We start from the raw sequence: 72,089 nt of genomic DNA on the forward strand, positions 1-72,089 counted from the left end.
GGAGCAGCAGCAAGTTAGCACCAACAGGGCAAATTGCATCATTTTTTTTTCCAGGCTGTGAGCACTCATCTACTTCAGCTCCACACTTGGCCATTGCTTCTTGCTCTCTACCTTGATCAAGAGGGCTATAGACTTCATGTTTGATGTCATTCAAGCTTTGGGCATTGGTCTTGATCATTCGGGGCTGTTTTCTTCAGATTTGGGACTGTCATAAACTCTCATACCAGGCTGAAAACAGGGCAGCACCATTGGCATTAGCATTTGTTGCTTATACTCCATTCCGATTGTGCTATTTGATGCCCGTATGCGGTCTACATGATGCCTAGTGCCTTGGGAATGTATGCACATGATTATGCCATGATTTTGGCCTAAAATATTGGCTGATTTGGGACTGTTATTTACTGTTATACAGTGCTGGAAACAGGGCAGCCACACTTGGCATTGGCATTTGATGCTTATACTCTACTCCGGTTACCTTATTTGATGCACGTATGCGGTCTACTTCCTACCCAGATGTATTGGGGATGTATGCATTTGGTTTGACCATGATTTTGGCTTGAATTCGGGGCTGAAATCTACTGTTTAGAACAGTAAATACATGCTGGAATAACAGTGGGCTGAAGGTACTTTACAGGCTTTGGCACTTACCTACCGATACCGGATGTATGCTTTGAGCTTTGGCATGATGTCTCTGACATTTGGGGACGGCTTGGAGCATATGTATGAGATTATGGGATGCTTTTGAGCTTCGCATTAGCTCCGTCTTCACTGGCATTTGGACCGACTTGGCATGCTCATGGACCGCCTATGCCTCATGTCTCTGCTTGACGGTTAGGCTTTTGCATTACATGCTTTGGTTCGTGACATATGCTATTTGGTTCGTGTATGCCATACCGACATTTGGAGCTTGGATTTGGATGTATTTGAGCATTCTCGGCTTACTTGATCACTGATCTTGGTTGCTATTTGGATGTCATTGAGTTGACCGAGAGCTTATTTGGGCTTATGTATTGCTTCATGGTTAATACGACCGGTGCTTCATGTATGTCATGCTCTCTTGGATGCGCTTGATGCATTGACAGGGTCACTTATCACTGGTGCTTTCTCTTGGGTTGTTTGAGCTTCTGAGCTCGCTTTGTACGCCTTTTGTGCCAATGGGAGCATTTTACATGCTTGCTTGACCTTTGACAGTTGCATGCTATTGGAGCACTTACATGTATTTGGAGCAGTTTATGTCTTGAGCAGCTACATACGCATTGAGACTTTGGGATCATACTCCGATCTTTATGGATATGCATTGATGTACTCTTGGTTCACAGGATGCTTATGAGCTGAGTCTCATATTTGGATCTTTCTCTTTGAGCAGACACCTATTTGTGTCAGGTTTTGGCAGTTACAAGAACACTTTGCCTAGAGTGTCTGGGGGTGTGCCTTTCACTGGCAGATGTTATTTTGACATGCTTTGGTGTTGAGCTCATGTTCTTTTCACTTTCATTGGCCTTGCTTATGTCCGTTTCATGCCGGCTTTGGACCTAGCATTGTTTGCTTGACATTGGATCCTATTTTGGGACAGTTTGCTCTCTAGACTGCATACCTGCAATTTATTACAGCAAGCAGTTATTGGTGGAATGAGGTATACTTTTCATGCTGAAATATCCTGATTTGGTGTACTGCACCTAGTACTAAGTGGGCAGCAACTTTTGGCACACTTTGCTCGCCCTTTGGACCCCGTTTTGGTCATTTTTGGGCAGTTTCTGCAGTAAAACAACAAGCAGTTTTTGACTGTTTGGGCATTTCCAGCCTGCATAATGGCGTCATCTTCGCACAATAGTGCCATCTTCAACATTACAAAGTTGGATGGTACCAACTACTCTTATTGGAAGAGTCAAATTTGGCAGGTCTTGGTGCAGAAATCTCAGATTAAGCCACTTCGGTTGAGTGGGGAGCAGCCTAAAACTATGGACAATGACGACTGGCTTGAACTTGATGAGCTATGCAAGTCCACGATTGTATTGTCTCTCACTGAACAGGTACATTATAATGTATTTGAGGAAGCACAGAGTGCATGGGATCTATGGAATAAGATCAAGAATCTTTATGATAAGAAAAGTCCGGCGAGTCAGATATACTGGTTGAAGCAGCTTATGGATCTGCGCATGAAGGATAATGCGACTCTGTCTGCTCACTTGAGCCAGTTCCATGCTATACTGAAGAACCTGACTTCGCAGGATATCACCTTTGGAGAGGAAGTAACTCCTCTTTTCTTGCTTGGGACTCTGAATGAGTCATGGGATGTTTTCCGTACTGCTCTTTGTGCCTCTAGTGCTACTCTAAAATTGGCAGATGTTGAGAGTGCTCTTCTTCAGGAAGAGGTGAATCGCAAAAACTTGGATGCCTCTCGTGGTAGTCATGCTTTGACAGTTAGAGGCAGGAATGACAGGTATGACCGTGGTAATGGCCGAGGACATGACTCGCAGAAGGGTCGGTCTAAATCTCGTGGCAAGTCGTGTAGTAAGTCGCGTGGGCGCAATGCAAATGTCACTTGTCATCATTGTGAGAAAAAATGCCATATTAGACCACAATGTCATGAGTTGCGCAATGAGAAGCGCAAGGATAAGGGGAAAGATAAAGTGCAGGAGAAGTCCTCTGATCGCAGCATAGTACCTACGAAGTCCAGTGTCAAGATTGAGGAAATTAATGTCACACAGACTGAGGAGTCCGATGGTGGTGATGAGTTTATACTTGCAGCTAGTTCTTCTGATGCTTCACACTTGACTGAGACACCTAGTATGTATGCACAGTGTTGGTTATTGGATTCAGGTGCGTCCTTCCATGTGACGCCTTAGCGTGAGTGGTTTCACTCTTATCGTACTGTATCTGGATCAGTCAGACTTGGAGATGACAGGTCTCTTGATATTGTGGGCTGTGGAGATATTCAATTGCAGTTTTCCATTGGCAGTTCCTTTTTGCTAAGGGATGTACGTCATATACCTGCGCTTACGCGCAGTCTTATGTCTGCAGGACAGTTGGATGATGCAGGGTTTCATGTCTGTTTTGGGGATTCTGCCTAGAAGATCACCAAAGGCAGACTTATGCTTGCTAGAGGCGCCAAGGCTGGCAGCCTCTATCCTCTTGTTGTATCTGGGTCTTCTGTAGACCATGTTTTGGCAGTGGGCTCTATCCCACATGTATCACTTTGGCATGCCCGTTTGGGGCATATGTCTTTAAAGGGAATGAAAATGTTATCTGGTTTGCAGTATCTTCCGCCTTTGGATTATGCATGTTTTGACTCGTGTGATCATTGTCTTTATGGTAAGCAGAATAGGTCTACGCATAAGAAATCGGGTAGGCCACGCATGAGTGAGCCCTTGGCATTGGTGCATTCCGATGTTTGTGGGCCTATGCCTTGCATGTCTATGGGTGGTGCGAAGTACTTCGTTACCTTCATTGATGATTTTTCTAGGAAAGTGTGGGCTTATCCCATAAAGCAGAAGTCCGATGTCTTGGCAGTTTTTCAGAGATGGCTTGCTCTTGTTGAGAACCAGACTGGGTATAGGCTGAAATGCCTTAGGACTGACAATGGGGGAGAATATGTCTCACGTGCTTTTGAGCAGTTTTGTGATGATAGGGGTATTAAGCGTCAGTTGACCGCCCCTTACACCCCACCCCAAAATGGTTTGGCTGAGCGCATGAACAGGACTATTCAGGAGCGTGTGTGCTCTATGCTTAGCCATGCAGGCATACCCCAGAGTTTTTGGGCTGAGGCAGTTAGTACGGCAGTGCATGTCATAAACCGATGGCCTTCCAGTGGATTGGATTTCCAGGTTGCAGAGGAAGTTTGGGCTGGTAAGCCACCCTCTTATGCGCATCTCTGTGTCTTTGGATGTGAGGCATTCTGCCATGTGCCCAAGGACAAGAGGAGTAAATTGGATCCAAAGAGCATTAAATGCATATTCCTTGGCTATGGTGAGTCAGGAGAGATGGGCTATCGCCTATGGGATCCGCAGGCGCAGAAAATTGTACGCAGCCATGATGTCGTCTTCCATGAAGACAAGATGCACAGGCAGCCTGAGAAGGTGGTTGAGATCCGCAGAGTGATCTTTCGGGAGGAGCCTAGAGCTCCAGCACAGCCAGTAGTACATCCTGCAGTAGTTCCTCCACAGGGCCAGGGTGTTGGACAGGCAGTTAGACAGGCAGCAGACCCTGCGATGAGACCGTCTGCTAGAGACAGACGTCCACCTGACAGATTTCAGCCCTCTATGCATTATGTTTTGGTTACAGATGCAGGAGAGCCTTTCACTTATGATGAGGCTATGCGCATGGGTGATAGTCACTTCTGGGAGAGGGCTGTGCAGTCTGAGATAGACTCCCTGCATAAGAATGAGACTTGGGATTTGGTTGCCTTGCCTAAGGGCAAGAAGGCTTTGCCATGCAAGTGGGTGTACAAGCTGAAAAGTACCCCTGGACACCCCAAGCCGACATACAAGGCTAGATTGGTAGCAAAGGGTTTTAAGCAGGAACATGGTGTGGACTTTGATGAGGTCTTCTCTCCTGTGGTTAAGATGACCACCCTGCGCTTAGTCTTGGCTTTGGTTGCACAGCTTGACTTAGATCTATATCAGATGGATGTCAAGACGGCTTTTCTACATGGGGACTTGCATGATGAGATCTATATGGATCATCCTAAGGGCTTTGCAGAACCTAGTAGGGAGCACCTAGTGTGCAAGTTGAAGAAGAGCTTGTATGGCTTGAAGCAGGCACCTAGGCAATGGTATCATAAGTTTGATGCCTTTATGCAGTCACAGGGCTACAGCAGGAGTGCTATGGATCCGTGTCTTTACACGAAGAAAGCCCGTGATGGCAGTTTGCTTATCTTGGTACTCTATGTTGATGATATGCTGATAGCAGGGAAAGCTCATGATGAGCTAGATGCTCTTAAATCTCAGTTGAAGAAGAGCTTTGAGATGAAGGATTTGGAACAGGCCTCACATATACTTGGGATGCGCATTAAGCGCGATAGGCATCAGGGGCTTTTGTATCTCTCACAACGGGAGTACATTCATAAAGTCCTTGAGCGCTTCCGCATGCAGGACGTAAAGCCTATCGGCTGTCCATTACCTTCTTATGTGAAGGTATCACAGGCCGATTGTCCGCAGACAGATGAGCAGAGGGCCGAGATGGCCAAGATCCCTTATGCTTCAATCGTGGGCAGTTTGATGTATGCTATGATAGCCACTCGTCCAGATATTGCGCATGCAGTTGGTGTTGTGGCACGCTATATGGCTACACCTGGCAGCAGACATTGGGATGCCGTGAAGGGTATCATGAGGTACCTGAAGGGCACAGCAAATATGTGTATTTGCTATGGCAGCCAGGATACAGGGGTCGTGGGGTACACTGACTCCGATTATGCAGAACATGCAAATAGTAGGAAGTCCACTTCTGGCTATGTATTCACCTATGCTGGAGGGGCTGTCTCTTGGATATCCAGGGTTCAGAAGTGTACGGCTTTGTCTACCACTGAGGCCGAGTATGTTGCAGTCACTGAGGCTTGCAAGGAGGCCATATGGTTAGGCCGTCTAATTGCTGACCTTGGGATTGATGCTACACCTACACTGCATTCGGATTCTATGAGTGCCATTCAGTTGGCTAAGAATCCGGTCTTCCATGTGAAGACGAAACACATTGAGGTGAGGTATCACTTCATACGTGGTGTCGTGGAGGACAAGTCTGTTGACCTTGTCAAGATCTCCACTGACGAGAATCCTACAGATCTACTCACGAAGAGCCTCACTACTGAGCGCTTTGCCTTCCTCAGGAGGTTGATGGGCGTTGGATGAGATGTCGCCTTTCCTCATCCCTTGTACCTATGTACATTTATACTGTCTTTTCTTTTTTCTTTTCTCTCACTAGGGCAGATTCGCCTTTAAGTGGGAGGTTGTTGGGGGTAAAGGCGCCTCCGCCGTGCCGCCCCGTGTATTACTACACTAACAGTACCCGCCACTGCACACTGCAGGTGGCGGGCGGCCATCACGTCACTTTATTCTTTATTCTTTTAGTGACATTTTGAATAAAGGAAGGCCCGGTCACACATTGTGACTGTTGGAGTTCCCATTTCTTGTCTCTCTCTTTCTTGCTCTTGCTCTCCCGCCATAGCTCGCGTGCAAGCTTCGATCCTTCTCACCTTTCACATCATAGCCTATAGCTTCCAAATCCTCCCATCTTCCATATTAATCTCTCACAAGTAGTAGTATGCTATGAAAAATTGGTATGAAATAGTGACACCACCAAACAAATAGGCCATAGAAGCTAATATAAGTTGCAATAGCATGACCATTAGCTAATTAATCCACATTGACCTAGCATTTTAGACTCATCATAAAAGCCCAGATAAGGCATCCATACTATGTCACTTTCCTATGACACATAACGGATGCAATACTAAAGGAATATGTCTCTTACCTATAAAATCACAGATGCAATGATAAAAGCATTTTTATTTTTTGTTTTGTTGTTAGGTATGCACAATTAGTTAAGTACTATAACAAGATCAAATCCTTGCACCCCTAGTTTCGTTGGACATGTCTACTTATTTCCTAAGGGCATTTTTATTGTAGGTCATTGAACCTTCTAAAGGTTATGCATATAGAGTAATGTGCACCTAATTAATACTTCCATTTATGAGAAAATCTTGAAATGTCCAAGGTTACAATTCCAATCAACCCTTAGATCTGAATATGTGGCCAATAATAGAGTTGTTTCCTTCTAGCTTGCATCGCGTCATATGTCCATATGTGGCAAAATTATTCGTTGTCAACAACACCTAAAGGCAATCAATCTCGCCATTTATGCGTTTCATGTGTCTACATATCTTTCATATCAATAATACATAATCACTAATAACCAATTAAATATTGTTCATGGCATTTACCCTATGCATGGATGTAATAGAGGTCCCTGATTTTGGCCCTACCTACTAGCTATGAATACTTTCCCATTATTATAGAGTGACCTATTTGTGAAAGGTATCAAGGGTAGTTGTTCGGTGCTAAGGAGGTAAGAGACTAAACTAAGCATGCAAATAAAAAGGGAGAGATTTTTTTAATAGAGATGAATTTAGTGTGTGCACATAAATATGATTGAGCATGTAACTTTTTGATAAATTATTATGTCCACATGCAATACACTCACGGTAGTATGGCTTTGTCTTCAAACACCATATCAATGATGCAATCTAGAACCTAATGATCGCTATCGATTGTGCACTGCTAAGAAACCAAAAGGTAGTCCTTGTGAACATGGAGTTTGATAAGGCATATGACCATATTAGTTGGGATTTCATCATCACAACTATCTCAGCCATAGGATTTGGCAAGGGTTTCCTTCACCTGATCAAGACCTTGTTCTCCAATCCGTACAAATAAGTATTAATGAAGTACTAACCCAACATTTTTCCCTTTGCAGATCAACGAGGTAGGGCTTCCCCCTTGCTCCCCTCCTCTTTGTTGTTGTCACAAACCCCCTACTACACAAGTTAAATTGGTTGGTTCAATGGCAAACTATAAATTCTCTAATGCTACCCAAGGGTTTTTCATATCACAATTTTTTGCAAATGACAACCCTAACATGATCCATGCAGATAAAGACCTAGTGAACACCCTAACACAAACAAATGAAGAGCACTTAGATTTGTCAAGCTCTCTCACAAGCAAACATAAGATTGAGCTACTCTAGGCGGACTTGGAGAACCCTCCATCCTAACTGGTTGGAACACTATGAATTTCAACTCATCAACAAAGGTAAAACTTGCCAGTACTTCGGATGCTCAATGGGGATTGGCCTCACCCAAATGCAAAAGTTTCAATGGTTTTCTCAAAAGGTATTGGCTAAAAAGCCAATGGTTGGGGGCCAAGGCTCCTATTCCTTTGCCAGAAGATTGGTGATCTTAGGTTCGATGATGGTAGCCAATATTATCTTCATCACATCTATCATTGCCTTCTTAGCCTTGTGCTAGGGGAGACTAGAAAGAATGTCTAGAAATTTCAGATCTCATCAAGGAAATCAATAGGGGCATTCAATCTCTTGGGAACTCATCATGGCTAGTAAGTAAGAGAGAGGATTCGAAATTGAAGCTTTGAAAGGAACGGCTACCCAACTACTCCTAAAGATGCTTAGCAAGATGTCCAATGATTAACCTTGGGTTGCAATATCTAGAAGCCTTATCAATTGCAACTACTCCTAAAGATGCTTAGCAAGATATTCCAATGATTAACCTTGACACCAATTGACTACACCAATCAAGCACAATGAAGCCAAAACCAAAGCATATAGCTGATCTACAAAGGGCTCATGAAATTTATTCCAAATGAAAGCTAACCAAGCACTCTTTGTGCATTGAGCATGGTAACCAACCTTTTATTACTAACGAACTAGGGCTCTTTTTATGACAACTAAAGCATCTCCTTGTTTTTGCACTTTGTTACGGGTAGGAGGTAGCATATTTGAGTTGATATCAAATGGAGAATCATCTTTGTAAATTTCATTTCGAATTGATCTTTTGAGGTTCATCGCAAGCCAAAACAGTCAAATATTGGGATGGGACTGAATCTCATTAGAAGAATTCTAAATAATATTTGAGGATCCAACTGATTTTGGGACTAAACCTCATTAGAAAAATTCTAAAAAACATCTTAGAATCGAAATGATGAACTTTAATGCATCCTGGAATCAAGTAAATATCTAGTGAAGCAATCCACCTCCACCAATGGAAAGCTATGATAGACCGCCTCTCATAGGCCATGATAGACCATGTCTCAATCAGGTCAGAGGGCATGATAGACCACGTCTCAGCCTGTCACACCAAGCATCTTTTGTTTGTTGCTAAGCAGTCATTGACAGCTTTTGTTCAATCTTTATGTTCACCTCTTCTCGTCCCTTATAAAAGACCATACCCTAATTCTTCTGCTTCACCATGGGTTTACAAACTCAAAGATGCAAATCTGATTGCCATGCTGTCTATCCCCTCAGAGGATGGAATAAGCACTCAATCCAAAAACAGATTCAACAGATTCAGGTTAGATATAGGGCTCTCTTCAAGGAACAAAGCACAAGCTTTCTATTTCTCAATAGGCTTAGTGCAACCAGGGCCAACATCATTCCCACATAGTGAAGGTCCTTTAAGAAACACATCAGAACATCATAACAATCATCCAGCTATGGCCGCATGATAGAGAACCACACAAGCTTCTAGTCTGTCATTCATAGTTGGTTTACGGATAGTCAAGCAAACAAGCAAAAATCTGAGCTAGAATTGCACAGAAACTGTTAAGAATATTTTCATCATTCCTTTTCAGGATAAATAAAGTTTGAATCAGAGACAAAACATGAACAAACAAAGAGACTTGCTGCTTCAATGGATAGATCTCACCTTTATGGAACTGGCATTTCCTGTCAAACAACATTCTTACATATTTTCAGATGGCAAAAGAATGAAACAGATGTACAAAGGAATTGCGCTGGCCCATGACTCCCTCTTAGAGGACCCAAGCCTGTTCAACCATTTTCGACATCAAGTCATACGGTAACCTGTCTTCATAAAGAGCCGAGCTCCAGGCTCCAACTCGATAAATTGATTTCGTGCATATTTCTCTTCTCATGCCCTACTTTAGCTGGAAAGAAATCGGGAAACTGGCCACTACGCAACTAGTCAGTCTAGATTCATCTTTAAAATTTGGTAACCCTTGCTGTTATTTGGATTAGTAATCTCAATACATCACTTGATTTTCATCTTAGCATCATATTCGGTATGTGTTAAACATATCTGTGACCTCAACAGACCAAGCCATCTTTTCCTCCACTTGCTTGAATAGACGATCGAGAAAGGCCATGCTTTTGCCTATGAAATCCAAGGCCCACATGAGACATTATACAAGATAATTTCACGTAACATTACTCAAGTTAAGATGGTCATTACCAGAAAGAATCCTTCTTTTCCTGTGCAAGCAGCTCTTCAAAAGACATCTCTGTGCCATCTGGCTCCAGTTTCTCTATCATTTGTCCTGTGTGAGGCTGTAATTCGAAATGGGCACGCCCATACTCTAACATCTATGCAATCAAACCACCAATCATCTCTCTCTCTCTCTCTCTCTCTCTCTCTCTCTCTCTCTCTCTCTCTCTCTCTCTCTCAAGGTAATTGTATTAATTAGGAGAAAAAGTACAAGACTACAAGATACAGGATGGCTCTAGGCCATCATGCGTAAAAGCAGAGACATCACACTGAAGGTACAAAGCAAGCAGAGTGAGTAAAGGAGGGTAGAAGAAACTGCAGTGTGCCAAGGAAGCAGATCCTGTCTAGGGAAAATATCTGTTGACTCAATCACATCTAACTACCAGTGAAGAATCCCTTCCAAGCGGGCTATATGACTCTACACGCCCATTGAAGCATCAAAGATGAATGCATTCCTCATGGTCCATATGTGCCGACAACCCTAGAAGCGCAAGAAAGGAAAGAGCACTTTCATTACCGCCTACACAAGGTCCACAGGATGTCCAAAGACCCAATCCTTTGAATACATCAATAGCCCAACCCCACCCACCCCCTCCCCCCCCAACACACACACACACACACACTCTGTGTGTGTGTGTGTGTGTGTGTGTGTGTGTGTGTGTGTGTGTGTGTGTTCCATAGTGGGTAATTGTATTGATTATGAAGAATGTAAAAGAGTCACATGACTACTAAAGTATCTTACACACTCTTTTTTTTTCGTAAAAGGTAATTGTATTAATTACGAAAAAAAGTACAAGATTACATGATTACAAGATACACGATGGCTCTACGCCATCGTGTGCAAGAACTCTCTCTCTCGCTACAAGAAGTAAACAACCCAAGAGTTACAAAAAGTCATGGCAAAGACGCAGCGGAAATTGCCATATGCCAGGGAAGTAAGTCCTCCCGAGGGAGCAAGTCAAAGAGCCGAATAAGATCTATCTACCAGAGTAAGAGACCTTTAAGCCTGGCCATGTGCCCCTGAACATTAGAGGCAGAATCAAAAATAAAAGCATTCCGAATGGTCCAGTTATGCCAACAGCCCCAATATCTAAGAAAGTGAAACAAGATCTTCATATGTGGCTGTGTCGGTGTTGGGTATTTGGGCTGCCCAAAAACCCAATCAAACGGGCGTAGCGAGAAACTGACCACCGCGTGCCAAACTGCCGACGAGAAGGACCAGATTTTCTTAGTGAGAGGGCAAGAAATAAATCAATGACGAGCCGATTCCACACTGGTGGTACAAAAGAAACAATTGCCATTGGAGATGCGACGCTTGGAAAGGGCTGAAGCCAACGGAAGACCACCAATCATTACCCTCCAAAGAAAGGCCTTATATTTGAAAGGTGTCTTGTTCAACTAGGCTTCCATCACTGTTAGCCTCCACCACGACCGAGATTTGCACAATCCCCAAAGTATCAGCTTTAGTAACCAGCCATTGATGATCTTTAATCAAAAGATGATACACTTGGTTAGCTGAAGCCTTTTCCAAATTCAGCCAGCCTGCAAGGTCCCAGTCTTGCCAGGGATGATCCGAAGCAAGGGAAGGAAAGGGTTGTCTGCTCTGGAGCATCATCAAAAGCTGTCCCCATAAATCCCTGTATCCACGAGGGATCCTGAAAAGTCTCCTGGCTGTACGAAACGCTATCAACACATTGCGACTGGCAAGGGTGGCATCTGCGACCGAAGTCAAGCCCAAACGTGCCATGCGGTTAAATTTTGGTCTAAGCTCATGTTTCCCTTCCCAAGAAAGTAACTGCGAGACTGCCAACAATTCCAATTGGAAGGAGTTAGTGGCTAAACGGTCCTCCGTTGGATGCCATTGAGCCTTCTGGAGGACCAGTCTCCATGAACATACCAAATGAGCAAGCAAAGATGATGAAGGACTAGAAAACGGAGCGTCTGCATTAAGAACATGCCACCAAGAAACCCGAACTTGGGTATTACCATGCAGAAGCCCGAAATCCTCAAGAAAATAACGGGCTATAACAACCCACGGGTGATGATCCAAGCACATGGTGCAAAGACCAACGGAGTGCCAGCATATGAGTTTTGGCATTTAATATAGCCCCACCACCCATGCGTTTTGGAGTACATGCATGCGACCAAGAAATCCATGAAATGCCTACATGCAAGGAATCCTTCTTCCATAACATGAAATGAATATACTACATAAGAGCATTCAATGTAGTAGTAGTCCAAGGCAGCAATGGCAAGAAATATGTGAGCATTGGCAACATAATTGTCTGAGCCACTTTGAGGCAAACATGGAAGGGCCAAGCCTATGACTTCCAATACAGAAATTTCACTGCTAGTTTTTGTGAAATCCACAGTAGGAGCTGCTTTGGCAGCACATCAACACCCAAAGGGTACCCAAGATGCCTGACAATGAAACCACAAGGAACAACCATTCCTTGCCAGTCCAATGACTGAAATCCGACTTCGTGCAGCTGAGAATAGCTGATTTCAAAGCATTGATGCGAAGACCAGAGGCCTGACCAAAGAGAGCCCAAACATCTAATGCTTTACGAAGATTATCCTTATCCGCACGCAGAATCATAAAGCTGTCATCAGCCAAGGACTGACCAATGAAGTGCTGTCCAGAAGGAAGAGACAATCCAGCCAACTACGAAGAAGCTGCCAGATGAGCTAACATCGAAAGAACTGGATGAGTCGCAAGGGCAAAAAAGAGAGGACTCAAAGGGCAACCCTGTCTCACAGAGCGGGCAAGGACAAAAGGCTCGATAGCACCTCCATTCAGCATGACTCGCGAAGAAGCCGCAACACTAATGGTGTAGATCAGACGAGACATCCGAGCACCAAAGCCCATAGTAGACATAAGTTCTGCAATGAAAGACCAGTCCAAATAATCAAAAGCCTTTTTCCAGGTCCAATTGAATCAGCACCACCTCCTAATTAGAATGCCTTGCATAGTCACTAGCCAGTTGGGCATTTAATACATTATGCAGAATGTTGCGGCCCTTAATGAAACCATATTGGAGAGGATGCACCAGGGCAGGAAGATGCTTATGGAGCCGATTCGCTATTAGTTTGAAAAAGATTTTATACATAGAACCCATCAAAGAAATTGGTCGCCAATGTTTCAACATAGACGGCAAAGGAACTTTTGGAAGCAGTTTAATAAGTCCTTTCCATGAGAAAGGCATGGACCCCGTTTCCCACACCTACTGAAACATAGCCGTCAATGGTTTCGCCAATTGGGTAGCAAAGACCTCAAAGAACTCATTGGTTGGACCATCCCAGCCAAGACTTTTATCCTTGGGCAAGTGTAACATAACATCCATAACCTCCGCCTCACAAATGTCTGCCTCCAACGTAGCTTGCATGTCTTGTGGAACCTGATTGCGGACCAGATCATAGAAAACTGAGCGGACATGGGTAATATGGTCTGAAGTGGAGAAGTGGAACCAATAAGGTCGAGGAAATAATTCCTACACATATTCACAATAGTTTGCGAATCAAAGACCATTTGACCTTCTACATCCTGGAGTCTAGTCATATTCTCTCGAGCAGGAGAGGCATGGAGAGCTCGAAAGAACTTATGCGTCTGACAAACACTGTCTTGCAAATTCTCCATCAGATTTTGCAATTTGGCTTGCTGATAAGATTTCAACTGAAACTCTCTAATAAGAGCAGCCAAACGCATCTCTAGTGACAGCAAAAAAACATCATCTGGAGTGTCCATCTGTAGAGAACAAACCAAAGCCAGTAAGTCCTCCACTGTCTGTCGACGCTGCCGACAAAGAGAGGCATGATGGATCCCATACTGCCAAGCAACCCGCTACACATTAGAGAGCAATCGTTGAAACGAAGCATTCCCCTCAGAAGAGAAGTCCAATAAGAATCTATGAATCAATTGCTGCATATAGCCCTGAAAGAGTGAATGCTTCAAATAAGACGAGTTGAAACGCAAAGGGAGTCTATCCAGAAATTGCTTAAAAGGTGCAATGGGTTGTGCAAGCATCTCAAGCTATAGACGGAAATGGTCCGACAAGGCATATTACTGCAACACTTTCATTTTGAGCATCTCAGGAAGAAAATCATACGTCTGCATTATGTACATGCGGTCCAACCGCGACCATATAGTCGCATACTGCGCAGAGTGGAAAGTAAACCCTGTAGAAGAAGGGTATAGCCAAGACCAAAGGTCTTGCTTAAGAACGTCACGAGCCAATACATTCCACACACGACTTTCCAAAGCGTCCATTACCGACTGCTCTGATGTGGACTGCGAAGAGTCAACACAGATATTAAAATCCCCCATCAAAAAACCCCTTCTACCGAGTGACAAGGAGGTCCGCAAAGTATTCCAAAGATCCCGGCGGGATAAAGGATCATTCGGAGCATAGAGGCCAAGTAACCGTAAGATCTCTCCTTCAAATACAATTTCAATCACCACAAAACGGCCATGCACATCATTTTTAACAAGAACCGACTGATATTTATCATGCACAATCATAAGCACCCCAGAATAATGCATGGCATGTGTCCCTGCATAAAACAAACGAAACCCATGGCAATCCACAACTTTTCATGCTTCGTCGTGACTCTTGTGCTCAATAGCACACAAGACATCCCATTGATTCTCATGCAATACAGTCCACATGGCATGTTGCTTATGGCGAGAACAAATGCCCCGCACATTCCACGTAGCTATCTTCATGTGTATTCAAAAGGAAAATCAAGTACGAGGCACAGCTTGCCGCAATTTATCCTTTTCTGCTAGAATGTTAAGGACTCCCTCATCCAAAAAGTCAGCTAACACAGCAAAAGAGTTCTGACGGCCAGATTTGGAGGTGGACGGTAGATCTGCTGTCTTGGGAATGGAACGTGGATCACGACAATCCCATGGGGTAATCACATTGCCTCTAAAATCAAAAGCCGATTTAGCAGGTGGACCCTCTAGACCGTCCATATATACTTTCCTGGTAGGCTGATGACGAGGAGCAAAGGAAGCCATAGCAAGAGCAATGTGCTTTGAAGACAACATTTCTTTCCTGCGCATATAAGTGCGCATGGAATCTTGTGGGGCAGTAGGCATAGTATCCGCCATACCAACATCAAACCTTTTACCTTTTTTTGTACGTACATCAACCCATTCATTGCCACAGGAATCCAAATCCGAAACATGTTGTTTACCTTTATCCAAAACTCTAGGTGGCTGGGTTGCTTCTTGCAACGGAGCATCGACCGTCATATCATGCATGGGCAGCACAACATGCTCAGTATCTGAAGTCAGTGGCTTCTCTGGGCATTGAACCATAAAATGCCCCAATTTTCCACACGAAAAGCAGTGCCCTGCAAAGTTACCCCATTTCAACCGAAAGTGCAAAGGATGCATACCTGAGCAATTAAGACATAACCAAGCAAGCCTTTTCCTAGCAGAGTCCTATAACATACATAAACGGTTGCGATTCATGGCCCTGAGGCTCGAGGGGACCAGAACAGTGCCTACCATGGCCATGGCGTCCTTTAACAGGGGCCAATAGACCGCCGGGCAATTTTACACTTCAACCCACACCGGGCATTCACGTTGAAGCAGGCACTGAAAATCTACCATTGGGCGCCATGGCACAACATGGACCAAACGACGATCAAAGAACAATGGCAATTTGAACAGGAGATCAGCACGATGCTTCTCAGATTTCAACAGCACCTCATAAAAACCTATGGGCCCAACAAAAATCTCTTCAACACACTCCCCTTATAGCAGACTGTGAAGCCACTAACGAATACAGGAAAGCACTGGGATCCTGCCAATGAAGAAGAGTATAACAGCACGTTCATAAAATACTGAAAATGAGCGCAAGACAATTTTCGGGTCCACAGTGGCTTCGAGAAATCCTGATTATGTTGCACATAATCGCCAAGCAGAGTGTTGGCAAACTCCAAGAGATGCTCCCAGTCAACATCTTGAGAGTCCACAGAATCCGAGGCAACCTGCGCATAAGAACGATCCTGATGATCCATTGTCTCATCCAACGTATGCTTGGTGCGTTTGCCCGCAGGCTGGAAGTCAGGCCCGGGGGCATCTCCTCTGTGCAAGGAACCATATCTTCGGGTTCCTCTGTATCAGAATCCGGACCAAGAGCTGCCACCGTTTGGTCTATAAAAGCCATATCCAGACCAGCCATGTTGTAGCACTACGTGTGCTGGTCAACGGTCGAATCAGGAGCTCACAGGAAGCAAAACGGCCCAGGCCTTGCTCTCTCTCTCTCTCTCTCTCTCTCTCTCTCTCTCTCTCTCTCTCTCTCTCTCTCTCTCTCTCTCTCTCTCTCTCTCTCTCTGTGTGTACAGATCAGTGGGCACTCTGGCTGAGACGCTACCTCTCTGACAACTGTCGGGCTTAAGGTTTACAGCAACTAGGCGCCTCGACACAAAAGGACAAGCATAGGCAGGCAGAGCCATGAACAGCACCACAGTCGAAGGAAACGGGGCGACTGCAGACGTGGTAGCGCGACTGGGCAGAAGACAGGGCAGGACAGAAGGCGGGGCGAAGCAAGGCGGCGCTCAGGATCGGGACGCAAGAAACGAGGGCCCACGAGACTGAAGGGCGACGGCAAGGACCCCTGCCCCCCGAACAGCCAATGAATGGCGAAACGGCGCTTACTGATGGCTAACAGCCGACGGATGGCGAAATGGCGAACTGCAGGGACGACTGACGAGCGGCGCTTACGTCGTCTGCACGCCTGTGGGAGAAGCCAATGGATGGTGAAACAGGGCAGGCGGCAGGTCGCGACCACAATCCTCTCTCTCTCTCTCTCTCTCTCTCTCTTTCTCTCTCTCTCTCTCTCTCTCTCTCTCTCTCTCTGTGTTTTCCATAATGGGTAATTGTATTAATTACGAAGAATGTAAAAGAGTTGCATGACTACTAAGTATCACACAAAGAGATTGAAGAGATGGCAGCACACCATAGGTCCAGATCATCCTTGGTAAGAAGAACATACTCGACGGTGCTCAACTGCCACTAAAGGAGACCTCACAAACGACTCATATTGCTATGCAAGCCAAAATTTGAATCAAAAGATGAAAGCATTATGGATTGTCCAATTATGCCAACATCCCCTGAAAGTGTGGAATGTGGAAAACCACCATACATGTGGCTGCACAGATCCTGTAAATTTGGGGTTTCCAGATACCCTGTCCTTCAGATGCATAGAGCTTCCAACAACTGAATGCCAGTTCAAGACAAGAGAGACCATACGCATCGAGCGACCAAGCAAGCCAAAAACCTACGATGAGAGGCCTCAGCTGTAGTACAAAGGTGGGATTCATTTGAGATGGTGTGTCTCAACAGGGCCACAGCAAGCAAGAGACCATCCATCAACATTCTCCAAATAAAGACTTTGCATTTAGAAGGGGTTGCACCATCACTATGGATTTCCACCAAGCTCTGTCCTTGCAAAGACCCCGTACAAAATTGCTCTTATTCATAAACCACGTGTGATCCTTGAAAAGCAAATGATGTATCTATTTGTTGATGCTCACTCTAAGATCAGTTGACTATTAATTTTCCAATTCCAAGGAAGCTCTCCCTCCCTCCCCACACAGCCAGACTTCTCGAGGTGAATTCACTTCTTCAGACTATGATTATCATAGCTCCATATGGTATAAACATCTTGAACAACAAGCCAATGTAACAAGGCATTTAGCCAAGATACAACCATCAGGGAGGACGCCCAACATGCACCTTTACAAACACTTGCTACTTGGGAGAGAGTTTAGCAGTAATAACCAACAGCTGGTATTCCATGACATCAATTAGCTCCAAACCATCATCACGTGTGAAATTCATGGGGTAGCTAGGTGTGTGACTACTGCCACTTTGATGGTTTCACATGTCACACACCTAGCTATCCCATGAAATCTAGAATCTTGCATCTCCATAGACAAGCAAGGCTGTAACCACTTACCATATATGATTTTCACAACACAAAACAGAGTATGTGCATGCATAAATGTAAGGCATACATCTCTCTTAAACCATATCACTTTGGAACTAATAGAAGAAATCTTTCAACTTGTCTCTGCTTGTACTCCTCTAAAAACTTCCAAATAACAAAATGCTCAAAACAAATTTATATATACTCTTCATATTGCAGAATCCTTGGTTATAAACCAATTTATATATTATCTTTCTCCATGTTGCAAAATACTTTATTGTATACCTCAGAATATCTATACTCACGAAGTTTCACATGTATACAAATGAGCTGTATTTACCCCAAACTTGGCATTGATCCTAAAATGTAATGCAGTGAGAAAGTGCTCCAATTTCTTTTCTTACCTTCTTATAGGCAGGAGACAGTTTCAACTGCTCTTGTAGCCGATTATATACAACAGTATCTTCCTCCAACTTTTTCTGCTCCATTTCTAGACCATATATCTGTTACCAGAAAGTCCACCAAGTTTTATAATGTTCAAACAAAATTTATACAGACAAAATGTTTTAAACGCACTTTACCTGCCCACACAAACGATCAAAAGAAGACTTGTCAGCCTTCGTAAGCAAAGACTTGGCAATGGTAAATCTGCGTTGGATGACTTCAGACCTACATAAGAAAATCAGGACAAATCATATCAACAACAGTCGCAAATACTTACGAACTTGACAAGCGATGCAAAAGTCTTTTCAAGATCCTTTGAAATGTACTACAAAGCTAGTCAAACTGCTTACTTCTGCTGAAGAGAGGCCTTTGCTTCCACAAGACACGTTGTAAAACGTCCAACCTGTTAAGCAACTATCAACCCTCATTACCATTATAGAAAGACATTTATAAAAGGTTACCACATATCCAACTATCTATCACAAACTAGTTAATCTTTAGTTACCCTTATCAGCTACAACCAAGGCTTCCTTTATAAGGCCTGATAGGCCATTGTCACCTGTATGGCCCTTATGCATGTATAACCTAACACTACGCGCAATTGTACGTCTTTGCATACTCTGTGAGACAAGGTAGCACTTTTCTCTCTAAAATAGAAGCTGATTGTGGCTAACCTTAGCACAAAGGAGTTGGACTGACTTGAAGCATGCTTTCTTTACCAGTTGACATTACATCTATGTGCAAGTGCACACCTTTGCGCACAAGAAGAACAAATAGAAAGAAAGGAGTTGGACTGATTAGAAGCACACTTCCTTTTCCCACTTGTCATTACATCTATGTGCAATTGCATATCTTTGCATAATCTTTGCCCACAAGAAGAAGAACAAGTAGAAAGAAGAGAGAATGGGTGTGAGGTGTCCACTAGTCTCAATCCAAGGCACACCTTTTAGTAGTCCATCAATAGGTTTTCCAAAATGACACCACCTAGCGCTCCCTTGGAGTATCACGAGGTTTGTCACTTAGGCCTTACTGAGTCTACATCGCAACGGAAGAGTTCCAATTGAACCCACTAGGATCATCTTGAATTTTCGGGTTCCTAAAATCAGATGGGTCTCCTAACAGCCAGCTAGCGTCAGTAATTTTGAGTTCCCACTTCCTACAAGATTACTCGAACTGAAGCAGACTTTCCATTGCACTTGGTTCAAAGAGAATAGGAGACAGAGGGGAGTGCGATACGTCAACCCTCCTGCCCATAAGGCAAAATCCCATTCCAACCCCCTAAAACAATGTAAGTCGGTTCTACCTAACGAGTAATTTATCGTCTTTCTATTTCTATGCCGATTTAGAAAAGCTCCCAGCTAACCGAGACCACCCTACCGTTGCACGGACCCGTCGAGGTCACGCCTACCCGCTTTCCTTTGATGATGGTATTATCTTTAGTTTTATAATTACCTACAATACATTTATTGAAACATATACAACCAGCTTCCTTAATTAGTCCGTTAAATCACAGGTTCCTTCACGTAATTTATTTCACGGACACACATACAACTCAAACAACCCTTGAATAAAAGCAAATTCCTTTATTATATTGAAAGTTTATTACAATTTCTATCTTTCCGATCTTGCAAAAGATATACAAAATTCCACGAGGGTATTCTGTCCATCAAGATTCCTCCCTTGTAACTAGTATTAGGGTTCTAAGATTCCATCCTGGGTCACGAAGAAACTTGTCAAATTCTAGGAGCAATGCGGAACTTACGGCTAGAGCCCCCCCGGCATCCGCATTTCCCTACTGCTTAAGACTATCCCTACGAACAAACCTTTCCGCTATGGAGCCAGTCTAAGCCTCTCGAAATGATAATCATGACCTCCTTGGAATAAAGTCTCGCAACTAGCTTGGGGGTAGCCTAGCACGATCTTTTCTTTTATTCTGTTTGTCAATGATTCTAGCAAACACAGATAATCCTTTCAAACAATGACAATCACAATGACAATCACACCATCATGCAGTTCACAGCTTTACATAGCCAAGGTAGATCCTTAACCCTAGGTAGCCTTACATTCTAATGAGGATTCTTCTTCCCATGAGGAAGTGTTGAGTACAAATCTTTCAACGTTGTTAAGCAAGACACAAATTTCCCGTTTAGGACTAACTTACCCAACACAAGTGAATTTCCTTTAGTTGGTACTTAGAAAAATATTGTTACAATAATTTAACGAGATGATTTACAAGATTCTTTAAATAGACTTTTACTAATCTCGAGCGCGCATAACGTCCTTTACTTATTTCATGCAATAACCTCCTACAACTATTTTCATCATGATGCTACGAATTTTAATCTCGATTAATCTATCTACAAATCATAAGTAGTAGTTAACCATTTGTGTGTATATTAATACACTCTCTAGATGAAACTGACATCTCATGTAAGTGTAAATATGAAAGTTAATATTTTATGTACTTAATTTTTATATGGATGCTCTCTATGCAATCTAACAAGTAGTTCTTGTATCAATTAATGCAAAAGCTAACATTTTATAAAAAATTTAGTAAAAATCTTATTATTTTATGTGCAGATATGAAAATAATAGCCTATTTCAGAGATATGAGTAACCTGGTTTGCCACAACGATATTGAGAATTAAATCTTTGCTTGCGCTTGGATTGGCCACATCCAATGTTCCATTATAGTCGCAATTTCAACAACCTCAAGCATTCTTGTATCTCTGACAATACCCGTTGCAGTGGATTTCATGGTCTTTCCGCCTCGTTGCTTTGGAGCCATTGTTCACAAGCCGATTCGAGAGATAGAGAATGTGAAATGAATTCAGGATGGAAGAGCGTGAGAGCAACTTGCCGAGTTGAAAAACGAGACAAGGGGAGGTTGAGTTAATTCGTTTTCTCTCTAAACCCCTCTCTAATTCCCTCTCCCAACCTCTCGGGATCTTATCCCCTCTCTTTCTCTTTCTAATTCTCCCCCTCTCTAGCTCCCTCTTGCAATCTCTCAAGGGGATATTCTTCTACCTTCGTCTTTCTTCCTTCCTCTTGCTCTACACTTCCAAGAATAGCCTCTCCCCTCTTGCTCGATCCTCTTCTAACTGCTCTCCGTGCCTCTTATTTATAGCTAAATTAGAGAAAAAGGGTTGTGGCTAAGAAGAAGAGCTCTTTATGGAGGGGATCTTGGCGAAATCAGCAATCTAAAGTTTCCAAGATGCAATCTGATGGTTCCGTTGGCTCCAAAAGGGGGGTAAAATCCCAGAATACCTTCTCAAAAATCTTCCAGATCACTTTTTCTTCTCCCCGTTCGGAGTGTTGTTTGCTACTTATAAACTGCAATCACGACTACGTGATTTCGCCAATCCTTCTTTTTGCATTAAATCTCCAAAATTGACTGAAAAAGTCACTTTTTTTTTTTACATGACACCCAGTTTTAGAAGTTACCATAGCTTTTTAGGATATTTACAATAAATAATATCAAAAATATACTAGTTTTGTCCAAGCCTTTATATCCCAACAACCTCCCACTTAAAGGTCCGATATGAACCTCTAGCTAACCAACTCCCACTAGTCGAATGCAATGCTCATGTTAAGCTCTGCTTAGACTTTTAGTGAGAACATCTACAAGGTTATCTTGTATTTTAATCTTCATCAATGTGATTTGACCATCTTCTAGAATCTGTCTGATAAAGTGATATCGCACATCTATATGCTTTGTGCGTGAATGATACATGGCATTCTTAGCCAGATACATTGCACTCTGGCTATCACATCCCAAAACTACAGTACCCATAGACATATCGAGATCATCTACAAGTCTGCTCAACCATATAGCTTCCTTAGAAGCTTCAGTCGCTAATATGTATTCATCTTCAATGATACTCAGTGCAACAATGTTTTGCAACCTAGAACACCAAAAAACAGCCCCATCAGCAACTGTAAAGACATGCCCGCTGGTGGACCTACGAGTGTCCAAGTCACTTGCCATGTCTGAATCACAATAACCCTGCAAACTAAGTGCACCCTGCCCATAGCAAATACTTTTTCTTTGTGTACCCTTAAGGTACCAAAGAATACACTTGACAACCTTCCAATGTGCTTTGCCAGGATTTGACATAAACCTGCTAACAACTCCCACTGCATGAATGTCTGGACAAGTAGCAACGCATAGCATACATAAGAGAGCCACAAGCCGATGCATAAGGAACTCCCTTCATAGCATTTGCTTCCACATCATCTTTCGGGCTGTTGGCTTTGCTAAGCTTGAGATAAGGAGGTAAGGGTACCCTACAAGGCTTAGCTTCAGCCATGTTAAATCTGTCCAGTACCTTTCCAATGTACTTTTCTTGAGATAAAAACAGCAATTTCTGCATTCTATCTCTACGAATCCTCATGCCCAAAATATGCTCTAATCTTTCATGGAGAAAGCTGATTTTAGCTGATTTTTTAGAGCATCCAAGCTAGTCTTTCTTTTCCCAGCTAGTAACATATCATCCACATTCAAAACAAGTATTATGGGGCTGCCATCTGTATCCTTTTTCATGTACAAGCAATGATCTGCATGGCTGCGTGTAAACTCATGAGATAGCATAAAAGTATCAAACTTTTTGTACCACTGCCGTGGTGCTTGCTTCAGCCCATACAGGCTGCGTTTTAGCTTACACAACATCTGTTCTTTTCCAAGAACTACGAAGCCCTCGGGCTGTTTCATGTAGATTTTCTCATCAATGTCACCATGCAAGAAAGCTGTTTTTACATGCATTTGATACAGCTCTAAATCCAAAACAGCAGTAAGAGCAAAAAGCACACGTAAAGTAGTCATCTTCACAACAAGTGAGAAGACCTCTTGAAAGTCAATCCCTTCCTTTTGTGCATAATCTTTGGCAACTAGCCTTGCCTTGTACTTGGGTTTCCCATCAACTGTCTTGACTTTGTACACCCATTTGTTTGGAAGTGGCTTTCTTCCCTTTGGTAATGACACAAGATCCCAAGTATCATTTGCATATAGAGATTTAATCTCTTCCTGCATAGCTAGCTCCCACTTACTACTGAACTCACATGACTTGGCCTCTTTGTATGTAAGAGGCTCACCCTCATCTGTAAGCATCACATAATGCAAGGAGGGGTCAAACCTATGTGGTTGCCTTCTTATGCGTATAGACCTGCATACCCAATGATCAACAATGTCGAGAATTGTGTCTACAAGTATAGCACCTTCAATTTCATTTCCAGCATCTGCATTTTCATAATCAGTAAGCCTATCTTGCTGTCCATGACCTTCTTGTACTTCTATTTGCTGTCCATCATCACCTGGCTCAAAAATAACCAACTGATCATCAGTTTCAGCCTGTGGTACAGCACCTTGAGGCTCATTTTCTGAAGTAATGGGTGGCTGCAAACTCTAAAATTTTATCTTTTTTAGATCTTCATTAGAGGCTAGAGTGCCTTTCAATAATTTTGCCTCGTTAAACACAACATTACGGTTGCGAATAATTTTCTTGGACTGAGCTAACCACACTCTGTAGCCAAATTCACCCTCATTACCATAGCCCATGAAGATGCCTTTGGTAGATTTTGGGTCAAGTTTATTCCTCAGTTCATTCCTAGCATGCACAAAGGCATCACAACCAAAAATGCGTAAATAGTCATACGAGGCCGATTTGCCAGACCAAACCTCCTTAGGGATGCCATTATTTAAGGACCTGTTTGGAGAGCGGTTGCAAATGTAACCACGGTTTTGAGTGCCTCTCCCCAAAATGCATGAGGGAGATTAGCAGTGGACAACATGCACCGCACTCTTTCACATAAAGTCCTATTATACCTTTCAGCCACCCCATTTGAAAAAGGGCTGTAAGGGGCTATAAGCTCTCTCTTAATACCATACAAGTCACAAAAAAGGACTTAAATTCAGTCGATGTGAACTCACCCCCATTATCAGTTCGCAAGCATTTCAGCTTTCTACCTGTCTGAGTAGTCACAAATGCATGAAAATTTTTAAAAACAGCAAACACGTGACTTTTCTTTTTCAGCAAGTACACCCAAATCTTCTTGGAACAGTCATCAATAAAGGAGATAAAATATGCAACACCACCCAATGATTTTACGGGCATACTACATACATCACAATACACTAAGTCCAAGACATTCGACTTACGAGAGACACCAGAGTAAAAAGAATTTTTTATTTGCTTTCCAAACTGACACTCATTACAAAAATCAAGTTTAGAGCCTTTTCCATCAACCCTCTTCAAAAAGGTAAGGACATCAAGTCCTTTTTGGCTCATATGGCCTAATCTCTTATGTCATAACTCCAAGTGGCTGCAAATTTCAGCAATTGCAAGAAACTTGCCATTCAAGGCTTTACAGTGCAAACAATACAATGTGCCCTTCTTGGTTCCTTTTGCAATCAACATGGAACCCTTTTTCACTTTCCACAAACCACCACCAAACAATGTGGTGTAGCCATGCAAGTCAAGCTGACCAACAGACAGTAAACTCTTTTTAATGCCAGGCACATATCTGACATCTTTCAACACAAACTCTTGACCATTGTCTAAAGACAAGTGTACGGTACCAATCCCATCAATGCTGCAAGCATGGTTATTTCCAAGGTACACCTTTCCATAACTGCCTGCATTGAACATAGCAAAACACTCCAAGCAAGGAGTTATATGGAAAGAGGCACCAGAGTCTACAATCCAAGTCTGAGTGACACCATCATCAACAAACAAGAGTGCATTAATCACATTAGCCTTGGTAATCTGCATATCCTGCATGTGACATACAAGGACATCATAATCAACTGCACATAATACATCAGCCTCTGTATGTAACCGGCCTGTTCACTGGGAAGGGCGGTAGTGTATAACCAAAATAAATAAATAAATGCTTTCACCCAATTTAATAGTCGCCCACTTTACCTGAACTTAAAGACAGAATCAAGAAGACATACAGGAAGCTAGGATGCTCCTATTGCAACACATACACCCTGTTGGCCCCTAAGTTAGGCGCCCCTTGCGATATTTCTTTATTTTTAAAAAGGAGAAAGTACAATGGGCTGTCTTTCACCTATTCTGGGTGAAATTTGACAACATAACAGTACAATTACTGACCCAAAACAAGTTGACCAGGAGGGGAAACTCCGCCCAAGTCTGAAACTTCTAGTTGGAGTGCAGAATTGACCATTTCAGTCTGCTGTAATTACTGGTTCAGGTCTGTTTTGACACCTGTTTTCAGCTCATATTGTTCCCTGCACTGTTCAGCCCACTGTAATTACTGGTTCAGACCTGTTCTGAAACCTGTTTTCAGCTCATATTGTTCCCTGCACTGTCTTGCATCATCTGTGCCAAGTGTGTCAGAGATCATAGCCTGTCCAGCTGCAGCAGCCGGACCAGCAGCACTGCTGCACAGTCGGACTGTGCAGTCGGACTGCCACGTGGCAGTCCGACTGCCTGCAGCCACTTTTACCAGGCTGCGCCCCAGTTTTGAGCCCCATTCCAGGCAGTTTTTCGCCTATTTATTGCTGACGTTTTTCAGCAGTCTGCCTATCATTCTCTGTCGCAGATTACAGACCGGTGCCGTGCAGATCTCTGTCTCTGTTCGCAGATTTCAGACAGCAGACAGTGCAGACTGCAGCAGACTTCGAGGTGGACAGCAGGTCGCATCGTCGAGGTGGAGACACGCAGTCCAGCGCACTGCGCCCGTGTATATCTTTGTATTCAGCATTCTTTATACAGCAGATCTTCAGTATACACTGTCTCTTTCTCTCCCTTCTCTCTCTGCGTTCTCTCTCCCTCAGTCCTACGCTTCCGCACCGCTGTACTCTGACATGGTATCAGAGCAGTGTTTGAGGGTTGACTGAGCGCAGAATCAACCTGAAGAGGAGTTTCCATCGCGACACAAATTTGCGTTTTTAGCGTTTAAGGGCAGACAGGAGGGCTGCGCCTTGGAACAAGGCTGAAACGAGTGTGGGCGCACAGGAAAGGAGTACAGGTGGTGGATTTGCTGCTGTTTACTGCTGTTTTACGCGGAGAAAGTTTGAGTTTTCAACCTAAAAGTGCAGGTTTTGCTTTTTCATCGCCTCCGGCGGGTGAAGGAGCGTCGGGACGCTGAAGAGCCTTAGCAGGCTGAGTTTACTCAGTCAGAGGGGGCTGCTTTTGCGTTTGAGAAGGCATTGCAGGTGAAGATGTCTACAGAGATGGACTTGGAGTTCCAGGCGATTATGGACCGGAAGGTGCCTGTCCTACCGGCTCTTCCTACAGATCAGAAGCTCGACGGCGACAACTACCGCATATGGCGCGTTATGATGTTGGCCATTCTGGAGTCCTATGATTTGGCGGAGTTGGTACAGGAAGATATTGACCGGCCTTCGGTAAGAGATGAGTCCAAACTCTCTTCCGATGCTCGTGCGGAGTTAGCCAGGGCCCAGTCTCATTGGGACAAACTGAATGCCAGGATTCGATCCTTTCTCTTTCTATCATGCACTACAGCCGTGATCGCTCACATCGAGCACTTGACGGTGGCTCGTGAGATATGGCTGGAGCTTGATCAAATGTACAATCGGATGACCCTGATGAAGAGGGTTTCTTTGGAGGTACAGATGCGGACCTTGTCCGTCAATAAGTCTTCTTCGCTAAGGGAACACATTAACAAGCTAAGGCAGCTACAGATGCAGGTTCAGAATGCGGGGAAGCCGATCTCCTCCGAAGACATGGCGATTACACTTTTGTCCCAGTTGCCGCCACGATTCGGTACATTTTACTCTGCCCTTATTGCTTCGGGGCGAGAGTCTACTCTTCGGTGGGAGGAGATGGTTCCTATGGTCTTGGACCAAGAGGAACAGTTAAAGGGACAGAATGCTTCCAAGACGGAGGCGTTGACAGGTCAAGCCTCTCAGAAGAAGGGGAAGGACCAAAAGAAGAAGAAGGGGGATAACAAGTCCAAGAAGGACAAGGAGAAGGACAAGGACAAAGACTCCACATGCCATATTTGTGGAAAGACTGGCCATTGGAAGAAGGATTGCCCTGACAAAGACTCGAAGAACACCAAGAAGAAGGAAACCAAGGATTCTGGAGCGGTGGCTGCACCCTCATCAGCTGCATTTCTACACTTAGTTGTCATTGAGGACGCTTCACCGAATGCTTCTGATGCTGCGATGGCGGCTTCCCAATCTCGAGAGTGGATTATTGATAGTGGTGCCTCACGGCACATGACTCCTTCATCAGATGGTGTTGCCCAGCTGCGACCTTCGCGTAGGCAGGTTCTCATTGGAGACAACTCTTCTGTTTCTATTGCAGGTCGGGGTAAGATGCAGCTTATTCCGGATGGACGAGGTGGCACCCATACCTCAGAGGTTTTGCATGTACCAGGATTGGGGTACCATCTCCTTTCAGTCCATAAGATTTGCTCCCTTGGTCTTCTGGTGGAGTTTGACAGTTCTACAGTGCGAGTCCTTGATCGTGAATCGAGGAAGGTTCTATCATCTGGATATGAGGAGAACGGCATTTACAAACTGAAGTCTTCCACTGCCCTCTCCACTCTTCTTCTTACCTCACAGTCACAGTCTGAATTATGGCATGCTAGGTTTGGTCACCTGAACTATGACTATCTTCGGAAGGCGTCACGGGGACAGCTTGTTCGAGGGTTGCCGGATATAGTGGTGAGCCAGCAGCCATGTGTCTCCTGCATAAGGGGGAAGCAGTATAGGGATGCCATTCCCCACACCGCTTCGCGGCGGTCTACTTCACCGATGGAGTTAGTATCTACGGATCTATGTGGCCCTATGAGGAATGAGTCCCTGCGTGGGAGCTCGTACTTCATGCTGATCGTGGATGACTATAGCAGGATGACATGGGCCTACTTTTTGGCACTAAAATCAGAAGCTTTCTCACACTTCAAGGATTGGCTTCTCTTTGAGGAGAACCGATCAGGCCGGAAGTTGAAGACCTTGCGATCCGACAAGGGAGGTGAATTTGTGTCTAATGAATTTGCTCGGTTTTGTGCAGATAGAGGAATTCACCAGGAGTTTGCCAATACCAATACTCCTCAAGAAAATGGTATTCTAGAACGGAAGAACCGCAGTGTGATCGAGACGGCGCGCACCATGATGGAGCACCGACAGACCCCCCAGGTTCTGTGGACCAAGGCTGTGGCTACTTCAGTCCACATTCTTAATCGATCTCCTACTTCGGCCGTGGAAGGGATGACTCCATTTGAGGCATATTTTGGGTCGAAGCCAGATGTTTCTTACTTTCGGGTCTTTGGGTGTGATGCCTATGTTCACATTCCCAAAGCTCACCGTGACAAATTCGAAGCGGCTTCCCGCAAACAGGTATTTGTTGGCTACAGCTCCCAGTCCCAAGGCTACCGACTGTATGATCCCGTCAAGCGGGATGTATATACTAGCCGTGATGTGCGGTTTGTGGAGGTTCCGGCTTCTTCAACGGGTGAGGAGCATCCCGTTCTTAGAGATCCAGGGGAGAGTTTGGCTCCTTCTACAGTTCCACTGGAGCCTGTGCCGTTTGATTATGATTCTGTTTCTGGCACAGAGTCTACTGTTCCACCGGATCCTTCTGAGGAGTTACCACCGGTGGACATTCCAGAGTCGTCTACTGATGGAGAACGACGAGGAGAGGTTCGGCCTCCTCCTCGCTGGGCCCGTGACACACTCCGTGATTCAGGGATCGAGGGGGTTCCTGAGGAGTGGGGACCGCAGGATGGTCCGCAGCGGTCACGGAGGCACTAGGCGCATTCTTCGGAGCTTGTGTGCTCCAATTATTGTTTGATGTCCCAAGTTATGCAGGATCGAGAGCCCACCTCCGTGAAGGAGGCTTTACAGTCCGCCCCATGGAAGAAAGCTATGGAAGCTGAGTTGGAGGCTATTGAGAGGAATGGCACTTGGTCACTTGTGCCACGCCCCCCGAAGAAGAAGGTGATTGGAGTCAAGTGGGTCTTCAAGACCAAATATCTCAATGATGGTACTTTGGATAAGCACAAGGCTCGCCTTGTTGCTAAGGGTTTTGCCCAGCGCCCAGGGATTGACTGTCATGACACCTTTGCCCCTACAGCTCGTATGGCAACCATTAGAGCTGTTCTTGCTTTGGCTAGCCATAGGAGATGGCCTGTTTATCAGCTGGATGTGAAGTCGGCCTTCCTGAATGGTGATTTGAAGGAGGAGATCTACGTTGAGCAGCCTCCTGGCTTTGGTTCTTCAGATGGGAAAGTCTACAGGTTGAAGAAGGCCCTGTATGGTCTCAAGCAGGCCCCGTGAGCTTGGAACGAGAAGATTGATTCGTTCCTCCAGTCTCAGTTGGGATATCGGCGCTCCAAGGCCGATCCGCAGCTGTATGTTCACACTTCCGAGGATGGTTGTGTGCTGTTTGTATTATATATTGATGATTTGATTGTCACAGGTGATGATGCACAGCAGGTCCAGGAGACAAAGTCAGCTTTACATCGAACGTTCGAGATGACGGATTTGGGGCTACTCCATTTCTTTTTAGGACATGAGATTTTTCAGTCTCAGAGGGGGATCTTTCTCTCCCAACAGAGATATGTACAGGAGCTCTTGGTGTCTTTTGAGATGGAAGATTGTCGGGCCCTCTCTACTCCTATGGATCCGAATTGGAAGGCCACTTCCCACTCAGCTTTTCCTTTGGCGGATGCTTCCCGCTATCGACAGTTGATAGGGTCTTTGATTTGGCTTCTCAGCACCAGGGTTGATCTATGTTTTGCTGTTGGGCTCTTGGCAGGGTTCATGAGTGAACCTAAGACGGTGCATTGGCAGGCTGCTCAGAGGATACTTCGGTATCTGAGGGGGACATCTGATTTGGGGATTCATTACCCCGCAGGGACAGATGGGTCAGATCTTGTACTTGCAGGTTGGAGCGACTCGGATTGGGCCGGTGACGTGGACCACAGGCGGTCTACAACAGGTTACTGCTTTACTTTGGGTGCAGGTGTTATTTCATGGAGTAGCAAGAAGCAGCCCACGGTAGCCCTTTCGTCTACTGAGGTGGAGTATCAGGCCGCGTCTTCCACCACATGCGAGGTTGTGTGGCTTCGGAGACTGTTGGAGGAGCTTGGGTGCCCCCAGACTCGTCCTACATTGCTGCGATGTGACAATGAGAGTTGCATTGCCTTGGCAAGGAATCCTGTTTTTCATGCCCGGACGAAGCACATTGAGATCCAGTACCACTTCATCCGAGAAAAGCTTTTGGATGAGACCATCACTGTGGAGTATTGCAAGACGGAGGACAATCTTGCGGATTTGTTTACGAAGGCGCTTCCTCAGGCTCTACTTCGGCAACATTCCAGATCCCTCAGGCTTTTACCCTGTCCAGGCTCTGAGAGGGGGTGTCAGAGATCATAGCCTGTCCAGCTGCAGCAGTCGGACCAGCAGCACTGCTGCACAGTCGGACTGTGCAGTCGGACTGCCACATGGCAGTCCGACTGCCTGCAGCCACTTTTACCAGGCTGCGCCCCAGTTTTGAGCCCCATTCCAGGCAGTTTTTCGCCTATTTATTGCTGACGTTTTTCAGCAGTCTGCCTATCATTCTCTGTCGCAGATTACAGACCGGTGCCGTGCAGATCTCTGTCTCTGTTCGCAGATTTCAGACAGCAGACAGTGCAGACTGCAGCAGACTTCGAGGTGGACAGCAGGTCGCATCGTCGAGGTGGAGACACGCAGTCCAGCGCACTGCGCCCGTGTATATCTTTGTATTCAGCATTCTTTATACAGCAGATCTTCAGTATACACTGTCTCTTTCTCTGCGTTCTCTCTCCCTCAGTCCTACGCTTCCGCACCGCTGCACTCTGACAAAGTGCCCCTTGATTCTGACATCAATTGGGCTCTGAAATATCCTCTGAACAGTCCAGAATCAGTTCTGGTTTAGTGCTGTTTCAGGCACTTGCTTGGTGAGGTTACCACCCTCACCTGTCCCTGCTGGGAACTGCAAACAACTACTCCTGTTCCTAGAGAAAGGAGGCTCTTGCCTCATGCAAAAACAGCATATTCCACACAGCTGTACCTAAATCAGAAGAAAGGCCCTTAATTCTGCAGCATAACCATACTGTCAGGGAGAGAGAGAGAGTAGGAAGCAAGCTCAAGCCTCTGTGCATCATAGACAAGGTAGACCAGCTCTCAAGAGCTCTCCATCTGCAGCAATCCATCTCCCTTTCACAAAAAATGAGCCCCCCATGCATTGAAACTCGTTTTTGTGTTGCCCTCTCTCTCTTTTGGGAATTTATGCCCAAATTGTGACACATGGCATACATGTAACAATTTTCTTGTTTAAACCTTTCGGTCTAAAATTCTCCATCCTCGGTTCAAAATTTGACCTCGGCACAAACCAAAGGATTAATCCTCGTACAAAAACAAAGATAATGACGGGAACAGATTCTAGGGTCCAAAAATAGTAACTCCCTAAATTTTAGGAGTTGCTTCCATTGCATCCCTACTAGTCTTCTGACCATATTTGCAGACTATGGCTACATCCAAATCTGTAATGTAGCTCAACTGAAAGTAAATTTCCACTGATGACCCCACAGGGACTAATCTCTTGAAGATTTGTCCATCTTCACTTTGAACTAGTCTCTTCCAGGCTAGTTCTTCAACACACTTGTCCATATACACTTTCACAAGTCTCTTCTAGGCTTGTCAATCTACAGTGCCTTCAGTCTCTTCCAAACTTGTACTAGACCTTAACTGTCCAGTCTTGACTCACTAGACATTCTTGTTTGTTTCACATACTGGCCATGCAACTCAGGCATTTAGATTTCAAGAGGAATCCTTTCAAAAAGAAAAACCAAATAAAATATGTAATAAAGAAATCAACAAAAAGGTACTAGTTGTCACAGTCTTGTGACACTATATCTGATATATCTTTTCTTCTTTCTTCTTTTTATCTCCTGCATTCTTCTTTCTCTCTTGTTTCTTCTTGTAGTACCTGCAGTCAGGTTTCTTGTGGCCCTTCCAACCACAATGATAGCAAGTAATGTCACTCTTATCCTTTTCTTTACTCTTGCTCCTGTTTCTCTGCCTTGCATATGCATTTTTCTTTTCAGCCCCGCCTCTTACATTATAAGCTGAGTTGCTGCCTTCTCCACTAGACATACGTCTGATTTCTTCATTCAAGATAGAACCCCTCACCCCATCATATGAGAGATAGGGGTCATTGCTAAGTAAAACCACCAAGGTTTCCCACGAGTCCGGCAGTGTCATGATCAAAAAGATCGCCCTCAACTTATCATCAAAGTCCAAGTTTGCATCTTTGAGCTGATTTAGAATCCCTGTAAATGCACTCAAGTGCTCAGTTACAGGATTTGACTCATCCAGTCGCATATTCACCAACTTACGCATTAAATGGACCTGATTAACAGGTGTGGTGATCTCATAAGTAGTCTTCAGATTCTCCCATATTGCATAACCTGTGTCTAAACCCTTAATGTCTGTCAAAATGTCATCAGTGACACCTATCTTTATGTAAGCCACAGCCTTTTTATTCACTCTGGCCCAATCTGCATCAGACATTAATGCGGGCTTATCTTCCTGCAAAGCATCCTCACAATCCTTCAGGAACAAAATGCCCTGTATACGGTCTTTCCAAAGGTCAAAGCCATGACCATCAAACCGTTTGATCTCTAACAAACTCTTGATGTCTGAACTTGAAGAAGTTGCAGCCATTTTATCACGAACACAAGAGTAAATGCACTAATCTGCGGAAGCACAAGCTGAACCACCAAAGTACTTGCTGTTTTGCCTCAACCAGAAATAAATCTCTGCTGTTTGTACATTAACCAGCCACTGCACGGGCAAAAGATGCAGAAATTTACCAAATTCTGCGCAAATCCCCAAAATTTCAAGTCCAAAATTGCATGAATGTCAGTCAATCTGACCCAGCTGAGTAAAGCTTTGCCAATACATGAAAGGCCCCAATTTTCTGGGATCCAATGTCAAGAAACTTTACCCAAAAAGGTAAAATTTCGACAAAATTTGCAAAATCCCCAATTTAATTGAGGTCACCGCTCTCGATGTCTGCAATTTCTGACTCAAAAGTCACTCACAGGTATGAATGATGCCAAATCTAGGAAAAGCCCCAAATTCTGTGGCCTGATTTGCACAAATTTTGAAACTGTGCCTCTGGTGTGTACACCTGCCAAGGCAAGTGGTAATTAGGGGATTAGAGAAAAATTTGATTTGTTTTTGAAAAAAAACAAAGGAACTAACGGGGGGGATCCATTGACCCCCGTCGCGTCGCGTCGCGCGCCTGTCCACGTCACGAACCGTCATGCGACCCTGTCACGTTTGACTGACGCTTGCCCGCCAAAGCCGCCTGCCAATCGCCCGTTGACGCGAACCGCCTGCAAAGGTCGCCTACACGTCGCGTCGTTCCACGCACAGTAGCAGGCACCCGATCCACGCTTGCTGCCTAGTGCCGCCTCGTCTTGTTTGCACGTCAACTCTGCCCGTCGCTTGCCTACAAAAGGTCGCATTCGAGTTGAGAAGCATACACAGAACCTTAAGCTCTCATACCAATTGTTGGAGCTTGAGGGGGGGCACAGCAAAGAGTGATGGAGGTTGAGCAGGAGTGAACCAATCAGTGTGACGGCTTGAGAGAGTTTTTGGCAGAGTGAAAAGTTCAAGACGATAAAAGTGTACCAACAATGTGTTGGTACACAAAGAATAAAATGTATTTATACTTAGGGCATGTAAAGGGTACGTTCACATGTACAATGTGAGTGTTCTATATACACGGAGGCTACCGGGTCTTTATATCCCAACAGAGTTTGTGCACACCGCCCTCCACAAGCCTACGAGCAGATCCTCACTTGGGGAAAGCCAAGTATCTAGACTTTAATCGTTATGTGTAGCCTTATTTTCCGGATTACAAGAGTGAGACGTACTCCCAATTCTATGGGTGGGAGGTATTTGCGGAGACACAAACTACTTCCACATTCCGTGGCATACGAGCATGTCATGGTGATGAGTTTACTTCTCACATGCTTTGTCTATTTTGTAAGGATCAAGACATTTAACTAGAGTATTCTCATCTAAACACACCTTCGAAGAATAGTGTGGTGGAATGCGTGAATCGGACCATGCTGGAGATGGCCTAATCGATGTTGGAGTATAAGGGTCTTCCTCATTTCCTATCGAGGAAGCTCATTTATTGTTCATTCACATTTCTCTGTGGAACTTTTTTCAAAGACTGTTTCAAATATTACATGATTTTTTAAATTGTTTGATAGTGTCATACACGCATCTTTTTTTCATACATTAAAAGGTAAATCCTTTATACATAGTTACTTATGAAAAAAAAATTCATATTTGTTATTGACTAATGTTCTCTTTACAAGAGCCATTGGAGTCTAATCTACTTCGATATTCTTGCTCGAGAGGGTATCCTTATAAATTCATGGCATGAGCGAAACAATCATCCCCTCGATGAGCGACAACAATCATTCCCAATACAATTGGCAAAATACACGAAGTGTAGGAATTTACATAAGGCGATCGCAATCACAACATTGACCACTATTGTCTAACCATGCCATATCCCCAAAGCTTGCTGAAATTTTCCAACTAGCATAGACATGACATAAAATTGAAAAACATTCCAAAACTATTGCTAGAAACCAATTGGATGCATCCATAATTCATGTTTCACAATTGTTCTAACTTAACAACCATAACAAAGCATAATCTCAGTATAAACCATGGCTGAAACTATCAATGGCATTCACTAAAATGAAACGAAGGAAAGAGAAACATTGCAAAAGAAAAAAACATTGCACGAAGAACTCAAAAGCAAAGAGATGTTTGGGAAATGAATCCATATACCAAGATATAAGACAATGCAAAATCAATGTGAGTCATGACTATGAAGGCGCTAGCACTCGCTCCAATTTCTCCACCAAAACTTGTTAAATAATGAATGTAATGACTGTGGAGGAGTATCTAAAATAAATAGGCAAAAATAATGCCATAAATGCCAACAAGTTGGCCAACATTTAATGTTGGTCGGCCAACATAAAATGCTAAATAATCTAGAAATAGATTGGTGCCCTAGCCCACTAAATCACATGCATTGACTCAACCATTAACTCACATATCTCCTAACACCCTCTCTCAGACCATAGGTAATCTGATACAATACAATATACAATGAGAATGTCCCATCATAGTACGCACAACAAGGACCATCAAAGTAGAACCATGGATACCCAAGCAATGGGTGCGCAAGCCATCACCAAGGTGTCTCGAAGAGAACCTGATATCGATGTCGATCGTACCAACTCTTAAAAATAGAGAAGAATCATAGCAACTCCCAATATCTATCAAGAATGTCTCGCAATAGCATATAAGAACACCCTATCAAAAATGTCTATAAACATATGTGACCCCAAATTTCCCGCCTTTGGTGAGATTGCCAAAGTTTCCCCTCATGTGAGCTCAGACTAGGAGCCGAACCCGCTCTATGTCAAAGAACCAATTCATCATAAACCTAGATGTCAATCCCGGCTCCAAGATTTGAACCTACAACTTTGGTCGATGTGTCAAGAAAAACCCTTCAATAACCTATGCACCTATATATACCCTAATAGATGAGACTCTCTGACCCCATCTCATAACCCTCTCGCATTCCCTCTCTAGCACTGGAGAGTTGTGACAGATCACATCATCATCTATACTAGCAACTTGGAAGGGAGTCCCCTACAACCATCATAGAGGCCACATTGTTGGAGCCTAAAGCTACACCTAGAGATGAGAAAGACTCATCGAGAGAGTCATCACCATCTGCTCTGCTCTCACTGTAAAGTTGCTAATGTCATATAGCCCTTTCAGAGGTGTCCCTTCTTGCCACAATTATAGCATTGAGACTTCTTCTTTTGTTGTATGACACCCTCTCTAAAACTAGAATATCTGAAGCACCGAGAGATAGCATCCTCACAGAAACCCAAAGCTAAACACAGCAAGGCTCTAACATAACACTAGGAGATGAGAAAATAATATCTACATGTGTACATCAAGAGGCCATGCCGTAGGAGCAATGAGGAGGGAGATACAACGAACATAAACAAAAACAAGGGATCTTCAAGGAGAAAAGTATGCCAAAAATACAAACTCACTGGGATTGGACAAGTTCTTGCAATAAAAAAAACACATAGAGCAAAGACTATCAATAATCAGAGTGTAGTGATGAGAACATGATAACCAAGGCACATGAACCCTATAAAGTTAAGCAAAGTATCACAAAAGAAAAACGTAATAAACATTTTGTATATCAATTGTTATGAAAACATATTCACTCAATGTTTCCAAATTAATTTAGTACTCATATACTTTAAAATGCGATTTCATTATTTAAGTGTTTGAAAATATAATTAAATGTTCATCTTTCTATTTGAAGGTGGTCAATGGCCAAAATACCCTATAATTATACTTGGGTTATCATTGACGAGATGCCCAAGAGAAGTTAAAAGTTTAGTTGAGCTGTCTAATTGACCAAAAAGCTCGAATTACTAAGATTTTCACACTCGGATAGTCACATTGACTACAGGAATATATAATGAGAGGTTTTAGAAAGTGAAATCGAATGCTCATGATCGAAGAAATAAACCATAAACAGGTGAATCTATGTAATGAAGCTCTCCAAAAGCTAAATTTGGAGACTCCTAAAATTTTAAGGTTATTATTTTTAAAAGCTACTCAAATGGAAACATCAAAGGCTTTGAAATTTCGCAAGGAACAATTTTTGTGCTCAACAACTATCTCAAATTCTTAATCATTTGAGATGTTTTTAGAGTAGAAGGTTTGGAAGCTCCTTTCTCTGAATAAGTGATATGTGGCATCTAAAATAGTACATGCGTCATTTTAAAGAGACAAGTGTCCCTACACTTATCATTTTTAGCAAACACTTATCATTTGTAACCTCTACTTTTCCATTTTGAGCACCCAAGCCCCACACCGATATATTAGAGATCTCTCTCTTTATTAGGAATAAGCTCTCATACTAAAATTTCAGCCTAAAAACTCAAACCCTAAACGCAAAGCTCAAAACTCAAACACAAACAGAAAAAGAGAGAGAAGAACACAACTCTGAAGTGAATGAATACTACAAATGAATGTAAGAGTATACAGATACTCAAGGGCAAAGCAGTGTGTCAAAGAGTGGCATCTACCGAAAACAAAATCCTAAGTGCTACGACCACCAATCAAAGTGACAAAGTAAAAGAAACACCAAACGCTAATCACCAGAGTGTGAGGAGATTGAGGCAACTACAAAGGAAGATGCCTGACGATGTGGACAAAGCAACAAAACGTAGCAATAGAATGCCACAGTAAAATACCGCAGTACAACGTCGAAGTAAAACGTGGCAATAGAATGCCGCACTAAAACGTGGCAGTAGAATACCGCAGTAAAACACCACAGTAGAACCACGTGATGGCAGCAATCACGAAGGCTGGACCGTCACGTGGTAGAAGATTGATGGCTGAGATCTGCACACAAGGGTGAGAAACCTACATGGGAGGGATAAGGCTGAATGGGGATAGCCTATCTATTTATAGATGTTGAAGGGTGTCCCAAAGAATTAGGGTTTTTGGAAACCACTGTAACTCTCTCGGACCGCTTCTCATTTTTGGGTTTTCATTAATTAAGTGTGTTTTGGGACTATTTAAAACTTGCTATTCAGCACTGTCTTGTGTAAATGTTGGAGTAGAGGTAGAAGGCTTGGACGATTTAGCTTCATCCTTTGATCTCGGACAAAGATGAGGGTATTTCTTCCAACATTTCTCCTTTGGATGTGTCCCCTTCCCACAATATAGGCATTTAGGCTCCTCCGAGTTGGAGTCAGAGCTTAAAGAATCCTCTTCTCTGGAAATGTATTTCATATCTTCGCATGATGCCTCGCAGACAGGAAAGTCAGCAGATGTACTTGCAATAGAGTGGATTACAGGTGTTGAGCTTATTGGCCCAGAGCATGTTGTGGGATTTGTTGCAGATGGAGAGCCCGCAAATAGGGCAGGAGATGCTATTATCCAAGGATATTATCCGCATATCACAGTTTCATATTGTTTGGCTCATTGCTTCAACAACCTACTAAAGGATATTGGTAACCTCTCATGGATTGCACTTGTCATAGAGCAAGGAGCTCAAATGGTTAACTTTGTTTTGAATCACCAGTTTCTTCGCCATCACTTCTCTTTGCAGTCGAAGAAGACACTTTTAAAATACTCTAATACCAAATTTGCCTTTAACTTCTTGATGCTAGGTGGGTTAAGAGAATGCAGTGGTGCCTTGAGGCAGTTATTTCTTAGTGATGAGTTTACCTCATCAACATTGGCAAATACTCCTACAAGTATCTTATGCTTGGAGAAAGCAAATAACTCCACTTTTTAGGATGATGTAAAGCGAATAGATGCTATGGTATCACCTATTGTGCATTTATTGAGGGTTACGGATGCTATGCAACCTTGCATTGGCAAGGTATATCAGGCTATGGATAGGCTAAATGAAAAGTTGCAGGAGTTGGCACCAAATGATGAGGCGTATGTGGAGTACATACGCTCACATTGCTTCAAATAAGAGGAACCGTCTTGGTGTGGAGAGGGCAAACAATCTAGTATTCGTTAGTGCTAATTTGAGAATGTTATGTAACAATATGACAACAAAGCCCGATCCATTCACAGAGTGGGAGATGCAACAAGAAGAGGAGACACATGTTGATGTTGAGGGAGATGTAGCAATTCATGGTACACATGATGATGAGGCTAGCCCTTTAGGAGTAGCTAGAGCAACCTCAAATCATGATCATTATCTTTGATTTAGTTTACTTATTATCATGAGTCTCATGATACATGACACATTTACATTGTATATGATATTATGATCATTGATGACAGTGTGACACTTGTGCTGATGACAGTTGTGCCATGCCGATATTATATTTGTACTTGAGTTTTGTAGTCTTGCAGTTGCCCTTTGGGCTATTTTGGTATGCCGCATTTTGCTTCAGTTTAGAGATTAGACTTTATATTTGTAGTCTTTATTGGGACAATGAGCATGTTCTTTTAAAGATTAAACTTCAATTTCATATTTGTAGACTTTTAAGTTTTCCGGCAATGGGCTCATAGGCATATTCTTTTAGCTTAGACTTTAAAGTTTAGTTCATTGTTCATTGTTTTATCATTTTTGGCGTCTGTATTATGGATTTTATTATTTATAATTGAATAGCTTACCTCTTGAGCCTTGTAAGTTGTAATTCAATTTCTAATGAGTAGTTTTAGAATGATACATGATATCTTAAAGTTAAAACTTAAAATGATTTGTCCTTGTGGATTATATACCTTGGTTTTAAGTTTTAACACTCCAAAGTCCACATGGATTTTAAGTGAAATATAAATTTTTTTCATGAATTTTATTTTTTTAAATTCCGTTCTCGTTCCCTAGGTTTGGCGTTCCCGTCCCCGTCCCCGTTTCATGTTTCTATGGTATCTGTACCCTCTTACATTCATTTGCAGTATTCATTCACTTCAAATTTGTGTCCTTCTCTCCCTTCTTCTGTTTGTGTTTGAGTTTTGAGTTTTGCATTTAGGGTTTGAGTTTTGCTTTCTGTGTTTGTCAGTCTCTTTGTGTTTTTGTCGTGGTCGTACACTCTATGTTTCCTCAATGCAAACTCTAGCAGTTTTCTTCACATGGTATGAGAGTTGGTGCTTTTGTAAAGAGTATGGATATTGTGGAGAGCTAGTCTTTGTGTAAGGCACACAATACGACTCATAACCAAATCGCAGTGTCCCAGACACCTTCTCCAGTTCATATGGTGTATTATTAGGCTTCTCCATCACTGGAGGCCCTAAGACAGCATTATGGACTTGGTGAGGAGGATGACACTCCACTTTCACCTTCACCTTCTTTTTCTACTATCCCAGATTTCACTAACATGACTGAGAACTTAGAGGAGTACTATCACAACAAGTACAGTGATGTTTACACCCCTCCTACCAATTTTACTACCACATTCGGACAAATTGGTGAGGCTGGCCACCTCTCCGATCATGGAGGACATGCGGCATTTAGAGCGTCTAGCGATCCATCGTCATCATCTCAACCACGTCCACTGTCAAGTTTGTACAATCCTCTTGAGTTGCATGAATCAAAACCCTCACATGTTTCTTCTATTAAGCTACAGGATCCGGATGGCTTTCCGTACGTGAACTTCAATAGAGGGGGCTCTCAAAGCATACGAAATTCAGGTACATCTACAGCTTTAGTTTCATTTTGAGCATATAACACACCCTTCTCTATCTCACACCTTGATCACCTAGCATCATCTTTTCAAAATCTCGAATTACACTCCACATCCGCTTCACATACACTAGGGGTTGGATCTTCCATCTCCGCCTCTAGCACCTTCTCCTTCTCTGCCCCATTCTCTACCTCTTTGCACCATGGTACTTCATTTAGGGGAATGCCACCCTTAAACACAGTGTCTCTCATCTTTCCACAAATAAGCACACCCATTGCACCTGGGACGACTGTGTTGGGCATCCCCCTCACTACCCCCAAATTCACCTCTCACATGACCACTCACCACTCAGACACAAGGGATTCCATCCTTAGTTTATGGTGAGTCATTCCACTTACCTTGGCTTACACCTACACAAGGATTTCCATATTTTGCTCCACGTGTTCCCATCCCACCTCCACCATGGGCTACTCATATGGCTCCCATGCCCATGCCTAGCCAACCCATCCCTAGCTATGGATCCACCTTGCACACTCACTGTATGTCTGATGGGCACTCTGGGACCCATTTCCAAGTGTACTCCACTCTCCCATCCTATCTACATTACCCTTTCTCCCACTACCCATCTCTAAGCACTCTCACTCCTGTCACAATGGCCAAGAATACCTTCACGGATAAGACTTGTTTTAACGGGTCAAATTTCACCACTTGGTCCAATTTCATGCAACAAGTGCTTGAGTCTCAGGATCTTTGGGACCTCGTCATTGGTCTAGAGCATATGCCAGACCCTCGACACCCTGACTACATCCATCAATGGAGAGCCCGCAATGCCACAACTAATGTTGAGCTGATGCAAGGATTGCTTCCTGAGTTTCACTATCAATTACAACACTTCTCGCTCGCGTCAAAGCGTTGGAGTCAACTTCTTGACCGCTACGCAGCCTGAGATTGTACTTGACCCATAAATCTGGACTTTGAGCTTCAAGAGTTCTCTATTAAAGAAGGGGATGATCTGAAAGTCAAGTTGGCTGAATATCAGCAGTTACTCACCAATTCGCCACTACTGGCTCTCCAAAGTCAAACAACGATCAAGATATGTTTTTCTTGAATAAGTTGCCCAAAAAATACTTTAATTTCATTCAGCACATCATTTCATAGCCTTGATTGCCAACCTTCTATGAGTTTGAGTGCCAATCTTTGCGTTATGCAAGGCTGCATGACCAAGTCCACAAAAAATCCTCATCACAGCCTTGTTCAAAGCAAAGGTAGTTCGTTGCCTCTTCTTCAGGAGGAAAAACTAACAGTGGCAAGAACCCGCAAGATGCAAAGGTAAGCCAATCAAAGGGTGACTCCTCTTCCTCAAATGGAACCAAAGAAACTAGACCTATTTAGCAACCCCCTAAGAAAAACCAGTTTTGCAAACATTCCCAGAAAGCAAGCCGTGTAGAGAGGAGTGTCACTTCAAAGCCCAAGGTCTTCCGCCTAAAAAGCCCCAACAGACCACTGCAACTACACAGTCCAATGGGGCTACGCCTTCCGCTCCTGCTGAGCTTCTAGTCATATGGCTCCACGAGGGTTTAGTTAGTATTGGTGACATTGTATCGGTGCCTATTTGTGGTATTGGCACTTTGCCTTTATTTCCCCACCATGCATGGAGCTCCCTTTCACACAACCTTTATGTTCTGAACTTGGGCTTTCCACTTCTCTCAATTTATGGCCTTGCAAGGCTTGGTATTCGAGTTATCATCACCAAGCAAGCCGTGTATATTGAGGATTTTTCCGCAAGGGCCGTTATTACGAGAGGTTGGCAGAAGAGTGGGCTTTACAAGCTCCATTCCCCTTCTCTTATTCAAGGTCCACCAAGGAAATTGTCTATTGCCACACCCGTTCTCCCTTGTGCACCGTCTTTTCCATAGGTTCCTTCTCATTCCCCATCCTCTTCTCCAATGGTTCCCTCATATCCCACATCCCTTTCACAGGGGAATCATCTCAATGATGTGGCTCTGGAATTCTTGTCCCCTGGTATTTCAGAGGAGATTTTCTAAGATCGTGAGAAGCTTCTTCATCCACATTGGCATTCCTCTTGCCACCCCAAGATCCATTTCTTACTCAGTCTTCTGCCGCATCCAAGATCTAAGAGGAGGTATTAGCAGTCATGTTTATCATGCCTCGTTATCTCCTGCCTATGAGCCTCAGTCTAAGTCAAACAAGGACTTTTGGAGCTCTAACAGGTCTATCATGTGTTTCGATGGGGGAGGCTACTCATTCTATAGTGGCTATCTGGGTGCATTTCTATTGTTTGTTGGGTTCCAATGTGTTTTCCATGGGCAATTTCTGCATTTCCAAGGCTGTCTACATCTGTTGGACATTATCCTTACTAGTCGGATTATTTGGTGGCCATCTATCATTTTTTAGACATTTATTATGCCATGATCAGCGTTAAATGCTAGTCGGCCAGCATTTATAGCATTTCCATATTTGAGTAGGCCAATTTATAGGTTTTGTGGCTATCTATAGTCATTTCACACTTGGCAATCATTCAAATCATCATCTTTTTTCCTTCTAGCAAGTACACACTCCAACTCCATCATCTTCCTCCGTCATCGATGGTGCCATCATCATCAACCTGATATGATACCCTCACTAACGCTATGATTTGCATGTAGGAACTAATCGGTCCATCATCATGGTATTAGCATTCTTCTTCAATCATTGCAATATTCTTCCCTCATCTTCTGCTTCTTCTCAATCTCTCTGTTTCTACTTCTCTCTATGCTCATGTTTCTCTCCCATTGTGTACACTCACAAGGTGATCACATCTGAAGACATGGCAATAACTCTTCTGTCATAATTACTGCTTAGGTTTGGTGCTTTTTACTTTGCCTTGATTGCTTTGGTGGGAGTCGATTCTTCAATGGAAGGAGTTGGTTCCTATGGTCTTGGACGAAGAGGAACAATTTAAAGAGCAAAATGCCTCCAAGTGGGAGGCATTGACAAGTCAATCCTCTTAGAAGAAGGGGAAGGACAACAAGAAGAAGAAGGACGATAAACCAAAGAAGGACAAAGAGAAGGACTCTACTTGTCACATCTGTGGCAAGGCAAGTCACTAGAAGAAGGATTTCTCCAACAAGGATAAGAAGGATACCAAGGAGGAGAAAGCTTCAAAGGATTCTGGAGTGATGGTTGCCCCCTCATTAACTACTTTCCTCCATTTGGAGGTTGATCAAACATCGAACATGAAGGCTTCCAATGGTGCATTTATGGCCCCATATCCCCGTGAATGGATTGTTAACATGGCCCCTTCTTCTACAAGTGTACCCATTTGCAACCTTCACATAGGCAGATTCTCATAAGAGATAGCTCTTCTATTTCCGTACAAGGTAGGGGTAATATGCAACTAATTCCAGATGGACAAGGTGGTACTCATACTTCCAAGGTGCTTTATGTGCCAGGTTTGGGTTACCATTTGCTTTCCGTGCACAAGACTTGTGCTCTTGGCTTGTTAGTTGAGTTTGATACAGACTCTTTCAAGATTCTTGAGCGTGGCTCGAGAAAGGTGCTCACTACTTTCTACACGCTATGAGGAGAATGTAGTCTAGGAGTTGAAGTCTCGTTTTGCCTCGACTTCTTTTCTTCTTACTTCACAGACTCGATCCGAGCTTTGGCATGCTCGGTTTGGCCACCTGAACTATGACTTCCTTCGGAAGGCTTCTAGGGAACAGCTTGTCCGAGGTTTGCCATGGTGAGCCAGTAGCCTTATGTATCTTGCACTTGTGAAAAACAACATCATGATGCCATTCCCAACAAGGCTTCAAAGCAGCCTTTAGCGCCCTTGGAACTTCTTTTTACAAATCTTTGTGGACCTATGCGAAAGGAGCCCCTTAAGGGGAGTTTGTATTTCATGCTTATTGTTGACGATTTTAGCAAGATGACATGGGCATACTTCTTGACACTGAAGTCAAAGGCCTCCTCCAACTTCAAGGATTGGTTGCTCTTTGAAGAGAACCAATTAAGTCAGAAGCTAAAGACCTTGTGGTCAAACAAGGGAGGAGAGTTTATCTCTAACAAGCTTGCTAGATTTTGCGCAAATCATGGTACTCACCAAGAGTTTGCCAACACAAACACACCTCAAGAGAACATCATATTGAAGTGGAAGAACAAGAGTGTGATCAAAATGGCTCGTACCAAGATGGAGCATCGTCACACACCTCAATGTCTATGGACCAAGGCTATGGCTACTGCTGTCCACATCCTCAATCAGTCACCTATTTCGGCCATGGTTGGTATGAGGCTTATTTTGGAGCCAAGCCAAATGTTTATTATTTTAGGATCTTTGGATGTGATGCTTATGTTCATATCCCAAAGACCTAGAAGGACAAGTTTGAAGTGGCTTCAAAGAAACAGGTGTTTGGGGGCTATAGCTCACAATCCCAAGGCTATTGCTTGTATAATCCCATCAAGCAAGATGTCTACACTAGACATGATGTGCGATTTGTGGAGGTTCCAACTTCAGAGGGGGGTAAGGAGCACAGTGTACTTGGAGATCCTGGAGATAGTTGGGCACCAAAGACTCTTCAAATAGAGCCAGTGCCTCTTGAGAATGCTTCCTCTTCAGCTGAGGATTCTATTTCACCACTGGCCTCCCCACGTGAACCATTGCCGATGGATGTTCCAAAGACTTCTTCAAATGGAGCAAAACGAGGAGAGCTCGGGCCGCCTCCTCATTAGGCACGTGATACACCCCCTCATGTAGGGATTGAAGGGTCCCTGAGGAGTGGCAGCCACAAGATGTTCCATGGTAGTCTCAAAGAAACCCAGCATGTTTCACAGAGCCTGTTTGTTCCAACTATTGTTTGATGACTCATCTTATGCACGATAGGGAGCCCACCTCCATGAAGGAGGCTTTGCAATTACCGCATTGGAAGATGGCTATGGAGCAAGAATTGGATGCTATTGAGCAAAATGGCACTTGGAATCTTGTGCCTCGACATGGCTATGGAGCAAGAGTTGAATGCTATTGAGCCAAATGGCACTTGGAATCTTGTGCCTTGACCCACTCATAGGAAGGTAATTGGTGTCAAACGAGTCTTCAAGACCAAATATCAAAGTGATGGTACTTTGGATAAGCACAAGGCACAGCTTGTAACCAAGGGTTTCGCCCAATAACCAAGGGTGGATTTCCATGATACCTTCGTACCTACAGCTTGGATGGCTATCATTGGAGCCATTCTTGCCTTAGCAAGCCATAAGAGATGGCCGGTTTATCAGCTTGATGTGAAGTTTGCCTTCATCAATGGTGATTAGAAGAAGGAAATCCATGTTGAGCAACCTCTTGGCTTTTCCTCATCGAATGGACAAGTGTACATGTTAAAGAAGGCCCTCTATGGCGTCAACCAGGCTCCATGTACTTGGAACGAGAAGATAGACTCATTCCTCTAGCAGAGATTAGGCTATCAACGCTCCACAACTGATCCACAGATTTACGTCCATGTTTCAAAGGAGGCACATGCTTTGTTTGTGCTCTATGTGCTTTGATTTTGGCAAGTCATCATGTTCAAATGGTCAAGGAAACCAAGGTAGCACTTCACAAGAAGTTCGGGATGACGAACATGGGAATTCTCCATTTCTTCTTAAGGCATGAGATCTATCAAACTCTGCTAGGGATCTTCATCTCCCAGAAACCGTATGTGCAAGAGCTCTTGACTACGTTTGAGATGGACGGATGCAAGCTTATTGGGTCCCTACTTTGGCTTCTCAACACTCGTCTTGATTTGTGATATGTTGTACATTTCATGACTAACCTAAAGAGGTACATTGGCAAATTGCTTTGAGGATTTTGCGGTTCCAAAGGGGGACCCCCGATCTAGGGATCTTATATCCAATAGGTACAAATGGTTCAAATATTGTGCTTACAAGTTGGAGCGATTCAAATTGGGCTCGCGATGTGGACGACAGGAGGTCCACAACAGGTTATTGCTTTACCTTGGGTACAAGTGTTGTTTCATGGAGCAGTAAGAAGCAACCCACCGTTGCTTTATCTTCAACTGAGGCGGAGTATCGAACGGCATCTTATATCCAACACGTACAAATGGTTCAAATATTGTGCTTACAAGTTGGAGCGATTCAAATTGGGCTCGCGATGTGAACGACAAGAGGTCCACGACAAGGTTATTGCTTTACCTTGGTACAAGTGTTGTTTCATGGAGCAGTAAGAAGCAACCCACCATTGCCTTATCTTCAACTGAGACAGAGTATCGAATGGTATCTTCTACCACATGCAAGACAATGTGGCTTCGCAAGTTATAGGAGGAGCTTGGCTGCCAACCCATATTTGTACCATTTCATTTGGGAGAAGCTTTTGGTGAGACTATCAATGCGGTTTACTACCAGATAGAGAACAACCTAGCATATTTGTTTACGAAGGCGCTTCTTCAAGCTTTACTCCATCAACATTCCAAATCCCTCAACATCATGCCATGTCTAGGATCTGAGAGGGAGTGTTAGAGATATGGTCATTTGGTTAACCCTTGGACAAGCATGTGTCCATGCAACAATTTGATCAGCCTATACAGTCATCACATTTACTACAAAATGCAACATCAGCAATCGAGCGGTCAGACACATCCACCGAGTCACCACATCAACAATTGTGCCACATCAGCAACAATCGAACAGTTTTTTACTACAATTGGCCAAAAATTAAAGGTTGGCCAAATTTAGCAAGTCAACTTCTATTTTTGTTGGTCCTTATTTTCTGCTGTATATAGCAGATTTCCAGGACACTTACGACACATTCTAATCGCAGATTTCAGGCTCAGTTTGGGGCAGAGACTGTGCTGACTGCTGCAGACTTTGAGGTATACAACAAGGTGACATCATTGAGGTGGAGATATGCAGATATACAAACTGCACCCATGTACATATCTATATTCCTTATTCAGCATTATTTATATTGCAGATCAGCATTGCTCTCTCTCTCTCTCTCACTCTCTCTCTCTCTCTCTCTCTCTCTCTCTCTCTCTCTCTCTCTGTGTGTTCACTCTCTCTCTCTTAGTCTTGGTCATACACATCTGCACCGTTGCACTCTGACAACTTCTTCTTGCCCTTATTATCCTTGTTGAGAGCAATCAAAAATCGAGTCAACTAAGGATCCTATGCCAATTCCAAAGAGATTTGCTACTGTCCTCATTCAATCCTTGAACTGGTCATCAAATTCCTCTTCTTCTTGCTGGTCATCAGCCTCATTTTGTCTAGAAGGCCCTACATCTTGCCCAACAGCAACATTTTCAGCTTGATTTCCATCATGTGAGCCTTGTCCAAGATTGAGCATTGCATTTTCTTCTTCCCCATGTGAATGCCCATACTAAGAGGCATCATCACTGCTTGACTCCATCTGACAGTATATGAAGACATCTTGATGTAATTACTCAGCTGTGCATAAAAATCAGCACTAGCACAAGGCTTTGGCTTGCAATCAGGTGCCTCCCACAAAATCAAAGAATTGCGTGGTATCCTAGCAATGGAGCCATGAAACCAGCCTTCCTTCTTGAAGAGGGGGGTAATACTTGATTAAGCACTTAATTACAACAATCGATAAATGAGCATAAATTGAAATACACACTTTACTTTAACAATCTTGTACGGTAGACACCCTGTTAGCCCCAAAACTAGCGCCCTTGCGGTATTCTTTGATTTATATTACCAATGGATTGCGTACAAGCTAAGATTCACAATCTCCTTTGCTGATCCAAAAGCCCCTTGTTGTACAAACAATCAACAAGCAATTTGGGCCAATTGCCCTGCCCCTTGATTTTCACCCAGGACTTGCACAAATGGGACCCCAACTAGCCAAATGCTACCCCAAATTCACAATGGATGAGCTAACATATGAAATCCTTGACAATTCCTTGAATTTCAAATGCTAATTCCAATGTATAATGTCCTTGACTGATGGCATGGGTCCCAAGGTGGCTGCTAAAACCTAATTTCTACTATAAATTAGGGTTTACAACATAAATTCCTTTGTTGTCTACCAAATTTGACTAAGATCTTCTGAGAATGGTTGAAAAAAAATAAAGATTTGCTTAGGTAAAGGTATGAGAGAGCTGTAGAGAAAGAAAATCCAAAAATTCTTCACAAAGAAGCCCCAGAATTGGCTATTGTCCTACCTCCATCAGCCCTAACATTGTTGCTTGCTACCTCGAGAGGCCCAACTACTATTGCTTGCCTCTAATTACTGTCGCCAGCAACTGGAAGACTCACTAATGATGTCACATGCTCTCCCTAGCCTCCGGGCTACTGTCTCTTACCTCCAATGGCTCTTCCTCTCTCTTTCCCAAGCTAAATGAATGAAAAGCAACAATCTCCGCCATCCCAAAAACGTTTTCTTCAATCGCATGGATATTTGTGCCAAGTGGCAACCTTCTAAACCCATTTTTCAACATTATCCAACCATTAAATTAATTTTTAATACTAATTAATATTGAAAATTAATTTCAACCCTTCTGACTTTGCCCAAAATTAAATGTGACGATCTATAAATAAATTGGCTTGGCCATTTGCAACCTAGAGTGATTCCCAATCTCTGTTGACCCTTAGACTGGCATTACTTAATTAATTAATGCATAGTCCCTAGTGTCACTACGAACACTCCAAGACCAATCAACTATACTATGGTCAAAATTGACACCAACTGACAACAAAAGTCCTACTAGCATAACTTATCACAACTTTTACCTTTGACACTCATTGCATCCTCAAGGTCCTTAGCATATTACCATCAAATAACTATCGTATGCAACATATGCTTAACAACCTTGAACATTTTATTATTAACTTAATTAAATGTTACTAACAAGATTAAAGCATCTCCAAAATTTCATGTCTCCGTGACATAAGTTTCGAATACTATCAAATACGAATAGCTTCAAAGAATTCTCTTTTCGGAATCAATCTAAATGCCATCGATCAAGATGACACGACCAAGATATAACAGCTTTGTGCGAAAGATTTTGCACTTGGATAGTTTGGCAAACAACTACTCTAGTCTTAAGAGACGTAAGACGATACGTAAGTATTTGGCATGCTCCTCCAACGACTTACTATAAATAAGAATATCATCAAGAAAAACGACTATCCACTTTGCAAGATACAAACGAAATAAATCATTCATTATTTGTTGGAAGATTGTGAGAGCATTGGTCAATCCAAAAGATAGGACCAAAAATTCATAATGTCCATTACAAGTAGTGCTCAATTGGCTTATTCTGGGAACCATAAGGTAAGTGAAATCTTCTATAGGTTTTATGAGGGTTTTTTAGTAATTGATACATCATATTGTTGAACCCTTAGCATATTTTCTTAAGTACATCATAAGCAAAAAGCAACACGTTAGTCCATCCATTGGTTGGACTACTGAGCTTCATCAATGTTTTCAAACATTGAAATGGCTTGGCATTATTGAACCAATGTTGAAGATTATTGATGTGAATAAACCTTTTGAGGTTGTTCATATGAATGTGAGCAATTATGCTTTAGGTGTTGTCCTTTATTGAAATGACTAAGCTATTGCATTCAAGAGTCATAAGTTCACTAATACTCGAATACGTTATACTACCCAAGAGGAGTCATTTGCAATAATCTATACACTTAAACTATAGCATCATTATTTGTATGGCATCTAATTTATTATTTGGATGGACCACCATTCATTGAGATACCTATGTAATCAACCCGATCTTTGTGATCGTAAGACAAGAGAAATAGAGTTTATGCAAGAGTTTAACTTTGAATTTCACTATAGAAAAAACACAACTAATTTGGTTGTCGATACTCTTGGTCAAATCCCTAAAGTCAATGCGTCCTCCAAAATTTCAACTAATTTCTATCTTTCTCTGAAACCTAGTCCCCCACAAAGCTCAAGCAAATCGAGCGCCCGAAGAGAGAGATGGCAGAAAAGTATTCCATTCGAAATGGATTACTTTTTAAACAAGGCAAAGTGTGTGTGCTCAATGATCAAGATATCCACAAGAAAACTTTATACAAGTTCACGATACATCCAGCGCTACACACTCTCGCATACATCAAACTTTCGCCTTGGTCACCCGTTATTTTTATTAGCTGCATATTAGAATTGCGGTTGAGTCTTACGTGCATGAGTGCCCAAAGCTGAACAACACAAACAAGCAAGCATGTTGCATCCATTACAAATCCCTAATAGAAAATAGACTAGCATTTCTATGGATTTTGTAGTAGGATTGCCCCATACAGATTAAGATCATGGCTAGCACAGTTATTTTTCTAAACATAGATTTTAAAGATTAATTAATATTTTAAAATTTAATTAATCAAAGCTAAAAATGGTTGAAAAATCAAGAAAAGAAGTCTACCACTTGTCAAAATTACCCATGAAATTGACTTGGGATAGGAGAAGAGGCAGAGAGAAACTAAATCCAACTATGGACGCTTGAGATGAGAGAATTTAATTGCTGTCGATTGCTTTTGAGGCTATTTCCCACACATTGAAGACCATATTGGTGAAGGCGATTGATTGCATATACTTGACCTGCGGAAGCTAGCAACTACTCATTCTATCCTATAAATTACAGCCTCTAATGCACCAATTGTTGCTGGTGAATCCATTTGAGGATGGAAACCAAAAACAACAGCTCAATTTCAGCAATCTCTCACAACAAATCTTTGAGTTTTCTCTCTCATTCTTAATGCCAAGTAAGAGAAATTGAAGAATTTGCATTAGAAATTAGGGTTTCAACCTCTTTATGGAGTGTGCTCAACATTTTAGATCTAGGGAAATTGGGGAAGCTCAAAGAATTTCGAGAGGCCATCTAGGCATTATTGAATTTGGAGCCGAATTTCTCACCGAATGAGAAAAATGGGCCAATTCCCTTCAAAACCCTCACTCCCTTAATTCATATATTGATGCTCCGAGCTGCATGTTGGAGCTAAAATTAGCAACCTTGCATCATTCAATCTTTTGTCAATTTATTCCTTACATTTCTTCCAATCTCCTTTGTTCGCTCAATGTTCACTTCCCTTTCCACTTACACACCCTCACCATTAAACGGAGACTAAGTTAGGGGTTAATGCACGATAAGCATGGCCAAGTGTAAACCCTAATATCAGTGGCTCAACAATGTATTATCAAACTATACATGGTGTATCTATTGCCGTGGTCATATGTAAGATAACCTTGAGGGTTTTCTTGAATCTATTGTGGTATGGAACGTTGTTGAACATTCAATGGATCTGGTTTGCTGACCCATTCCAAGCACTACGATATGTATATTTCATTGTATAGATCACCCACGTTGAGAGAGTATTAACATAGTGTCTATCATATATGTATTAGGTCTTTAATTGGCTTGTATTTGGATATATAAGTAGCCAGATTACATGTAGCCTAACACCACTTAAGTGAGCCAATGTTTGAAACATCCCCCTAGGATCCAACCTACATACAAGACACGACACAAACCATATCCACAATAAAAGGAGCTAGGCATCAAACTCACCTCCTAGCCACAGCCAAACGGGCTCACCCCAGCCTAGGAGCTAGCAGCACTCCGAGTCATGAGCACATGCCAAGAGTTGGAATCCCATACCACCAACCCACATCATCCCTGCATACGAATGCGTCAACCAATGGACCAAGAGTCCAAGAGTGGTGATGGCACAATAAATGTGCACAATAGGGTCTTGAGTCATATAAAAAGAACTCGGCTCCCCTAACCCCAAAATGTCCTTAGTGTGTTCGCACCAAGTCACTTCATGACCATTGTGACCCATGCTACTAGCACTCATCCAAATGTCCAAGGACAACACAATGTTGATCTTCTCAAGACATCCCAATCTCTCACACTAAGTGTGTAGAGAGAGAGAGTGTGTGTGTGTATGTGTGAAAGAGAGAGTGCGTGTGTCTCTCCACACATTTATGATCACCGTGTGAGAGGGGGGAAAGAGAGACGAAGAGAGAGCTCAAATTGTCAGAGGTTCGTTTCTGGAGCCATGTACCTTCCACTAATTTGTATGCTTACTATCTCTAGTTTATGATATGGATTTTGATTTTTGTTGCCCTTCTATGAGGTCTCGTGTCTATTGTTATTGCTTTTTCGTCATGTGTTTTTTTGTGTTCTCGTCTTGCATGCATATTGCTTCTACTTCCTTTCATTGCATGAGTGGCAATCAGCTTGGTAACATCAGTTTTGATGTACCATATCACCTTCTAACAGACTACAGACTACAGACTATCTTAGTTGTCAACAACAGTTTTGTTATGTACCGCATTCAATCCCACAAACTAAAAAACCATCACCCATCAGTTCTGTCTGGACAGCTCTATTGTGGTTGAATGGCATTACTCTGCAAGTGTGTTAAGGGTTCACAGCATCAAACTTACTCAGGTTGGAAATAGAGTGGCATAAGCACACAAGTTTCTGCAACAAGGGGACTGATGAATTATTGCAAGATAGGTCATGCACATTATCATCCTCAAAAATTTACAGCCAAAGGAATGCATGATTTGTATCCCCTTGCACTGCAATCTGACATTGAGATCAATGACATTGAACAAATAGATGTAAAAATCATGAAGGAAAGCAGAAAAATAATACACATCCCAGAACATGATGCTAACTGCTACCGCATATACTCACCTGTCAGGCCCTATAAAAGTGTTAAAAAGAGGACTCTGTACCTGGGCAAGAGTCAATGTCTTGGCTGCATTTGACTTTACAAGTTCATCATACTGCTCTTTGATTTTCCTCTGCAACATACTTCCGGAGGAAGTGAAAGGATAAGGACAACTATGGCTATGTGAGCCACCTTTCAAAGCGCCACATAGACATCCAATCTCCCTCTCAGGCACAGCAGAGACATGCCTTGCTGCTTCTAAAGCTACTTTACCAATCTCCTGCCGCTCCTGAGCATCTAACAGCAGGGATCCACCATTCCCTTTTGGTTTTTTCCCCCTATTTTTCTTTTTCTTCTTGTCTCTCTTCCTAGAAGAATCAGTTTCGCCATCATTGGATTCGCAAGTTACTGTTTGTAAGGGAAACTTTTGTGCCATTGCATCTGCACTGCTCCTGCCTCCATACCCTCCAAATGCATCACAAGCAGTTGCTGCAGAAGAACTGCCCTGTACAATGGACTGTGCAGTACAAGAGTTTTTCGATGTTCCTTTGTGGAGATCAAATGGTACAAAACCAGTTCCTCCTCCTCCTACTTTGCTTGAAATGGATTTGACATTCAAAGCAGCCAATGCAGATGCAGGCTGTGCCAAGCCTTTGCTTGAGTCCCCACCTGAGCCACTGCTTCCATTTTCAGCCTTCATAAATGTTATGCACATGGAACCTAAACTATCCATTGACAGAAGTGAAGACTTTTCCAAAGACTGCAAATAAACCTGTTTGCCATCAGTTTTCAAGTCAGTTATCGTACTGTTGTCTGGTGATACACTGCTAGCTTTTAGCTTTAACCTGCTACTTTGTGTAGCTTGCTTCATTTTTGTCACACTTGAAGTACATGATGCAGCAGGTCCAGTACCACAAGCATTGCATATGATATGATCGGATTGACCAGAATAGTTTCTTCTATCAACTCCTTGAGACAAGGCCTTGGTCCCACCAACATCATCTAAACTCTGACTCATAACTGCTCTACACTCAACAACTGTCAATTCTGGGCTACCATTTCTAACATCTAAAGAGCCCTTGTTGGCACTTGTTATAGGCATAAGTACCTCCCCATCACTGGATACACTAGCGACTTTAGGCACTCCCTCAACAGGAAAGCACAATAATCTTGTTGCATTTGGGTCTTGCTCTTTCTGTGTATCTGACAAAAGACTGCAAGCATCTGTAATATTGGCCAAATGCTCCAAAGAGGCACTGGTCTCCAACTTAAGCCTTAATCCTGGGGCATTACACGAACTGCTCTTATTTTCTTGATCAACTGTGGTGACAGAAGGGGACATCAAAATTTCCAACACAAGCCTGCGAAAAGGTGCAGAGTTTAAACCAGACTCTGTATTCTTCTGTTCTTGTGATGTAGTTGTATGTGGTATGGAATCTGTAAGCCAGCTTGATGGTGCCTGCAAAGCAACTGAACCCACTGGAGAAGGGGATGAACTTATGCACGCTGTTTCATTTACAGCTTCAGTTCTACCAACCTGCGGAACAATTATGGAGGCTGAACAGCCACAACTTTCACCCTTTCCTTTATCCATGTTTCTTGCACAAACAAACCTGAACATGGTGGATATGTACTTTGCAATGTCAAATTTGGCACTGTTGATCAGCATCTCAAAAGTGTATTTTGAATATGCGATAAGATGCTCCTTCAAAGACAGTAAAGAGTCTTGTGGATACAACATTTCCTGGCTTTTCTTATTGGAAGCTGTAGAGCAATTTCTGAAATGAGATCCCCTAAATCGGAAGCTACCACAAATGTGACATGTTTGAGATGAGAAACCATTCTTTTCACCTGCAATAGCATCACTCCAAGGCTTCGCCTGCGATGTTCCACTCAGCTTACAGTTCATAAGTTCTTGAAGGCATTTACTTGGCTTATCAACATGGCTATCAAGAAAGTATGCAATCAAAGCTGCAACCAGTAATAAACTCGATAACAACAAAAGTATCGTCCACATGTTTCCAGCGCTATCGTCACAATGGCGTGTAAAATGCTAGAAACTGTCCCTGTTCTTGGGCACCTTCAAAGCTGAAAACCAGTGTTGAGGCATAGAAGGAAACTAGAACAACCTGCAATCCAACACAGAGTCAGATTGTCTGTTACAATGCATTCAAAAAGGAAGGTTGACAGCGAAGACTCTAGAGGTGGATCAGAATGCCACACATGAAGAAAGGTGTCATGCTGTCAGAAGACAAGGAGTTACAATGCACATTGAAAGGAAGCTTGCCAGAAGACTGGTACAATGTGAGGCGGCGAGCTGCGTCTAGTGCCTCCAGATTGGAAGCTCTCTCTCTCTCTCTCTCTCTCTCTCTCTCTCTCTCTCTCAGAGATGAAACGAAACCCTAAGACGTAAGCATGCGTCAGGAGGAGAAGCAACGTCGTACCTTCAGTGACAGCGTCCGAGACAGAGCACTGGGGAAGAAGTAGCCAACGATGATAAGGTTTTGAATTTTCCGGGGCTTCCTAAAGCAGAAGCGAAAGGAAACACAGGAAGGAAAGAGTGAAATGCGGTGCTTGCTAAGTGCCATAATTTGAAATGAGATGAGATGAGATGGATCGAAATGAAATGACACATTCTTACACATTACTCTTCGAACTTCTCTTTTTGGCCACCTCATGTCAATTGTATAGATAGTTTCATAAATAGTGTGAAGGATTTGATGTAGTCACAATAAATAGTATAGATCTATATTGTATTGCAATTGAAGCATTTCACAAACCAAAAACCAACCCTATGTGGTGTAGACATAGTGCACTCAAGCTTGAAAAAGAAATGAGTTGAATTTTAACATGAAAAATAACAAGACTTCGAGCGAACTTCTTTTGCTTCTTTTCTCTCTCTCTCTCTCTCTCTCTCTCTCTCTCTCTCTCTCTCTCTCTCTCTCTCTCTCTCTCTCTCTCTCTCTCTCTCTGCACACATGCACACTATGGGTCTCTTAACAAAGGTTGACAAAGTTAAATTCTTCACTTGCAAAGTGCTATGCTTTAAATGCAAGCATGCATTCAACATTTTCTCTTTTTCTCTACATTCGGTTTGATATGCAACAAACCATCATTATTAGTGCATAGGTGCTTGAAAAGGAGAAACTTACAGTCTACACCCAAAACTAACATTTCAACTTAAAGACCAATGTGGTAGGAGCTCTTCAATGAGGTCTTCGAAGTGTCTACCATGAGGAATGAGGCACTCTAACTTGGAACCCTACATAAGCTCTTTATAGGTGAGGTAGACTTGGACAACGACCAAATGAACAAGTATGGTTGCCTTTTCAACCCCACAATTGCAGGCTTTGGCCAAGCATTGTGGGCTTGGATGGCATAGAGGCAAACCACTACATGGCCAATGGGCTGGTGATAGTGTTGTCAATGATACTCCAACTATGCAATCAAATCTATTGCTTGATCTTAGTGCACATACATAGTTAAGATTAATTAAAACAATCTCCTTTTAGATAATGAGATGTGAAGATCAACATTGTCACTCATGTGACCGTGAAGATGAGCTCCATCAATAGTCTCCAAGAATGAGCCAACCAATGTATTCTCAAATGGGACTAAGGTTGCATGTCTTACTACATTGTGACGAGATGAGAAGATCAACATTATCACTCATGGACCCGTGAAGATGAGCTCCATCGATAGCCTCCAAGATTGATCCAGCCAATGTATTCTCAAATGGGATTGAGATTGCATGTCTTGCTACACTAGTTGAGCTTTTATAAGTTCTTACGGCACTCTCCTATAGCCACATTGTACTTGCAATGGTTGTCCACACATGTTGCAAGTAGCAAATCCTCTCCAATATTCTTGCCTCAATAACCTATTATCCTACAAGCATATTTTTTGTTTTAGTTAACCAAACTAGGATAATATTCTCATGAGCATGCTAAGTCACCTACCATTGTATGTACCATCAATGTTTTTAATGCCCTTTCAGTCAATAACTAGATGCAACTTGCACCTCATTTCTTCATGCCTTTTGATTAGATCTAGATTCGTGAAACTTACTACCGAAATATGGCATATCACACTCCAAAAAATCCCTTCTATTTAATTACTATTAGCTGGATATGTTGTTATGGACTTGATTTTCCATGTTGAGATCACTTATATGAGGCTCTTTTTAGACTACTAATGCCCCCTAGTTCATGTAGACACTCAACCCTTGACTTGTTGGTCTTCTTGAAGGATGTCCTTTCTCCAAGGAGGCTCACCACACAACATGATGACAATGCATTCCCTTAGCTATGCACCCTCGTGGCCACCACCTGTACTCAATCCACCTCATAAAGAAGCTGCATGATGTCAACAATGTTACTAATGATAATGTAGCTATGCAACTACGGCGACTACAATTGCATTAACGCAACTACGTAGGGCATATTGGTGCTACTACCAAAGTTTCTACCACATGTGTGTGAGATAAACACCATGCTTATGAATGTGCATGACGAGGTGCATTGGAGGTGGCCTTTAATGAGAATAGCAAAGGGCAATCTACAACCATGGTGCTTTACTTTGAGTCGATATCCAACTCAATGACCACATCTAGGTCGACGTGGAATCACCCATAAGGGAATGGGCCTCTAGCTAAAATTTATTTGGCTCATCATTGCAAAATGGTTTATACATGGCATGACATTAACAATGAAGTAGTTCTTGGAAATATAAAATGATGTATGGCAAGTAACGTAGATTCGCAACTTGGCCTAAATTTTCCACAAAGCTTCCTCATTGAGAATCGATCTAGCTAAGGGTCCACATGGTTAGTTATCTTTGTGGACTTTGATATTTCCCTATGTTTATCCATTGATAAAGGTTTTCTCCTTCGCATGATATTACAGTACATAGAAGCATTAAGTTAAGAATATGAACGTGCATCTACATTTGTTTTGATAAAGTACTTGCAAGATTTGTCACATAAATGCAAGTGGTGGATGGATCTAGAAGTTGTTATACAACTACATAGGCTTTGATTAGAGAGTAGCTACCATTGTTTTGTGAGAGCAACATGGAAAATATTGAGGTAGCTTGCATGTTTCATTTAGGTTTTTGTAATATCCCAAGCTAATGGGCATGTGAACAAGAGGGTTTATAGTGGATTATTAATTAAAGCTCTGAAGCTTTGTAAAGTAATAGTTTTATTTTCATTTTCTCAATTGTTCTCTCCATCTTAACCTTAGCACCACCAAAAAGAGAGGGATGAATAGAAAAACATTCCTATCCACTTGTCAAAATGAACATCTTCTCTCTCTCAACATCTTCACCAAACTTATGTGCCACCATGCTAAACTCAAGACTAGGAGAAGAGATAAAATATTAGCTACTTGGAACGAGAGGGAAACAACGAAGTCTAATTTGAATGAGGAGGTAATGGCAAAGAGGGAATGACTAGCACAAAATAAAAAGAGAGAGAGAGAGTCATACTTTCATTGCTCATGAACTAGAGGAGTTCCCTCACAAATTGCATCAATAGGTCATTATCAAATGCGAAAACAAGAGAGAGACTAGTTAAGTGGGATAAGAGGACAATAGCCAAAATGAAACCATTGGATAGTAGGCTATAAAATAGCCATAGGATAGAGCCTCGAATGCTTTTTTTCATCATTCTCACTTTTCTTCCATACATTGTGATAGAGAGGGGGAGAGAATATAGAGAGATAGAAAGTCAAGAAGAGAGAGAGAGAGAGAGAGAAGATGAGAGATGGAAAGGATAAGGATTGAAGACAAGGAGGCATCATCGACATGAGGCTCTACTCCATCCTCCTATATTATGAGTGATCCCCCCCCCCCCCCCCCAAAAAAAAAACCCAACCTCAAGAAATTGACCAATTTGATTCATTATTGCTATCCTTCCTATCTTCTAATCAAACTCCATCATCTACTGTCCTTGAACTCTATTTCATATTTCACCTCCACCTCAATACACCCTTGTTCATCCTATTCTCTAGCCTCAAAATCCATCCAAGAAACCTCAAGTCTAAAACCTACACCGCATAAAGATTATCTATTGCCAAACCCTTCCAAGGGTGCTAGCAGTAATTTTGAGAAGGCTAAAGTCAAGGAAGGTTGAAGAAGGTCAAAAGCATAGGTGCCAAACATTATTATTGGAAGGATATTGTGTTCTGAAGCTTTAGTATATTATTTCAGGGCACTTGTGTTATTTGTATACTTCATGGACATCACATTATCATGGATGCATTATTTTACGACAGCCAGCATGCACTTTGTATTTGTTACCAATAGTTGGACCAACAATTGTTGTGTGGATTATGCACATGAAATTGTACTTGAAATAGTTTAGTCTAGGTCTATTTAGGTTAAGGTGCACACATGCTACAAGGATTGATGAGCTTAGATTCCAGAAAGTGGATAGGATACCTAGAAGAGGGTGCAAACCTTGATTCATAATTGTGGAAACCTTTAAAAGCAAACGGGGCACCATCCTAGAGAAGTCATCTAAGCCAAACCCTAATCTTGGTCTATATAATGGTGGGAGATCTCAGTTATATTTACCCTTTTAGTGCATACATGCAATGGAAGCTCTATTTGTGTAATTATTAAAGCTTTCTATTCTCTTTTTCACATCTATCATCTTGCTTATCTTGTTGGGAATTACTGAGAGAGAGAGAGTAAGAGGTGTGCTAAGCGAGGCATCGAGGGAAGGTGAAGCTCTATATCATCTTGTTGCTTTTCTTCTTCTTCTCCTTCTCTATTAGCTTCCCAACTTGTTGGTGTGCTTTTGATGGATGAGAAGGAGTGACGTCATTAGGTTGTGTTGTTTGGATCATGGAACTAGCTTCAAGCCTTCAAGCTTTTAGACTACAATGCGGGAAGATAAGTTGGTAAGTTCACAATACCTCAAAAGCTAGTTTCATGTTCCTGCTTTCTTGGGTTTGAAAAAAGTATGCATGGTTAGTTAGACTGAAGTGTTGAGAAGACAAGGTGAGAGATTGTTGCCAAAGCAAGTTATAACTTTTGAAAGAACAAAAGTTAGTCCAATGTTGACAAAGAATGGTGCAACCACTGAGGTTCTCACACTCCTACCGCATGCGGCGGAATAGGAGACTTGCTTGCTCAATATGGATGGGATTGATGGGGTATCAAAATTTCACACTTGTGATTTGCACACTTCGAATCACATGCGACTAGTTTAGGAAGGCCGAATTGGGAGGAACCAATTCATTGGATTGAGACTAGAAAGTTTAGGTTTGTTAAAGTAGAAGAAAAAACTAAACTCAATCTCTTATTGCTTAAACAAAACATGTGACATTATTGTGGATTGAAGATACATTGTGCTTATCTTACTTGTTTCATTGTGTGTGTTGAGGCAAAAACAACAAAAACTCAAAAACACAAAACACAAATATGCAAAATGCAAAACTCAAAACTCAAAACTCAACCCTTCATACACATTGAAGGAAGGAAATTGAGAAAAACTCAAAAAATACAAAATTTGAAAATGTAAGAATGCAAAACGCAAAACTCAATCTTGTCTTACTTGAACTTTTTGTGTGACACTATTCGTGAATTGAAAATGCATCGTGCTTGTCATAGTTGTTTGGTTGTATATGCATTGAATAAAGGGAAGTGATCAAAACTCAAGAAACATAAAACTCAACATGCAAAAATGAAATGTAAGGCTATTCTTTTGTTGGTCGTCACTTATTGTCATATGTTGACCCGGTTGATTGCTTATGGATCTCATTATTTACTTTGATCTTGAATGATAGCCCTCTTACCTCATACATGCACATAGCTCATTTGCACCCATTTATTTGCACTAATTCATTCGCACTCACAAGTTTATATGCACTAGCTCACTTGCATCCTTTCATTTGCATCACACTAGTTCCTTGTTTGCACTTTCTTTGCACATGGTTCATTCACACTTAGTTCACTTAAACTTGGTTTCTTCACATGTAGTTCATTCGCACTCATATCATTTCCACAAAGTTCATTGTCACAAGTTCATTCTCACATAATTCACTCACATTTAGATCACTCATGCCTAGGTCCTTCGCAATAAAGATCCCTCGTAACTAAGATCATTCACACCAAGGTCACAAAGCTCATTCACACCTAGGTCATTAAGCTCCTTCACAATTGGTTCATTCACATCTTAGTTCATTCACACATTAGATCATTTGCATCTTAGTTCCTTCACATCTAGTTCCTTTGTACTTAATAATAAATATCTTATTGACTAGATCATTCACACCTAGGTCTCCCTCACACTTTGCTCTCAAGCACATTTACCATTAAAGGGCTAAGGTCCTTTGTGAGTCTACTTTCATACATGCACCTTAGTTTTGGAAAGAAAGAAAGTCAGCTTTTTTCACAATTCACTCTTGTGTATTTTGGAATCAAATTGCCTTAAGGACTTGCATGTTTTTGAAATCATGGATTGGAAGAAAACACCATAGGGCTTGTAAGCATTTAGATCAGACAAACCAAGAAACAATTTGTTACAACCCAAGGACGCAAACATAGCACTCCAAGGCCTAGACTAGAAGCTTTGATTGATTTTGATGTATGCACTTGCGAAATGGCAAGGCGATTCCCTCTCCTTCCAGAAAGTGGAGCCCTAGCCCCAAAGCAAATGCTATAGCAACAACCTCTATATTCACTCTAGTTATAGAACGTAGCTTTGTCATATGATAATTAAATAGTTAGATGGGACCCTTCTCTTTTTGTTGTTAACTCATTAGGTTTTGGGACTTGTAGACTTCTTAGTCTAGGTTGCTCTCATGCATTCAATAGAGGAGAATTAAGAAGAGCCACGAGCTAGCAAATCGGATGGAGATAGTTACATCCACAAAGGCTAGCCTAACATGCATTGAGTGCGGCATCACTCACACGTATCATGATTGTCCAACACATAAGACTTCTAGTGGCACCCTAACCTGGTCCACCCAACCTAACATTTGAAAGGTCAAAGCCACAAAATCTGACCCAAAAGATGAATAGCTAATACCTCTAATGTATCTTAGGGTCAAATTCACTACCGAGTGAGAGCCTATTATTGATACTCTCATTGATGAATGTTTAGCCCATATGGAGGTTCACCCTATTCACTCCTAGGTAGATGCAAAATTCTCCTAACCATAGAGACTAAAAGCATATGTATCATTTTCTATGTGCTTCCAAATCAAGAATATATGGGCAAGGAATCCTTGCTTGGATGACCTTTCAAGCACGTGGCTCAATGCAAATAAGACCAAGTAGGCACCACATACACTTGAGCTTGCCAAGCATCAATATAATAACCAAGTTTAGCAAAGGCAACCTTGTACCTTCTCCAAGGAAGGGAAATAAGCTTGCTTTAGAATCAAATTGTTGGGGGTAAAGGCACCTCTGCCTAGCTGCCCGTGTATTACTACACTAACAATACCTGCCACTGCACACTGCAGGTGATGGGTGCCCGTCATTGTCACTTTATTCTTTATTCTTTTAGTGACAGTTTGAATAAAGGAAGGCCCGATCACACATTGTGACTGTTGGAGTTCCCATTTGGTCTCTCTCTCTCTCTTTCTTGCTCTTGCTCTCTTGCCATAGCTCTTGTAAGCAAGCTTCGATCCTTCGCACCTTTCAATTGGTATCAGAGCATGGATTCATGACTACTCGAGCTTGGTTCGTGGTGTCTTCAACTTCCTATTGATTACATACGCTTATTGGGTCTCCTTCCCGGCAGCCATAACCAACTTCCTCGAGCTCCCGTCACTCCTCGACTTCCCGAGTACCTTCCTGATCCCTTTGGGCATCCTCAGGGAATTGTATCAAAGGTATTGCTTCTTTTGTTTCAAAATTTTCTTTAGTTTACAGGTCACACAAGGTATTTACAGGAAGGGGCAGCCACCATTGGTCCTCCATCTCCTCATATCTCATTTGGCTTGATACAAGACTTGCTACGGCTTTTTGTGTGCCTTCTTTGGCACCCCCTCAAGCTTCCTTTGACCCTACATCAGCTATTTACGAGCAACAACACCATCAGATTAGCCACACTAGTTTCCACATGTTTTGCGCAGGCTTGGGCTGCATCTACCTACTCCACAACTTGGTTCTCTTGTCATTACCCTCTTCATTTGGCAGTTATTCATGCTTGGCAATGTTGGTTGCAATGTATTGATGCTTCTCTTGAGCTTTAGGACATTGATTTGAGCACATATTGGATGTAATATACAGCAACAAGTCTGTCCAGGTCTGCAGCAGAAGTGTACAAGTCTTGGAGCTCATCTACATACATTATCTCATACCCATATGCTATGCCATTAATGCCTATGCTTGGTGGATGTTGTGCTAATGCTCTACCATCATTTTGGTGATGATTTGAATCTACAAATACTCAGTTTCAAGCAATGAATGTCTACTGTACACAATGGGCTAAAGTGTCTCCGATTGCCTTTGGTTATGCCTATTGGTTTCGAGCTATGACTTGGATGTATGCAAGGATGTATTGACATTCGGGGATGACTTTGAGCTTGGCTTTCATACTGGATCATTGATTGAGATTGAGCTCAACTTTGGAAAGCATTTGGATGCTCCCTCTTTGATGTACTTATGGCATGTACTTTGCTTATGTTTGACCAGTCTTGACATGCTTGGCCTATGCCACTACTACATTCTAGTTACATTGTTTGGATCCGATTGCTACTAGAGCTTTGTCATGGCTTGAATTTGGATTCCCATAACTCACTTGGGATATTTCTTGGCTTGCCAGAGTTGTATTTGGGATACAGTTGATGTCTATGGATGCTATGATTGGAGGCTATAGAGCTTACATGCTCATGATGTCTTATTAATGCTTGGTCTTAGATCTTCCATCACTGGTGCTATAATATGCCTTTCTCGAGCCTCTTGGCTTGATCCATATGGCTTTTGTGCTAGTGGGAGCATCTTTGGATGCTTGACATACATTGAATAGGCGATTTATGCTATTGAGCTTTGAGTCTTCTGAGATTGGGATCTTCTTCACTTGGATGTTGCATGGTTGATATGTCGTGGTCCGCATACATGTACTTGGGTTGATTTGGGCTTTGTACTCTCTTAGCATACACCTATTTGTGTTAGGTCTTGCCAGTGTTGTGTACACTTTGGCCTATTACACAGGGGGTGTGCTGGCTTACTGATTGATTCATTTGACATGCTTGGTTGTTTGCTCAATGTATGTATGTGAAGGGGAGCTACGGAGCTCTACCCCGAGACCTACGGACCGCTTATTGATCAAGCGATTCAAGCCAAGCGACCATGGCTACCTCTCACATAGCCGACGCGCAATGTCTACCTTATGGGTGTAGTGAGCTTACCTTGATGCTCGATCGAGTTCCCTCCTCTCTCTTGCACTTCGGTAGCTCCATGATCCTCGTGGCAAGCTCAAGCAAGCTCAAGCCCCCTCCGTCAAGCTCCATCCTCCATAGCCGTGCAAGAGAAGAGAAGAGAAGAGAAGAAGAGAAGATGGAGAGAGGAGATGGAGAGCTTCTTCTTCACGATCCCTCACTCTCACACACCCTCACTCCCTCACTCCCTCACACTCCCTCAATCCCTCACTCAAGCACAAGCAAGAAGGCAAGAAATAAGAGAAGAAGAAGAAGAAGCTTTGGCCACACACAAGAATGAACTTCGCATTCCCTTTTGAACTTTATATACATGCCCTACTTTTTGGGCGGTCATCCCCACTTTTTACATGGCCGGCCATTAGCCTAGGCCCTCTTTTCCTATTTCCCACTGTTCTACTTATCCTGTTCCCACTAATGCATACAATTTGCACAGGAGTGAGCCCGGCGCTCTTTTTACAAGGATTCGGGAGCGCCTTCATATTTAATGGCGCGCATTTACTCTTTTCTTTTCTCGAGGTGACACCGTCATTCAAAATTTCAGGGTCTGATCTCCATCCAGGGCGCCTTTTCCTTCCTTTGTTCTGTGCCTTTTTGGTTATCTCCTTCTTCCATTTTTCCCACATTTCTGCTCCATTTTTCGTTTCCTCTGTGCTGCAGTAAACATTACCCTTGGCGGGTAGACGACCACAATAAAAAAGGTGGTGCTGTGAATGAGAGATGATGGGGTGTTGATTCCTGATGATTTGGAGAGATTCCGGCATGCATTGGTCTTCATGAAGATGCTCGGTCTTTGTCACACAGTTGAAATTTTTCTTCTGCAATGACTGTCAAAACCGGGGCTCCGTAATCAGATGAAGAACACGTGGTTCCAAGATCTATGTCAATGGTGGGTTCCATTTGAGTTACGAACAGCCTGCAAGAGAAAGTTGTGCACTCCCTAAGGGGTGTGTCTGTCTCATGGTGTGGTGTAAGTGCATGTGTAGTGGGACTAGGAGATGGGTCTAACCTTGGGCAGGCCCTCAGTAATGTCCCACACTTGAGGACCCAGTTCGTGTGTTGTTGGAGATGCAGTGCAGAGCTTAGGGTGACAGGTTTGGAAGTCCTGCCCTTGATGTGCCCTAAGCGTGAAAAGGGGCTAGGGGTGAACCCTAGGTGTGGTGAGCAAAGTGAGCCTTTGTGCCTCTTTTTCTCTCTCTCTCTCTCTCTCTCTCTCTTTTGAAGATTGTATACATAGAAGGCATTTTGGCTAGTGCCTATCACCTTTAGCCAAAGCGCAGGGTGATCGCAGGCATTGGGATAGAAAGGCGTGGCTTTGTAGGTATTCTTTAATAGCGGCCCGGGCCTTCAGAGGTGTGGATGACAAGAAGGGATGGTTACACCTCGTGAAGCGGATATCATTCATATTCTCTAGCATCTTTAGGCAAAAGGAGGGAAGCAAGGTTACATTAATAGGAATTTGATAAGCCTAAGATAATTGCAGGTGGTTAGGAAGGTGGGATCCGGGCAAGAAGAAAAGTCCGTGAGGAAGCGGTTGATGGATGGAAGGAGATCCTCTACTCTAAAAACTAGGCATTCCTCGGGAGTTCGGGCATTTACATTATATATTCTAGGAAAATCAAAATCCCCATGAATAGTGTGGTCATAATCGACTCCATGCCTACGGGGGTAGGGCATGTAGGTGGGGTCGTTACGTTCTTCGGGAGGTGAGTTGCAAAAGGCAGTCCAGACATCAAAATTGGCATCCCAAATCCTCCTCCGCCACTTCGGCTGTGCCTCGTAGCCTAGGATGGATTTGAAAACCCCGTTCACCTTGTCCTGCTAGTAATCTGCAGGCTCTTGCCTCCACCTGGTTATAATAAGGCTTCTCTCTTCTATCCATCTGTTCGCCAAGTCATTGGCCAGGTCCTTGATCTTGGATAGGATGCCTAGAGGCAACGCACGGTCCAGCAAGCGTGGATAGGCAAATGACAGCTCAAATGGTCTCGTCTGGAACTCCCGGTCATGCCATATGATCAATTCCTACGGGCAATCGATAGGGTTGGGATCCCCTCGTAATGGCACCAACTCGTCATGGAATTGTCTGGGTAGTGACCATGCTCTGCGTTGTGCATCCTCTGCCAGTTCCTGATTTCTTTTTCTGGCTGCCACAATGTGCTTAGGCATGTGGGCATCTTCGGGGTCTTCTGGCGGGAGGTCTGGTAGAGGCGGACTGGGCGTTCTTCGTTGTTCTTCTTCGACATCCTGCTCCAAGTCCGGGCCCTCTTCGGCATTTTGCTCGGCCACTGCTAGGGTCACTTGTGGTGGTGGTGCGGGCTGCTCCTGTTCTTTGAACCCTAGTTCCTTGAGCTCAACGGTGGAGAGGCCAGCACGGCGTAGGTAGTGGAATTGCTGCTCCTCCTTGGTGATTCCCGTGCCGGTGGGAAGCTCCCATTTCCTGAAGGCCATATCTTAGCACTCGAGTAGTCAACTCCAGCTTCATTCTCACCCTCTCCACTAAATCATCGCCCTCTGCTTGGGTGACATGTAGCACGGTACTGAGAAAGGCTTGCCTCTGTGCGTTGGCGCATACATCGGCTGCTTCAACCCTAGATTCAGCAAGCACTCTCTTGCACTCGGCCACTTGCCAAGCACTCCGTTAACTGCCTAATTCATTCAAAGTTGTTCTCTTCCCACGTGTTGGCTCTTTCATCCATCTTTCTCCTTCCCTCTTCCAGCTCACTTGCTAATGTGGTTACTACTTTCTGCTATTCGTTTGTTAAGACACAGAGTTAGTGCCACTCCCTGGATTTCCGAGCCAGCTATTCTTTGGCGATTTCTTTTGCTTGATTTGCAATACTGAACCTCTATTCTGCCTCAACGATTAGTTCTGACTTTTCTTGCGCTAGCTGCTCGTGGCTTTGGATCTCCGCAAGGTGTGTAGTCTTCATTGCGTGAAGGCCATGGCCATGAGGGCCTTTGTGTCTTCCTTGGCAACTTCCAACGCACCTTGCAGTCGTTGTGCCTCATGTTGCTGCCCTTGTGCTTCTACTACGAGGGTTGCCAGCCTTTCCTATGCTAGGAACTCTATCTCTCTCTCCAGCGTGTCTTGTTCCTCGAGTTCATATTGTAGCTTTGCTAAGGTATTCTCCTGCCGCTCGCTTGGCTCGCCCTCTTGAGCTACCAACTGTCCATACCCTTCTAGTCTAGTTGTTCTCTATTCCAGGTTAGCATATTGATGCACTAGCAACTTTAAGCTCCGTTGCTCGGCCACTAGGTTTTGCTCTTTGTCCTCTAGCCTCTGTCTCAGGCGGCTTTCGTTATCCTAGGCTTCTTTCGTTTTTGCCTCCAGCTGATCTTGCAGCACTTTCACCTCCCTTTGCCGGTTGGCTCCTTGCCGTGAAACTTCGAGCCTCAGGGCTGCCAAAGTTTTCCTTTCCTTTTCAAGCTCCAACAGGGCCACCTTCTTTTCTTCCTTTGCTTTATCCAACTATGCTAGGAGCTCAGCCATGTAAGTGTCGTAGTCCGCACCAGGTAGCATGGGAATAGGAGCTGTGGTGGTTGACGCTTCTAGCTTTTGCCGTTTCGGGTCTTTCCTGGACTCAGCATCTGCAGTGGCGGATCTTTTCGCTCCAGTCTCTGGAACAATCTCATTCACTTTGCTGACGAGCATCTGCATCATGCTCATCAGCTGGGCCGTGTCCAGAGAGGGCGTGGGTTGTAGGGCAGTTATGATGTCGGTTGGCACCGGCATGAAGGAGGAAGGCAGGGGGTGTAACAGTGACTTCCCCTTGCCTACGATCACTGGGGCTACTCTCGCGCTACCACTTGCTTCGGCCTCATGGTGGGGACTCAAGGGGTTGATCTCTCCTCTTCCACGAGTTTCCTCAATAGATCTGTGAGAGTGGCCTCTGCCAACTCAGCCAGTTCTTTCATCCTCAGCTCATTGGCTTTCTCCTCCCTCGACTCTCTTCGAGCCCTCTTCATCTCGGCCCGCTCCTCTTTGCTCAGTCTCTCCTCCTTCTTTTTCTAGCTCTTGCCAGTCTTCATTTGCTTCTGTGGCTTAGCCATTTGAGTGGGTGGTATTTCAAGCACTCCTTCCTCGCTTGCCGTCTTTTCGCTCGAGCCTTCTTCCTCATGGTGCGGTGAGCTCTGGTGCTTAGCTTGCTCTTCCTCCACGCCGGCATCCTTGATAGCCTCGTCAATTATTGCAGTGAGGACACCTCCGTATCTGATTGTAGAGGCCTTTGTGGCAGGTTTCTTTCTTGTGGATCATGCGGTAGAGACCAAAGATTCCCCGCCAACTGATGCTAGCGCTGGAGCTAGAAGGGCGGCTGAACTCCTGATAGTCTTCTGGACAAAGCCATTCCAGTCCACCTCCTCCGGAACTCTTGCCGCAATGCTTTCCAGTAGTGGCACGTTGATTCTATTCATGAGTGCGTTGTATCTGTGGCCCGAGAAAAGAGCGTGGATCATCTTAGCTTGCATCCTTGTCGCCAGACTCATTCCATCGACCGTGTGCACGTCTTCTTTTCTGACTCCCAGCATGGCATACACATCTCTTTTTGGGCGTCTGCGTTAAGGGGCACTTGCACCCTTCTTTCCTGATCGCCCGCCCTCACTGTGACCATGCCACAGCTCTGTCCTTCATCGAAGCTCCTTAAGAAATCTGTGCACATGCTGTAGTCTACTGCCTGTCCGACCTTCTCTATGTACTTTTGGAGGTTACATTTGTCCACTAGCTCCCTCACGGCTGGCTCTTCCAAGATGGCTTCATCTAGATTCATGGTATGCTTGAATGTGAATTGGCTAAAACCACGCGTCTTGATGCTGATTCCATACTTCGTCAGCTCCGCTTCCATGAATGGGAGTCTACCATGTCGTGCGATGGTAGGTGCTTGTCATTGCCCAAGTCAACGTTAGAGTTATAACTTGATTCATTCCTAGCAAAACCCAAGAAAGAATGTGTGTGACAGTTTGCTGTGCGGATTCAAAGGAATTAAACTTAGAAATAATTCACAACCAACATCTATTTCCTCCTTGCATTCTTTCCTATTTGAATTCAGTTGATCACTTTTAGCCTTTATACCTCTTGCTACATCACTTGGTTCGTCAATTGGTTGTTATTCACTCTTCCCCTCCTTTTTCCCAAGTGTTAAGGGAATCCTTTTTAGGATTTGCGAGGGGAGGAGGAAGGCTCGCATGGGCTGTGTGGGGCGAGCTAGTTGGCCAACAGTCAAGTATAAAGGTTAGGGTTATATTCAAACTGGGCATGGTGATCAAGTTCGCATGGTTGTATGGAAGCTTGAGTGATGTAGGTCAAGACATCATGAAAGATGTCCCCAAAGTTGAGGCGACTAGCAATGAGAAACTCCTCTTCCGTGAGAAATTGGTCAATGTACGGGTGGGCCAATACCTGATTATCTAAGTGTAGGTTGTGTGTAATGGCCAAAACTTTAAATGAAAGAGGTGCCACATAAGTAGGGTCACATTCAATTGTTTTGATTGCCCTCCTTTGCTCAGCATTGGTCATGATACAACGGCCTTTTTTCTCCCATTGGAGTCGTAAGGCATACCACAGTTGTAAGAATGGAGAAGCAGAGTTGGCAAGCCGCGTGAGCTCCTCGAGTTCTCATTCAGATATAGAGCGAGCAGGCTTGCGGTAAGAGGTGACTAGTCGTCTGAGAACAACTTGCTCTTCTGAGATTTCTCTATTAAGGATTAGCTCAGCTGCAATTTTGGGAAATTTGATGGTCATAAACTCGTAGTCTTCACAAGTGCATGGCAATGCGCGAACATCAAAAGCAAGGGGTTCGTCAAGAAGTCCTAAGTCAAGCCTCTCATAGCTCCTAACGAACGTGGTTAAGGTGTCATCCAGCTCCTTGATGCATGTTACTATGTCATTCCCCGATGTCTCAACGATATCCTTGGCCCACTAAAAGGAAAGATCATCTTTTGTACGAAGGCTTAAGACCTGCTGGTGGTGATGGCGCAATTGGGCTGGACAGTGGTGACTCCATTGCTAGTGTCACAAATGGGACTTTGCATTCTGGAGCATTTGGAGATGCTGTAGTGGGCTTCAGTGGCGTAGGAGGCGTGCTGCATTCTATTCGAGCCGGCATGGGGGTGCGCAACTCCTCTGACCTGGATGGTGCTGGAGCATCCAGCTTGGGACAATGAGTGTGTTGGGGGTCCTTAATCATCACTGGTGCTATTCAACCTTCCTTGCGGTTTGTGCTTTGTATGTGCCCGATTGTCCAACTGAAATGGGGTTGCTCAAAGTTGACCTTCTTGAATATCCACCCTTAAGCACCCATATCCAGGGGTTGCCCTCATAGTATCCTTGTGTTCACAGGAGATCCTTTGAGATCCATCGTGGCATGGTAGTGCGCCTACGTGGATATCATCTGGGCTACCTCTTAGGCTGTGACTGATAGATTTTGCGTTTAGAAGCATGCTTTTGCGGTTTACCAGGAGGTGGCCCTTGTTGTTTTGGCACCCATATGCACGTGGGCTTTTTGGCCATGTGAATGGCTTGGGTGGGTTTGATTCTGGCAGTTGGAGCGCAGGGTGAGATATCCATGCCCTTCTCCTTAGGCTTGGTCGTGGGGGTCTCTATCGGTGGCTCTGCAGTTGTAGGAGGCGCAAGATGGCCCTTGCAGAAAGTAGTTACTATGCGCACATTGCCTAAAGCAAGATGGATGCGATCTAGGTTGTAATTCACATTGCAGTTTGTCTGCTTTTTGAAAGTGCAGCCTAGTAGTGATTTATCACCGGTCCCCTTAGTGCTTGATAACACATAAAAGATGACTGGAATGCTTTCAGACTCGACGGAGATAGCCACTTGGCATTTTCCTAAGAGAGAGTAAGTGTTGCCCCCAAATGGGCCGAGTTTCGCATTTGTGGGCTATAATTTAGGCTGACCGATGCATGTCCAATGGTCATGCATCAAGATATTACGGTCAGCACCTTCGTCGATCAGGGCATTAAAAGAATACATCCGCTCTACGGTGATCGTGATTCGTAGGTAGGCGGATGCTACTGCTTCTTCATCTTGGTGTATTAGTTCGGTAATTGTGGCCACGCAAACGTTGACAGGAGCTTCACGCATCGGTGGCTCCTGCAATGGATGGGAAGGAGGGTAGTACTTTTTCATGTGACTGCCATTGAAGAAGCCTATTCCTTCCCCTTCGAGCATCTCCAACTCGACATTGCCCGTTCTACTAATTGCATGCACCCGGAAAGGTCCCAGTCCTCAAAATTTCATTTTTTGTTTGTGGCCTTTCACCAAGTAGAGTAGGACAAGGTCTCCTCGATCAAAGTTGCGTTGGTTGACATGCTTATCAAACCACATCTTTCGTCGTGCCTTCTCACAGATCAGGGCGTGGGTGGCTAAAAGTCGAGTCTCCGTGAGACGCTCTAACTCCA

General features: G+C 43.3%; 1 protein-coding gene across 4 annotated transcripts; it reads right to left on the reverse strand.

Annotated features, from left to right (window-relative positions):
• Positions 1-9,373: 9,373 nt before the first annotated feature.
• On the reverse strand, positions 9,374-55,887 carry LOC148038439 (CA-responsive protein). Of its 4 annotated transcripts, XM_087672051.1 has the most exons (8): positions 55,734-55,887; positions 55,141-55,418; positions 53,354-55,053; positions 18,744-18,796; positions 18,531-18,618; positions 18,354-18,452; positions 9,974-10,104; positions 9,374-9,895 (listed from the first exon to the last, which is right to left on the reverse strand). In XM_087672051.1, the coding sequence occupies exons 2-8, from the start codon at positions 55,304-55,306 to the stop codon at positions 9,829-9,831; spliced, it is 2,304 nt and encodes a 767-aa protein (XP_087528177.1). In that variant the 5' UTR covers positions 55,307-55,418; positions 55,734-55,887; the 3' UTR covers positions 9,374-9,828. The 4 variants fall into 4 exon arrangements, with proteins under 4 accessions (XP_087528177.1, XP_087528157.1, XP_087528172.1 ...); XM_087672031.1 differs by having other exon boundaries at positions 53,354-55,418; XM_087672046.1 differs by lacking the exon at positions 55,734-55,887 and adding an exon at positions 55,577-55,713 and having other exon boundaries at positions 53,354-55,418.
• Between the last annotated feature and the right edge of the window lie 16,202 nt (positions 55,888-72,089).

Source organism: Lygodium microphyllum, chromosome 3, assembly GCF_053477565.2.
Source record: "Lygodium microphyllum isolate KBCC chromosome 3, Lygodium_microphyllum_v1.1.10, whole genome shotgun sequence".
Taxonomy (NCBI): domain Eukaryota; kingdom Viridiplantae; phylum Streptophyta; class Polypodiopsida; order Schizaeales; family Lygodiaceae; genus Lygodium; species Lygodium microphyllum.

Bases quoted from the DNA above. Each gene is read 5' to 3' on its own strand.
- LOC148038439 (XM_087672031.1), bottom strand. From the start codon at position 55,306: ATGTGGACGATACTTTTGTTGTTATCGAGTTTATTACTGGTTGCAGCT. The intron at 18,797-53,353 runs GTACAGAGTCCT...GTTGCTTAACAG, and splicing joins AGACATTGACTCTTGCCCAG to GTTGGACGTTTTACAACGTG. The intron at 9,896-9,973 runs GTAATGACCATC...TGGATTTCATAG, and splicing joins GAAAAGAAGGATTCTTTCTG to GCAAAAGCATGGCCTTTCTC.